Source organism: Sceloporus undulatus, chromosome 1 (genome assembly GCF_019175285.1).
Source record: "Sceloporus undulatus isolate JIND9_A2432 ecotype Alabama chromosome 1, SceUnd_v1.1, whole genome shotgun sequence".
Taxonomy (NCBI): Eukaryota; Metazoa; Chordata; class Lepidosauria; order Squamata; family Phrynosomatidae; genus Sceloporus; species Sceloporus undulatus.
Genome location: NC_056522.1, coordinates 217,891,193 through 217,963,281, shown reverse-complemented (window position 1 = coordinate 217,963,281; position 72,089 = coordinate 217,891,193). Strand labels below are relative to the sequence as shown.

General features: G+C 41.4%; 2 protein-coding genes across 2 annotated transcripts in view; both read right to left on the bottom strand.

The window, feature by feature from the left end:
* The window catches only part of ERMN (ermin), a 16,322-nt gene extending 6,297 nt beyond the window's left edge, over positions 1-10,025 (bottom strand). The window contains exons 1-2 of the mRNA XM_042441660.1: positions 9,557-10,025; positions 8,836-8,916 (exon numbers count right to left, since the gene is read on the bottom strand). Coding sequence (XP_042297594.1) covers positions 8,836-8,916; positions 9,557-9,824 — 349 coding nt within the window. The 5' untranslated portion in view covers positions 9,825-10,025. The remainder of the gene's footprint in view (positions 1-8,835; positions 8,917-9,556) is intronic.
* A 14,403-nt stretch (positions 10,026-24,428) lies between these two features.
* Positions 24,429-53,444, bottom strand: LOC121919832 (cytohesin 1 interacting protein). Its single transcript, XM_042446784.1, is given in 10 exon segments — positions 24,429-27,751; positions 31,472-31,489; positions 31,492-31,521; positions 33,600-33,615; positions 35,182-35,251; positions 39,261-39,354; positions 40,552-40,654; positions 44,807-44,861; positions 45,383-45,432; positions 53,229-53,444. Coding segments are annotated over 10 exon segments (1,044 nt in total). The 5' UTR covers positions 53,376-53,444; the 3' UTR covers positions 24,429-27,290.
* Positions 53,445-72,089: the final 18,645 nt, after the last annotated feature.

Here is a 72,089-nt window from a genome sequence, read left to right as displayed (position 1 = left end):
GATCCTATCATTATTTCAAAAAAAGTATAGCAAGCAAACTTTCTCACTCATACCCGTATAATAAATCAACCACAGTATGATAAACAGAAGGAAGGGCATACAAAGGATTTTTACAAATCAAAAGTTTTAAAACAGCATTAAGAGCAACAGGTTAGTAATGTGTTGCTTTGCATTTTATTCAGAAATAAAATGATAATTGGAAAAATAATTATGCTTTTAAAATAATTTTTAGTTTAAAAAAATTAACATTTCCAAACTCTAATTTTGTCCACTGAAGGCAGAGGATGCACTTTAATATTGGTGTATTCAATGGAATATCTACCAACTTAACTAAAGGCACAAATAATAAATGATTAGAGAGAATAACCCAACATTTAACAATTCCATGAAAACGTTTCATCCATCCATTTGTTCTGCCCTCTGTGACATATATCATCCTGGAGAGGCTGTGAAGCTGGCTAGGCAGAATAACAGCACAGGAGCAATAAAATAAAATAAAATAAAATCTCCTGTCTGTGCTCTATAGAATGAATTAGCAAACACTTAACATCTGGCATGATTACCCTAAGGAACATCAGAGTGAAGAGAATCGTACACTAGGCCACCCCTGCCACTTAGAATACTCCAGAATACAGTAATCTGATGTATTCAAATGATGCCCAAAGTTAATTGGAAAAAAAATTCAATGCCCAATTGCAGAATCTGAACATTAACACCCAGAGTGGTTTCAGTTAATGAGCTAAAGCTACTAAGGCTTCTTTGTTGTTGTTATGTGCCTTCAAATGTTTTCAACTTATAGTGACCCTAAGGCAAACCTATCATGGGGTTTTCTTAGCAAGATTTGTCCAGATAAAGTTTGCTGTTGCCTTCCCCTGAGGCTGAGAGCATGTGACATGCCCAAGGTCACCCAGTGGATTTCATGTCTGAGCAGGAAATGAACCCTGATCTTCAGAGTCATAGCCCAACACACCAACCATGCTGGAGTGCTTTGTGGGAAATCTATCCACATAAACACAGATGAGCAGACCACATCAGAGGGGAAATACAGAGTTGAAAGCAATGAGTTACTGATAATAAGGTTATCTGTAATAAATTACCTTTTCTGCTACTAGCTATGATCCTGGATCAGGAGATATAGCTACAAGACAGAACTATAATTCAACACTTCCACTATCCACCTTTTCTCTGCTGCAGCTGCATGAACCCAGCCATTTCATAGACTGCAGAGAGTGGGAAGAGCAGTGAACAAGTGTTCAGCTGTCTTCCCATAGCTTGGTGCACATCGACAGGCATCTGCAGAGACCTCTAGGGGTCTTGATGGATAATGTCACTGCTTTGCATCCAGCTATAGGACGATAGAAAGATGCTTCTCTGATGCTCCCTCTGATTTCCACCAGCCAGGAAATAACCAGGTTCAAGGGACAGAACAGAGAAAAAGTGGGTGGGTACGGGTTGTTGCTTGGTCAGCAGAGAATTCAGATCTCTGCAATGACCAAAAAGTGAGTTGTGATGACATAAATTCAATTTATGCCATCGTAATTCACCAGCAGGATGGCAGCTACTAAGGCATAATTATGTTAAATTTCAAGAGTAATGGGTACAAAGTAATGAATACCATTTTCAGGTTGTTTTAAAAAGTTTAGAGGCATCTTGACAAGAATAGTTCAAGTTTTATGTCAGGGATATTTTTAAGAACATTTTTAAGAACATATGGAAATTGGAAATGTAAATAAGGAAAGCAATAAGTAATACAGTAAGTTATTTTTTTAGACATTGTAATGAGCAATGATAATGAGTTACTTTTCATATATTGCGATTATGAGTAATAGGGATGAATTAAATTCAAAAGGGCTGAGGGAATCGAACATCCTCTGCATACAGAGTCAAACTACAAATCCCAGGATTCCACAGTATGTTGCCATGACAGGTAGAATGGCATGATAGTGTTATAATTGTGTAGTGGGAAACCACCCAACAATGGTGTCATGAGTGAAGGGGAACCCTAGAGGGCCAGATGGGAACCCTAGGAGTGCCACAGGACCTGAGGTGACTCACCTTTCTGCTTTACATACTTAGCTGGCAACTAACCCCACTTGAATTAAGGAGAATTTCTTCTGACTTAGACATGAATGGTATCGCACAGTTATATAGCTCTAAACTAATAGGGCCATACTTCATGATTTAAAATTATTATTGTAGAACCATCTAATGTTTGAGATCTCTTTCTTTTTAAATGTGTTTGTATCCACAGATGAAAAAGTTATCTGTCTCTATAAACTCCATCAGATCTTGGTCAAAAAAATTATTAGGAAGTCATCCAGCTGCTGCCATAGAAGTTTCCAAAGGTCTCTTGCCAAAACTGGGATGCTTGACATTGTGATCGTATGCATGGTAAACCAAAGGTCCTGGCCCTGGTTAAATATTGTCACACTCCCATTTGGTGTGTTCAACCACTATCCTTGTTTACTTTCCCCCGTCAAATAAAACACTGGTCCATGAGGATAAACATAGTGGTTTTGTCCTTCTTGCTTAATTCATTATACAAACTACCTCTAGGGAATCCAAAGGCAGAGAAAGGTAAATGGCAAATGTACTTGACATACATATGCACGAGCTGTCCAAACATTGACTTCCCTCTGTACTGTACATGTTTTTGACAGCTGGGTGACTATGCTGAAGAGGCTGGAAAAGACATTTTCAAGCAGAACACCATGTCTGAGATAACTTTCTATAACTGTTTTGTTTTTCTGCAGAGTTGATAACTTTATGTAGGACTTGCTATAAGATTTATTCATGAATTAACAGTCAAGTTTTCTAATGGTTTTCCTCAACCTGTTCCTTCACATGGCTCTTCCTAAACCTTTTCAACTAATAAATGTGCAAACTTCACACCCAGAACAGCCGCCAATGGGGACTGTCCCTAATGGCAATGTGGCCACGTACACATGCTGCCATCAGGGACAAAATGAGGGTTTGTTGTCCACAGATGATCAAATCCATGGATGGCAAGTCCATGGATACCAATGCCCCACTGTATTTTCAGATCAACTAAGAAACCTTTCTGGATCTGTGCACAGAAAACCACACCTGCAGCATGACACTTTTGCTTACTTGATGTTCCTTCAATCAAAGGTAGCCATATGCAATAGCTTGCTTTGAAACTCATCCCTTCACTGCATAAGCTGATGCCTTGTTGGATGAGAATGATGGTGTTTGTTCACTCATGGGCAGTCAGACCACTAGAACAAAGAAGATATCTAATTGCTGCACCAACCATAAAATTAGGCACCAGCCAAGCAAAACTGAACTAGGCCTGCCATCTCTTATCATGAGAATGCACACACCTTTGCGTTCTTATAGTTCTAGTAGCTGCCATAGACCCCAGAACAATCTGAATTGTGGGATTTGAGTTCCCACAAGCATGGACAGGATGCCTGAGTGCCCCCATGCCAAATGATCTCATAAAATTGGACCACTGAGGGGTTGTCTGCACAGGTGAAAAAATTGTACTCACCTCACTTCCAGTTTTTTAGGAACACATGACATACGCTCAATTTCACAGTGAAATCCCTTTTAGGATTTTTTACACCTGTGTCAGAATCAAGCTGGGTGGGCTAAATGGAGGGCGGGACTGATCTGGCAAACTTGTTGTATGTCATCATTTAAAAAAAATATATTCAGAGCATAATAATCAAAGGCTAGCAGGACTTCTGAAAAGGTGGTGTATTTAGAATTTTATAAACATTTTTTACACTCTTCCCTCTGTATTTGCAGGAATTGGGACAGCTGGCTGTTCATTCACTCAGGTGGGGGGAGGAAGAGGAATGGAGTAGCACAATCTACCATTAATTTTGATACACCTTGGGGAATAAAGCTACTTATCTCCTTCGCTGCAATGGCAACAATGGAGCACTTTACCCTGATTGCTGCTACTTCCTCTCCAGCCGACCGCAACCATGAGATCAATGGTGAAGGGGTAAATCAGGCTATCTGCTCACCATTTAGAACAACTTCACCAGTGTGGCTTTGCTGGGAAGTGAGTGGCAGCAACCGGAGTTAAGTGCTCCAGTCCCAGCAATCGCAGCTAAGGAGACTGGCAACTTCCAGCCTGTGAGTGCATCTCTGTGTGTCAGGAGACATTAAAAATCTAAGAATACATCAGCAGATAGTCATGGGAAAGGAGGCATTTTGACCTCCCACCCTTTTTATTACTCATTGGAATGCAAAGAAGGGAAGAAGATTGGCTGGAGGAGGCAACCAATTAGCATGCAAGCTGGCAAGATTGATAAAGAAACAATAAGGCTATTGGTTGATAGATTTTGGCATGCTGAGAAGAAAAAAAAACTGCATCATTTTTGTACCAATTTGAATTTGGGCACAGGAAATGTGTGGCAGTCAGTACAACTTGAGTCTACTAATGAGATCACTGTGGACCAGGAAAATGCAAGGTGAAGTTGGTTTTGTTTTGTTGTTTGCATCTGTGTAGACAACACCTAAGAATCCTATGTAGGGTGGACCTCCTCAAATACTTTCAATCACTATCAGCCTCTACTGGTCAGCAACTTGGACAGAATAACAACAACAACAACAACAACAACAACAACAACAACAACGGCCAATGTCACTCCCATCCCACCCCACCTCATGCCCTGCCAACCACATCACAAAATTAATTGGCAAATTTCTTCTTTGACATACACTAGCAACACAGACTTTCTCTTAAAACAAGCAAGTAATGCTTATTTTAAAGGCCTCTCCCCATTTTGCTACTCCACACTGGCAGCAAAGTATGAAAAACACTTGCAAGCAAGCATTTTCTGATTGTTTAAAATGCTCTTTCATGGTTTGCTCCCATTTCAGTGGTCCGCAAGCTATGCCTTTCCTGCCATTTATGTAAGACTAAGAGAACAGACAGACTTAATGCTGCAGCATTGCTAAACTTTGTGTTATCTGTTGAACTTAAACTTCTTATTTAAACTCCATGCTGTTGGTTGGTTTTGTAACAGGACTTTTAAACTGGACTATATAGAGATGCCTCACAGGGCTCTTAACACAAGCCTGCAGCAGCTTTCCCCCTTAGTCTAAAAGAAGAAAAGGTAGGGGGATCTGGATCCTGGGCTGTACTTAAGAGGACAAGTGACAGTTAATTCAGTGTACAGTATCTGATCAATCCTTTTGATAGGCAAGTGTTATGCAGGATGCAATATCTTGTAGATCGGGGTGAGCAACTATGGAATGCTAGGATTAGGCCCCTAGAAGTGCTTGAAGGCCGTACTTCCTGTTGAGAGGAAAAATTGGTCCCTGAACACCTCAAGGAGGAATGGACATTTTCACCATGTTTTGGGTTTCAGAGTTTCAAAAAAAGTCCTCCTTTGGGTCTAAACTCATCCAGGAGCCTGTAAAATATGGTGGGAATGCAACCCACATCCCCTAGTGGAGATTTTGGACCATTTGGTGGGCATTTTTTTTTAAAAAATTGCAAAAATGTTTTTTTAGCCCTGGGGTGGCAATGGGCTTGCAAACACCACCTAGAGTTCATCTGGGGGCAAGGAAAATATTTTTCACCGGGGTCACAAATATGGCAATCTGTGACCCACATTTTGCCCGTCCCTGCTCTAGATAAAGGTAAATGAGTAGCAAAAAGGAGTTACTCCTGGCATTGATTCCTTGTATTGACTGATAGCATGAATCCAGAATTCTTGGGGACTGGTAAATTACACTGTTTTGTATAACTGAGTACTGTTATAACTTAATGTTGCTGAAAGCTCTGTTAAATATTTGTGAGATATATTGCTTCTGATGCTTGCTGCTCCATAGTAAGTCAGCTCAGAAGCTGTGCTACAAGCTAGGTTTTACCATCTAATCAGCTTAATGGGTCTGAACTGTTTCAGAGGTTTTGTGTGTGTTGTTTGCCTTCAAATCGCTTCCGACTTAATGGCGACCCAAAATGAACTTATGTGGTTTTCTTGATAAATTTCTTCAGAGGAGCTTTGAAATTGCCATCCTTTGAGGCTGGGAAAGTGTGACTTGTCCAGGGTCAATCAGAGGGTTTTCATGGTTAAGTGGGAATTAAAATCCTCCTCTCCAGAGTCAGTCTACCGCTCAAAGCACTACATCACACTGGCTCACTTCAGAGGTTGTGTGTGTGTGTGTGTGTGTGTGTGTGTATAAAAATTGCTCTTCCTTCAGGGACAATTTGAAATCTGACTGCAGGAATTTCTGTAGTCGAGAATCTCATCTGATTTCCTGGTTGTTGTTGTTGTTGTTGTGTTTTGTTTTGTTTTGTCAATCTATTGATTTTTGTGTCTCTGGTTTTTCTAAACAATAGTTATTGTTTGCAAGGTGTCCTATGGGTGCAGTGTAAAATTTGCTAAATTAATTCAAATTTCAGTTGGTTTATATATTTTTGAAGTCTATTTAGTAATCCCCACTGAGCTTTCACTAGGGTAATTCTGCTCCGTTTTACTCCTCCAATGAGGAGGGGGAGAAAGGCAACTAGTGTTAATGAGTTTGAAAATGGATGGGTTACATATATGTTAGGCAAATATGCATTTGTAAATTGCATTGTATTAGAGTTTTTATATTCAATAAAGGCGGGTTACAGTCCGCGCGTCCTAGGGTTAGGAAGGGGCGTCCTAGGGTTAAGAAGGGTTGCCCCTTCCTAACTGGCCCTGTTCCCAAAATGCGCGGAGCGCGTCCTAAATGGCAGCGCTCATCCACATGGGTGCTGCCATTTTTACGTCTTGGATGCACAGCGTCCAGATGTGGCGCACCGGAAGTGAGGCCGCGAGTGCGCGCCTCGTGCTTCACGATGCCACTTCCGAGGGCCAAAAAGGAGTGCCATTTCGGTGCTCCTTTTTCGCTGCGGCCAGAAGCCTCATGGTCTGGCCGCTGGGGCTTCTCGCTGCAGCTAATGGCTGTAACACACCAAAGTTTTCTTTTTAAAAAAATGAAACCGGGTATAGAAACTTTCTGCAATGAATTTTTATTACCATGACAATAACCACAGCAACATTTTCCAAGGATGACACTGCACATGTTCGTTTCGCATTACCCAAAAATATTACACTACAACTTTTAAATGGATGTCACACACCCCTGTCATACTCGGCTCCTCCCTGGCTTAATCGGTGCTTGAATGTTAAAACAAAATGCCCCATTCAACTTTTTGCCTGTGGTATCTTTAGTATTAATTAGGTTAAATTGGACAGGCAATAAAAACTGGTCTGCAATTTTGAGATAAAATGCCTGTGCTTGGGGGGAGGGCAGGGGTGGGAGGGATGTCAAATATTACTTAACAGGTTTTATTGTACAGTTGTATAGCACAGCATGGATGCAGATATGGAGTAATGGGGAAAGTCCCATTTTTCATTTCCTGACTTCTCAAAAGTGCTGATACCTAAGGCAGCTACTGATAAATGATTAGATTTCGCCATGACTATCTTTCTGCCTCTCAGATAGATATAAAATGAATATCCTGTAATTTTTCCCTTTTTACTGTCCAAATGTTTTTGTTGTTCTTGTGTGCCTTCAAGTCATTTATGGTGACCCTAGGGTGAACCTTTCACAGGGTTTTCTTAGCATGTTTTTTCAGAGGGAGTTTACCATTGCCATCCTCTGAGGCTGAGTGTGTGTGACTTGCCCAGGGTCACCCAGTGGGTTTCATGGCCAAGTAGAGATTCAAACCCTGTTCTCTAGAGTCATAGTCCAAGGCTCATATCACTACCCCACACTGGCTACTCAACATCCTCCAACATTTCACAGATGAAAACTGGGACGTGTGGCCAAGCAACATCAGAATGTGGTCAAGATAGCAAGAGTTTTTAATGAGAAAGAATGCAAGCTAGGAGGGGCTGTAGCAGTCTTCTTTCGCCTGAGTCCCCATGGAAGGTAAGATTTTGTCCCCTCTTCTCTCCCTTTTCTGAGTTGAATGCAAATTAGCTTTGTACTTTGAACTCAGTTTGCAGCAACTGAAACAAGCCAAGGACAATTGGAAAAAGTGGGGGGAGGAGAGAGAAACTGGGACATTTTAAAAACAACTGAAAAAGTGGGACAACAGGAGATTAATAGGGTCTGTCACTCCAAATATTGCTGGATTACAACTCCCAGCATTCCTCGTCAGTAGCTATGTCGGCTAGGGCTGCTGGGAGTTGCAGTCTAACAGTGTCTGGAGAGCTTATTTAGACACCTGAAAATGTCATCCACACAAACTCTATCACAACCCCAGTGTTTGAAACACTGATTTTATTTGAAGGAGTAGGGGTTATTTGTTCTTTGTGTATCTGTCCCAAAGAAAAGTGTCTGAAATGGTTGCTTGCAACTTTTGCACTATTTCACTCAGACCTAATGAAAGCATTATTCCTTCTGTACCATTATTATTTTTAGAAATTAGGGTAAGCGAAACAAGCAAGGAAATATACTGATTAGATAAATAGATAAATGGAATAGCCCAATGGGGGGGAAAGAGGTGAACAACCTTAGTTGTGGAAAGTGTCACTCTTACCATCATCCATGAATCAGCCATGGAGGATTTAATTACCCCTATAAAGACACTCACCATCTTGGGGAGAATAACTCTCAATTTTAGTTCTATGTCCAAGTAACTGTTCTGTTTCTATAGGGCAAAATCCTATTAGTCAAACTCCTAGTGATAGGCTGAGTATAATTTCAATCAACTTCAATGTGAGAGATTTAAGTACGTGTTTGACCGGACAGAAATTAGCACTAGAAAGACTGCATATACAGTTTGCAAAATGCATACGTTTTATGTCTAATTATGAAAAAAAAAACATAAACCTAAAACCAACCAAACAAATACCCAGCTATACTTCTTACCTTCTCCAAATTCTTCTTCCCAGTCTCTTCTTCTCTGGGAAAAGCAGTCAGTATTATCCTCCTTGTCTCCCTCTGGCTTTCCTTCAGAAGATAACAAGATAGTATAAAAGTGCCAACTCCTAAAAAATGGTTAGTGATTACACAGTTGCAATTACTAATCTTTCCAGCCAGATAATGGAAGTTAAACTTCCATGCCTGAAGTCATCCTTTAAGTTAGATTTTCATCTTGAGCCACTTATGGTAGAAATACATGCTACAACACTCCTTAGACTGATGGTCAATGCATTTTTGTCAGCATACTAAACACTTAGAAGAAAATTCAATTAAAATTAATAAAACTTCCAAGCCCTGGGCACAATCTAGCCCAAATTAAGCATCTGAAATCATCTTGATTTCAGCAAGAGAATTTAGCACATGTTTCGGTCTTTTCCATTCAAAATTAATCAGAATTAAAAGTATGTATGTAACTGTGGCTAAACCGTGTTTAAGATTAAAGTTATATTTAACTTGTTAATTTTTAAAATCCATTTTGATAGCTGAAAAATATTCTTTTCTTGTCAGCAAATATTAACCAATCTTATTCATTCACACAAAATGACTTCATAATATTACAAGTGGAAAGAAAAGAAAAAAAGCAGTTATTTAATTTTTTAACTTTTAAAAAAATCTGATTTTATTCCTATGATAATGTGGAGGAAAAATTATACTTCAGCATTTTTACCTTCATGTTCCTTCAGCCCTACAGACTCTTCATAAGTGGAGATGTCACACTCTTCATAGACTGAATTTTCCACTAAGTGACCGGTTCCTTCTTGGTTGCCTTGTGTAAGTAACAAATCAGGCTCAGGCTTGGCAGAGTCATAAGGAAATATCTCAACGGAATTTGCTATCTGATCAATAATATCAATAACTTGGAGCGGAGGTTTCTCTGAGGACACGTTCCCGTTATATTCAGGCACGCTGGTTGGAACCTGGACATCTTCTGTCATGATGACTTTTGTCCAGCTGGCTCCTTGCAGAGATGTATCCAGTGATGACTTGATATCCTGTAAGCCCCACAGAAGTAAAGCCAACAGTCTGTCTACAACTGCCTTTTTTAAAAATGTATATAATTATATATACTAATCTATAGAAAGGTCACTATAGCTGTATCAGTCAATGACCTCTCCGTCTCCTGAGGTTTGTGTAGCCAAAACAGAGAAGAGAGTTAACAATGTCAGGATTTGTCTCCGCTTTGCCAGCGTCCCCATTTCAGGAAGCCAGTCCAATCAGCAGCTTTCTTGTGACAGGGAGTCTTACCGTTGCATAATAAAATGCACCATTGCCATTTACATAAACAAACAATCTACAAGCAACAAAGCTTTTTGTGCTGGCATGCAGAGCGGGGCTTTCAGCATGTCAGCCCAATGGTAATCAACAGAGATTGTTGTCCTGATCCCATAATGGCTCTTTGTGTGCTGTCCTTGGAACAGGAGGGCTGATTGTTCTCAAGTTTTAATCTACACCGAGTGACCACCTTGAGTCCCATTAGCTGTGTGTAACCAGATTAACATTCCCAAACAGGTTAGATGTTCTGGGTAAACCTTGGGGGCACTCTCGGTGCTCAGACAAAGGGTTCATTTTGAAATGTGTGGAAGACTAAAAGTGGGCATGGTGGGGGAGAAGGGAGGGAGGAGGGTAACCTCACATGAGATTGTGCCACTTCTCTCGGCTATCTGGAGACTGGTTTCTCTCATCCCTGCGCACCTGATCTAGTTCCATTTTTAACCAGCTCTTATCAAAAAGACCTAGAGTTGGTTAACTTTGTTTGTTTGTAAACAAGAATTTAAAAGACAAGACAGCGATTAAAAGAATGCTTTTCAGGGTTTCATCACTGGGTAGATTTCTTTTTTCTTCAGTAGCATAATGTGACAAATGACAACTAACCAGGAGACCCACCTGAGTCTTCAGAGGCATCTGTTTACCTCAGAAATGGATCATGAGAAAGATTTCTTACTTCCCACCATGGTTACCTCAGTTCCACACTTAGGGCTAGTCTACACATAATTGCTGCATATCTTTGCACATTCGCATTGACACTTAATTCTCTTCACAATTTCCTGCACAAATTTGCATCTGTTCACCTCCCTCTGAAAAAAATGTGCAAAGTGGATGGCTGGCCACATGTTCGGTAATGTCCATCATCATGGATACTTGTGGATACTCTGGTAAAAACCACAAATCCTTTTTCAGTAGAGTTTCCAGAGTTCCCCCCCCCCTCAGCCCCCACAAAAAGCCCCAAATCCTCCAAATCATTATGTGGTCAGATTGCAATCTATTTAGTTTGAATGAGGAACATTTTAAACATGTAGACAAGCCCCAAATCCTTCTGGAAGATACTTTAGCTTGTGTTTATTAAAGTGATTGACATGGAAGAATGTATGTGCCAAAGGTGCCACAGAAAACTCTTTCCTATGTCATTAAGGCATTTGGCAGAGAGTAACACCTGTGGTAGCCAAGTGGGGCAGTGAATATGCTTTGAACGTTAGTCTGAACTTTACAGGAGCTATCCAACGTTCTGAATATATTTGGAGTTACATTTCAACACCTTGGATAGCTACCTAAGGTTTTATTAAAACCTATAATAAATTCACCAATGCAGTGACATAGAAACCATCAGGTGCACTGGGAACCTCAAGCACTGGATCTTGAGATTCCCAGAGATACACTGTAGCGTATCATGATCACATCTATAGAATAAAAGTGGTATTGCTCAGGGGATGCAGCAACTTAATTCACTTTTGAAACCTAAACTACTAGTCTGACTGCAACAGGAATTACTTCTCTATCCAGAGATTATTATTCCCTGTCTTTTGACTCCTTCACTAGCACAGTATCCAGAGGCACAGAAGGTACTAAGGTGAGGTTTTAAATGACACTGTTTTACCTATAGACAGAGTGTGTGTGTTGTGTGCCCCTATCACAAGGTTTTCTTAGCAACGTTTGTTCTGAGAGTGTTTGCCTTCCTCTGAGTCTGACAGCCCTATTGCATGACTTAAGAAAGCCAAGACAGAGAAGCAGCTCTTGCTTTCCTGCATCCTGTCATCGCACTTCCATTTTCTTTCCCAAGGAAGATGGTTGTAAAAGTGTGCTGTTTGCAAACAAAAAGAGAAAAGAATGGAAGTGCTACGACATCATGCTGAGAGGCAAGAAGAAATTATCTTCTCTACCTCTCTAGGCAGAGTACTTGTTCCTTTCCAGTTTTCTTTTGCTCAGTTTTGTTTTTCTGCAACCCTATGATGCGCTCAGTCCCAGCACTGTGAAATGGAAGCAAAGCCCAGACAGAGCTGCAGGTTCCCAGAGTTTCCATACTTAAATCAATATCTGCCACCATAGTCATAGGAATGAGCTAAGAGGAGATGACTAGTTGTTGCTGTAACTACACACACAAGCTAGTTGTGTTGCTGAAGAAGCCAGTTGATAAAAGAAGTCATGAGGGAAATCATATCCCTATGTAAGGGAAACTACTCACGACCCATATATCCCAAGACTTCTTTTTCCCCTCTGTGGCAGTTCTTAGGTAGACCAGTGGCCTTCAGAATCTGGGAAAGTTACACATTTTGACTATAGCTCCCAGAATTCTTAGACAGCATGGCCACTGATGGCATTCTGGGAGTTGTGAATCAAAGCATAACTTTTCTAAGTTGTGGGTATGATTCTTTCTGCAGAAATAATACAGTTTGGCAACGCTTTAACTGATATGGCTCAATGCTATGGAATTCTGGGGTTTGTAGATTTGTGAGATATTTAGTCTTCTCTACCAAAGACTGCTGGTGCCTCACCAAACTACAAATCCCAGAATTCCCTAGGATGGAGACATGGCAGGTAAAGCAGTGTCAAACTGCATTATTTGTCTTCCATCTGAGGAAGGAGGCTCAAGTCTAGGAAAGTTCATGCTACCAACTTTTATCTTTCAGTTAGTCTCAAAGGTGCTGCAAGATCCCTTTGCTTAGCAGCAAGTGTGCAAAGATTGCTAACTCTAACACTCACTGCATGGTTCATTTCCTTGCTGCCACTCAACAAATAACAAGTAAACTATTCCAAAGATTAAATATTGGTTTTTCAATTGCAAAATTCAGCTTTCCTTCTTTTAGGATGTTAGTTACTTTGGGCTCACTTTTCCTCCATTTTCTCCCCATCCCACTCCTATGAAAGGATCCATACTGCCTTGCAATGCATTCCAAGAGCTTGGCAGCCCCTGATCCCTGTGGCCACTAAACACAAGAGCCTAATTCTAGAGTTTCCAATTACAATAGCACTGAATTGTGCATGGACACTCAGAAAGAAAGAGGAACAGACTGCTTGAGCTTGGCACTTGGCACACCATGTGATTTATGAAGCCTTGATGAATAGAAGAAGCCCATGCAAGTTGTACATGACTGAGTGCAGGCACTGAAAGGCGGGAGGGAGGGGGAGGCTATGGGGAAATGTAGGTCCTGGGCAGCCATGGTGTTGTCTGAAGAGACATGATGCAACAAGTTTGATGAAGCTGAGCAAGTCTGGGAGAAAGCCTGAGAGCCTCATGTACACTGCCCTGAGTCCTAATACAGAACAATGGAGGTACAGAATGATAAAACAAGCAAACATGTCACCCTTGTCTGCAGAAGCTGAAAGGACATGTGAGCTCTGAAAAGAAACCATCTCTGAAATGGGCAAAATAGATCCCTCTTGTAGAGAATCATAGAGTTGGAAGAGACCTCAAGGGCTATAAAATCTAACCCCTTGCCATCTAGGAATATAGTCATAGCACTCCTGAGAGATGGACATTCATCAAAGAGTGCACTCCTGAGAGATGGCCACTCCTAAAGAAGGAGACTCCACCACTCTCCAAGGGAGTGTGCTCCATTGTCAAACAGCTCTTACTATCAGAATGTTCTTCCTAATGTTGAAGTGGAATCTCTTTTCTTGTAGTTTGAATCCATTGCTCCAGGTCCTGTTCTCTGGAGCAGCAGAAAACAAGCTTGCTCCAACCTCAGTATGACACTCCTTCAAATATTTAAAGAGAGCTATCATATTACCTCTTAACCATCTCTTCTTCAGGCTAAACATACTGAGCTCCCTAAGTCTCTCCTCATAGGGCATGGTTTCCAAACCCTTCACTATTTTGGTTCCCCTCCTTTGGACATGCTCCAGCATGTTGCAAAATAAGCCACGAAATGGCATGGAAGGAGGGGTGGTTCTCCTGAGTCAAAGGGTGCATCTAAACCAGGGGTAGGCAATCTTTTTGAGCCGGGGGCAGGGTTGCTGTTCCTCAGACAACTGGGGGGCCAAAACCAAAAAAATAAATAACTAAATAATTTTTTAAAAATTTAAATAAATAAATAAACCGGGACAAATGTAGGACAACATTTTCAAATGGTGGACACTTTTTTAAAAAAAGTGGAGGACATGCAAAAAAATTTGCTGATTTTTTAAAATTTTTTAATATAAATGCATGTTTCTGAGGCGTCTATAGACAATTGCCCCCCTTGCCCCTGCGTGCGAGAGGCCAAAGGCCCCGGCGGCAATCGGCAGCAGGACCGGGCTGGGGCTGGTCCCAAGTCCTTGCCGGGCCGCATCCGGCCCGCAGGCTGCAGGTTGCCTACCCCTGATCTAAACTGTAGAAATAATGCAGTTTAAAACCACTTTATCTGCCATTAAGATCTGCACCATCCGATAGGATCCCAGGATTTGTAGTTTTGTGAGGCATTTTGTTTTTTAATTGGGCCAGCATGGGATAGTGGTTCGGGCATTAGGCTATGACTCTGAGAAACCAGGGTGTAGATGCATCCGGAGTTTCTTAATCCCCAGTACAATGGTAACTATATATTTACTTTTAATTTAATTTATTGATTATATTACTCCATCTCTTAAAGTGCTGCTATACTCTATACCATTTTTGCATCATTTCTGTTCTCAGAACTAAAATCAAAACCATCTTAGCTAGCCAAAAGTTGAGGAAGGCTATGTATAGGCCAGGCAGATAAAACATGTGCTGGTTAGAGCCAACGTATTTCTTAATGCAGCTCCCAAGCCCTTTTTTCTATTAGTAACGCCATCTAGTGGCAGAAAATCATATACAGAACATTGGTGAGCAATATGAGTGTGGTATAAATCATGTTCTGAACAAAAGCTGTTGTAAATCCCCAAAGCCTCAATGCCATACACAAAGAATGAGGAGTAATCTGTGTAACCTACCAAAGTACAACTGGAAGCCTTTAATCAACTAATGTCAACACTATTCTTACTACGGATGAATAAGTCAACACTGGCAAATTATCTGAGACATAATGACCTGTAATAATAATAATAATAAAGGATGAAGCAGTACACAAGCAAACTTTGTGACGCTTGTACGTGTGTGTTGGAGCACCTCTTTCTCAATAATGATTCTTTCCCTCTTTGTTAATAGAGGAGAATTGCCCTCTTTATCCAGAGGTTAAGCAGGGGATAAAGAAATCTCCTGAGCTGTGGGACATCAGGAGAACTATTAAAATCTAGAATCAGGAAAAGCTCATGTTGAAATCTCTTGTGGAAGGTACATTGTGTGCTTCATGAGAGAGGACAACCAGCTTGCTCCTGGCCCCCCTAATTGCAATCAAAACATCTTTTCTAAAACCAATGAATCTGAAGAACCAAAAAGCACTGACAGCTTGAAAGCAAGGCACATCTGTTCCTCCCATTCCCAGAAGACATTTTACCTGGAAACATGTTAGATGGAGTTTTCAATCTAGACCAGAAGACCATATGTCCACCATCTCTCTGCCATGACCTGTTAACTGTGTCTGTGGGCTCTATCACATGGAGGAGGCAAGCGTCATTAAATTGTGATTAAATCGTGCTAATAGCACAGTCGGGGTCGTTGTGTGCTTTAAAGACATTCCCAACTTATGGCAACCCTAAGGAAAAACCTATCATGGGATTTTGTTGGCAAGATTTGTTCAGAGGAAGTTTTCCCCCTGAGGCTAGAGCATGTGACTTTCTCAAGCTCACCCAGTGGGTTTCTGTGACTGAACACGAAATCAAACCCTGTTCTCTAGACTGGTAGTCCATGACTCAAACCACTATGCCACACTGGTTCTCTATTCTTTTTAAATGGATGGCTGTGAACCTTCCATCCATTAAAAAAGAAATAGAAGCTCGCAATCTCCCCTGACCAAACCATCAGACTTTCTTCCCTTCCCTCCCAGGTCAGAATTTGCCAGTAATGCTTTAAAAATTGTGAGTTACCTTCGATTAATTCCTTTTACCAGTAACAAAGTTTACTGGTTATATACTGATTATGACTGTAATTTAACATGCTTACTCCTCGGTCACTTTCATTATCCTCTGTTATAGCACATCGATGACTGGTTTAATAAGCATGGCTGCATGTTATAGAATCCTGGGATCTGAAGATTGGCGAGGCACTGGAGCTCTCTGGCAGATAAATGTCAACTCTTCCACATAAAACTCCAAATCCCAATATCTCATATGATGAAGCCATGGCAGTTAAACTGATATCAAAGTGTGTAGTGTGGAAGAGATTTTGGTTGACTTCACCCTTTTTTCGTAGTACAACTGAAAGTAACTTTCGTTACTTTTATAGTTGTGGGATGTGTGGCCTTGAAATAGTAGAGGAGGACTATAACATAGTTCAATTGCTGGCTCATGATGGGCCTTGTGCTGCTGCCTCCTGCTCTCTCTTGCGTTGAGATGACAAGGTAGCTAGAGGAAGGAGTGTTTTGTACCACAGACTAAGAGCTTGGAAATGAGTTTATTAACCTGCAAAGTTACTAACTCACTAGATATTTTTTACCCAGGTGGTTTAACTAATTTGAGTGAGTGAGACTATTGTTAATTCTATGCTTTAACAGATTGCTTAGGCAGGGTACAGACTGCAAAAAAGAGGCGCCTCTTCGGCACCTCTTTCTGCTGTGCAGGAGCGCTGCAACATACAAATTGTGCGGCACTGCTGTGCAGCAAAGGAGGAGCTCCCAAAAACAGCTCCTTTTTGCACCAAAGATGGCGTGGTTACGTCGCAGCTGCGCAGCGCCGTTTGGAGGTGGTGCAGCTGCGACGTAATCATTGTGCTCACCTTATGTATGGTGCTGAGCAACTGCAGCACGTGCATGACGTGCTAGGGTTGCGGGGCGTGTGCATGCACTGCCCTGAGGTAACCCTAGCATGTCATGGACGCACCGCAAAGGGCCCATCTGGACAGGGCCATGGTTTGGGATATTATAGTTCATTCAAGTAGAAGGCTCTTATGTTAGCAATAAAACAGGAAGAGAAAGATTAAGACTGGAAGAAAGACATGCTAAAGTCCTTGTGCTAAGCAGCAGAATTCAGCAGAAGACGGGAAGCACTTGAAGAACTGAGATAGCACATCCTCCAACTGTCTCAATTTGGCAGGGGCAGTCCAAATTAATCCTCTGCCATCCCACTTTGTCAGCTTCATTGAAAATGTCCCAGTTTCTCTCTACATCTCCCACTTTCCCACTTTGTACTTATCTTATTTTAGTTGCTGTAAACTGAGTTCAAATGCAAAAGTACAGTCCGTCCTTGCCTTATGCGGGGGATCCGTTCCGGATTCCTCCACGTAAGGCGAATTCCGCCTATGCTCGAGCCCCATTGGAAACAATGGGGCTCGTGCGCGGTGGCGCGGGAGCATGCGGGGCGTAACGGGCGCACGCACCCATTCAATTGAATGGGATGCACCGCCCCTTCTGCCCCGCGCGCACCCCACGGCTTGAGCGCGTATGCTCAAGGCCGAGTATGGCGCGCCCGCGTATGGCACAGGCGCGCTGTACTTGCTATTTAGTCAGGCAAAAACAGGCTGCTGCAGCCTCTCTTAGCTTATCTTTTCTTCGTCATTAATAACCTTTGTCATCTCAATTCCACCCCCACCCCCATACACACTACAGCCAGAAATATGGGGCACCCTGAAAATACCTTTCTGGGTTTGGCAGCAGAAAACAGATCACACAACCATGAATCATCACAGAGAAAAGTGGGGAAAGGGGTAATAGGAAGTAATGCCCAACCAGTATGCTTCCATTCTTAAACTATCAGGATTGTGGTGGGACAGCATGTTGGTGTGATAAAGTCGTTAGATAATTAATAGAAAAGTTTTCTCCTCTCTTGGATTCTTCCTTTTTATCTCTTTTGGCTTTCCAACCACTCCCTGTTTCCATGGGTCACACATGTTGAGGAATTAGGTGAGGCTAGAACCATTAGTATGAATCTGAAAGATTCATTTAGTTAAATCCCTTTGCCTCCCATCTCTACTAAGAAATAAATCCTTTACAAACTTTCAGTGTGTTTAATATTGTTTGAGGTTTTAAAATCCAGCCAGGTCTCCCTTATCTCTTAGTTTCTTTCTTTTTCTCTCCCACTCCTCCTTCTATTCTACATTTTCATTTAATCCCAATAAGTAACAATTTGATCCGTTATTTAAAAAGGGCCCTTTTCCTAACAATTACAAGAACGCTTCCATGACGAAAACGGAAGCGTTCCCCTTTAAAAGTGCCATCTGTGATCCCATCAGGAGGCTTCCATCACAGATCAGTGACATTGCGGCAACGGGAGCATGGTGGAAGGTAAGGAGTGTGATAAACTTCTAATCTTCCATCAAAAATCAAACCTCATAAACATTCAGCACAGTACTCAGTGTAAAGTAGTGAGCATGAATACATATGATTCAGAATTTTTCTATAGTGTATTGATGAAACATACATACATAGATACATCCTTGCAATACTACTGCTTGACAATAAACCTGACCAAATGCCAGGTCCTAAAATGGAGCTGACCAAAGCATGACCAGTGGGTTGGCTTTGCAGTGATACCCAGCTTTGTCATATATCGGACAATGGCTCAAATGCTTTTGTTACTCTTGACTACACTAAAACCATTGAATCAATGGGATTTACTATTCAACAATTAATTCAACAGGTCTACTCTAACTAGGACTAACCAACAGAAATCCAAACAATAAATGTCATGGGTGTGGCAAGAAGGTACACTTAATATCTTTTCTCTGAGATATATAGGCATTTGTCTACTGTTGCAAGTAGGAAACGTTAAATTGGTGCCAATTTTCTGTTCATGTTTGTTTCTCATTTCTCTGGTTTATCTTTGCAGTTTCAGTATCATATATTGAAAGAAATAAATGAGCTATTTCTTCATGAAAAGAAGGGAGACCTGTATCCAAGTAAGGGGTTCTTAAACTGGGGTCCCTGGCTTTCATGGTCTATAACGTGGCCAAGATGGGTAGCGACTGAAAAGGATTTTATTTTTTAGTATAATAGGGACTCTACAGGCCGCCCCTTTTTGCACCAGATTGGGCATGTGGCAACCGCACACTGTGGCCATGATCTGGCCTTCCCAGGGTGCAAAAAAGAGCCGCAAAAAGTGGGTCCTTTTTGCACCCCAGAAAGAGCACAGTAGCCATGGTGATGTGACTATACAGTGCTCCTTTGGCGCTACATCGTATGGACCCAGCTCCAGAAGAGTGCCGTGATGCTGCACGCTGTGTGGAGCAGTGCACAGCATCATGGCGCCCTGGGGGCAAGGCCATGGCATGTGGCATAGGACATGAGGCTCCAACTCCACCCCCCCAGATAGCCTTTTGTGCCTGTACAGGGCCTTAGTGTATTACTTAGTATTTTAGCATTTTACAATGTTGTGCTTTATCATTTCATATACATGTCTGATGTTCCACTCTTTGGTGAAAATGGCATTATAAACATTGTTTTTGTTGTTGTTGCTGCTGCTGCTGCTATTAAATGGGTGCAGAAAATATTTTGCTTTCATTTTGTTCCTGTTACCTGGGATTTTTCCTGTCATGATGAATTCTAAAATTGTTTCCAGTGTTAGCTGTAAATTTTGCATGCCTATCTAGTCTGTGTGAACGAAATCAGTTTCCAGTACAATATAATAAATTGAATGCAAAATTTTGTATGCATATGTTGGTGTCTATGTGGGGAGGGAAGGAGTCCATAGCATTCATGAGAGCCATAACACAACAAAAGGTTAATAATTACTGGTCTAGAAGCTGACATGAAATTCTGAAACCCTAGGGCAAGTCTTCACACTAGACAATTGAAGAGGAGGTACACATGGCTTCTCAGCTGTTTCATAAACTCCTCATTTTGTGGTATGTCAATCTTCTTTAGTAGTCTGTTTCAGATGTAGTTCATTATAATAAACCCCTTTTCCTTTTACAGTCTGCCCTTCTTATACATAGATATTTTTATACATGGATTCAAGCATACACGGTTTGAAAATGTTCAAAACAAGTATGAATTTCAAATATCAAAACTTGATTTTTCATTTTTATAAGGGACACCATTTTGCTATATCATTATATTTAATGGGACTTGAGCATCCACGGATTTTGTTATACACGGGGGATCTTGGAACCAAATCCCAGCATATAACAAGGATCCACTGTACTTAAAATTGAGCTTTATTTTTTACCTATTTCAAGCATCATCTCCCATGCATGATCAATGCATATAAATTTGCTATTTGAACAAACATGCTATTTGAATTAATATGCTTTGCAGCCAAACAAAAGTTTTACATCTTTCAAAAGTAGTTTGGAAAGTTGAAAATCCCATCACGAGGGAACTTAATAGGGTGAATACTTACTCACAGAAACAAAAAATGCGTAGCACAACAAATTCAATATGTTGTCACCTATCTCAACTCTAAAAGAGAACATAAAGGCATCCTCCCTATTGTAGGTAAGCCACAGTTGATTTCAAGTGAATCATTTTTAGCAGTCTCTTTTATAGCTTTGACAACCACTTCCTGTTTGTTTTGCCAGCTGCATGAAAAGCTCCAAATATCTTGATGCATAAGCCATGCTGCAATATAAGCAAGAATGGAGTGAGATGCATTTGCTGAACTAGTTTGCTACAAAGTTTTGATTCTACGTAGAGATGGAGAGATTTTCCTTGCAGATTCCTGACAATCCAGTAACAATGGTTGTACTGTCCCCAGATTTGCCACTGTTCACATTTTTACTTTCTCTTTGACCTTTAACAAGTGTGATACGTTTCAAACATTGGCCAGAATTCTACTTAGTGTTTAATATTTTCTCTTTGACCTTGAATAAGTGTGATGCATTTCAAACATTGGCTTAGAATTATAGTTAGAATGCACTCCTTAGCTACATATGCATAAGCAAGTAATATCTCCCAGCTTGCCTCGCCCTGAAAGCCTACTTTACCAGACAGCAACCACATCAAGAAAAGGAAGTCCTTGCAGCTCATCATCATGGTGTGGGTGGATGATGTTTCCACCTCCCTCCTGCCTATTAGTAAGTATGATTATGACACAAATACAACAAAGCTCTTGTTTTTAATTTTCACAGCATTGCTGGCTGGCAGGAGGGAGGTCAAAATGTTATCCCTCCTTGTTAGCTGTTACCCAAAGAACAGGTGGGGGGACTAGGGGATCCTCATTAGCTGTCAGAGTTACTTCAAATATTGAGGAAATTAGCTTTGTGAGAGGTTTGGATAACCTGTGGACTGTGTGCACTAATATATACAGGGACGTAGCTAGGATTTTGGGAAGGGGGGGGTCCAGACTAAGTGCCACCATTATAATGGGGTTTGAGTGCGGCGGCACAGCAGCACACATAATTCATTTTTCTAATGGAAGGGGGGGTCCGGACCCCAAGAACCCCCCCCCTTGGCTACGTCCCTGATATATATCAGTATTAACTGGGAAGATTCCAGGTTCTGGGTGAATTAAGAAGGTTTTATTTATTTGGAAAATGTGCTGAGTTCAATCACACACACAAGATAGCAATTCACACAAACACAACATACAGAACTAACTGAAATGGAAAGATGGAAAGAGGATAGCAGATTTTTAGGAGTTGCAAAGCAGTTATAATTACCAGTCCAATGAGAAGACCATGGGAAGCTGGAGTGGCTCAAACTGGGAAGTCTGAGGGCCATACAGAACATACAGTGTGTGTGTGTGTGTGTGCGTGCGTGTGTATGTGTGTGGAGGTTGGGCTGTGTGCACAAAGGTTAGGTTTTGAAACCACATTTATACCTTAAAATTAGCCCTAGGCAATGAGCTACCTAGCCAGGTAAAAAAGGCTGGATGGCTTGTCCTAGGAATCAACAATTGGATTTTGGACTGGTTGATGGTTTTAACTTTAGTGTGGCAAAGGCAGTGATTGCATCAGAATATCCCTGAGATGACGGATGAAGAAGTTTGGCTGGGGACAAAACGAGGTAGGCAGAGGTAAATTGGCTTACTGCTTTAGAGGCATAGAGATCCTTTGTCTTAGATTTCGAGGGAAATGTGAATTACTTGGGAGGAGGAAGGAGTACTTTAGATTTGGTAGTTTTGTGTACCTGGATGTACATAAACATGCTTAAGGGGGAAGGATCCTTTTTTCCTGGGAACCTGACTGGTGTGCACTTCCTGGGAGCAAGCACCACTCAACTAAATGTGGATTAGTTCCAAGTAAAAACTGTATAGAACAGATATGCTGTTAGCATATCAGATTTTGGTTGTTTATATGATTCTTTAGCCAGACATTTGCTGGTGCCTTATGGTTAATTTCCTTATGAAAGCCACTGGACATTTTTGTCTAATGCAGAATACTCACATTCAGTCCAAGATTGTGGAACTACAGCTGTTCATGTCATGGTATTACACATGGAGATCCTCCATGTGTAATTTACATGAATGTACATTGTCCATCTCACAGAGACACATTATGGCTTACATACAGATGTGCATGTGTATTTTAGTATCTCGGTTCCATTGTACAATATTAACTTTCAATATTAATTAATTAACAGTTAATGCATAACTCCACAGAGATGTATAGTATGCAACCCCAATCTGAGATTTTGGAATTAATTTATCCTCATATTATAATTCTGCTCAGAACAAATTCAGTGTGCCGCTTTGCTTGCATGCCCTGTATAAAAATAAAAATAAAAGGTAGGCCTTGCCACCTAATATCTCTCATCCAACATGCTTATCTAGATAATTTTTAAATTGTGAATTTTAACTGATTTTAAATGTGGATTGTTTTAATATGTGTATGTCTTGTTCTTTCAAACTATGTTTGTCCATTTAAATTGATGTGTTTTAATTGACGTTTTAACTGACGTGCGTCTGCTATCTGTTGTTGTTCCCCCACCTCAATCCACTTACTAGTTGTTTATGTCACAACTATAGCTGTTACCTTCAGTGACATATGGGAATTACAATTCATGAGTAACATTAGGACAGAAACTGTTACTATGTATTCTGTACGGTGCGGTATGGGAGAGATCAATGACACTATGAGTTACTGCACCACCCCTAGTGACACCACTGCTCCCTCCCCTCTCAGGATGATTTTGTTCAAAGGACCCATTGCCCAAAAAGGGAAACTGGTCGTTGATGGCCCCCACTTCAGCACTTCTCATCATAAGGCGAATGAGACTGTGGCAATAGCTGACGTTTGCAGAGTGATGTGGCAGGAAACCACTTCCTCTTTCTCTTGCTATACTAAGCCTGCAGCTGTAGAGAAACCAGAAGTGCTTCTACAGAACCCTCCTCACCCAAATGTAAAGCTGGGGTTATCTACAGTCAGGGACTGTGTCATATTTTTCCTTTGGTGATATCAGAACTTGAAACACTAGCCAGTTTGGGGAACTGTGGTCTAAAAAGTAATTTTCCCAGGCTCTCTAGGGCATGTTAGACTAGATGCAGAACTGTTGGGTGACATCACACCCAACAGTGACTAGCAGCAAATCCCTGTGAACCTATATGTTTAACCTGGGGTAGGCATGTAAGTAGAGGTTTATTTTCTACTCCTTGCTATCCCACACAGGTTGCACTGTTGCCATTTGGGGGGGACCAGTAGTGATGTTCCAGTCTCCAAGTCAAATTCATTTTTTAAAAATGCATTTATTTCATTTGTATACCGCCTTTCTCCTAGAGTGCGTCCCAAGGTGGCTCCCAAACAGAGTCAACTAAAAAAAACTTTCACAACAACATTTCCAAAACAATTAAACTCATCACATAAAAGGTATAAAATCATTTTAAAAACATGCAAAGATTTAAAAAGATAAATAAAACATCCTAATAAGAACCTCTTCTGCTTATACTGTACATTAAAAGCCTGCTTAAACAAAAAGCTTTGTCTGCCAACAAAAGGAAAGCAAGGCGGGAGCAAGCACCACTCAACTAAATGTGGATTAGTTCCAAGTAAAAATTGTATAGAACTGATATGCTGTTAGCATATCAGATTTTTGGTTGTTTATATGATTCTTTAGCCAGGCATTTGCTGGTGTCTTATGGTTAATTTCCTTATGGAAGCCACTGGACATTTTTGTCTAATGCACAACACTCACATTCAGTCCGAGATTGTGGAACTAGAGCAGCTACCTAGCCTCCCCTGAAAGAGAGTTTCAGAGGTTGAGAAGAGCCACTGAGAAGGACCTCTCTCATATCCTCACCAAGTGAGACTGTGATCCTGGTGGGACTTAGAGAAAGCCTTCATTTGTAGTTCTTAGAACTCTGGCAGATTTCAATTTTATATCTATCTATCTATCTATCTATCTATCTGGCGGGCGGGCGGGCGGGCAGGCGGTTGTGTTTAGGAACAAAACTATGGCCATACTATGCAATTTTTGGACCAGATTCAGCTTTTGGGATGATTTTTTTAAAAAATTCAGGGTTCAGGGGAATCTATGGAGCTAAGGCCACATAATCCTCCTCACCCCACTTCTTACTCCTAAGTAAGTGTGCTGAAAAGAGACAAGAGCAAAAAAGTGCCCCTTCACACACAAACACTCCATCATGATAACTGCCTTGGCTGGGAATGATTTGCACAGTGGAACAAGGAGAGTCAAGTAGTGACCATCTCAATTCCTAGAGCAGCCATGACTTCGTGTATGGAACTAGTGAACGAAAGTTAAACATATTCTGGTTCTCAAGCTTTCATCCTCCATATGTTTTTGATATACACTCCTAGATGCTCCAAAGCATACAGCAATTCAGGAAACTGAAATCCAACAATATCTGGAAGACAAAATGCTGAGAACTATTGATGAGAACCCATTTTGGCAATATTTTAAATCCATAAATAAACACACATATATTTATAAATAGGATCACACTGCTAGCATTGTACAGTGGAGATGCATCCCATATTTGATTCTGTAAAAAAAAGAAAAAAGCAATCCAAAGTGTTCCCCAGTATTTGTAATTTGGTGACCACCCTTGATTTGCAAATCAAATATGTGATTTTGTTTAGAGTGTGGTACTTAAGCACATATGTAAAATACCATGTCAATCTTGTTTTCAAAGAGAAAACAAAAGAAGAAACCAATCTTGATGGTAGAGCACTTTATCTTATAGTGCTTGGGCAGTTGCATTTTTCTGTGAACATTACAGAACATGCACTGTCACTAAATGGTAAAGGCTATAACTACAGCTAAAGGCTGTAACTATGCACTGGGCTCAGTAATGCTGCTCATATTTCCTTGGCACATTTTCAGGCTTGTGTTTCTTCACACTTACATGGAAGAATTAATATGTGAACTCCCTTTGTGAGATTGCATCACTTTCCATGCTTACAGTAGGTTTGCTTTGTGGGTTTCCTTTTTCCTTCTTTAAAATCCATGCATTCATAAGAATATACATACACCTCTTGTTCACAAGTAATCTTCCACATGTCTAGCTCAAAGCAATTTGCCACATGAGGGGAAGAGCAAGGTAACATTCCAACACCCCCAGTTCCATATAGAGAACAAATGGGCAGTTGAATCTTTCTTCAGCATTGGCAGTAACTGCACCTAGCCAGTTATTATCAGTACTCTGGTCCAACCAAATCCCATACACAGCTCTATTTCTGACAGAGGAAAATATCTCAAGGCCCAGAAGGGAAGACCAGATAAAATATACAGACATACAAACACACACCACCCTGTTTTTGATATCCAAGATGGCTACTTTGGTTTGCTTTGTGAAGCTCTGGTTATTCTACATGATGAAGAAGGAATATAAAACCAACGATGTACAATTAAGAGCCCTTGATAATAGCATGAAGGAAATGTGGTGGTAACATCATTTGAGTGAACTGAGTTTTGTTTATCCAGCAAAATAAATATGTCTAATTTTCTTGTTAATAGTAAAAGACCTGGGGGAAACAATACTGGTGTAAAATATGCATTCCTGGCCATTGCTGCATATTAATCATGCCAAACCCACTACTAATTTAATGTAATCATCCCCATCACTTGTCTCCAAAATACAGTTGTTAAAAAAACGATGTATACTACAGCACTGTTGTTGTTATTGTTTCAGGAAAAATAAAAGTATCTCAGGGGCTCAACAGATGGGCAGCTCTGCGCCACATGTCTTTGCCCCAAGTTGGTGTTGCAGTGGCTACATGCTGCCTAGACATGCTGCCAAAAAGAAGCTGCCTAGTGCGGCTTTTTTTTGTGGCGCCACAAACAGGAAGGGGCACCGCCATAATGTCTGGTTGCTGTACGGTGGCAGCATATCGATGGGAGGTCGCCATGATGGCAGCCTCCGTATGGACTAGGGTTTGGGAGCATGCGGTTGCTGCACGCTCCTGAACCCTAGGATTGGTTCCAGCACACCGCTTCCCACCTATATGTACCGGGCCTCAGTCCGAACTGTTTCTTTGGCCTCTGGTGACTTTGTAAGTCTATATTTGTCACTTAGCCTAAGCTGTGCCATTTTGTATTAAGGAACCATTTTGTAGTTCCCATGCTTCCATAATACACTAATGGCTGAAGTCATTAAATCGTGGGGAGGGGGACTGTTCATAAACTCAGGAGGTTGAAACTAGGATCCAAGACACAATGCAGAAATAATCCAATTCGTGACTGCTTTAATTGCCCTAGTTCAGTGCTATGGAATCCTGGGAATTGTAGTTTATTGTGACACCAGAGCTTTCTGTCAGGGAAAGCTGAATGTCTCACAAAACGAGTCCCCAGAATTCCCTAGCCCTGGCTAGGACAGTTAAAGCAGTTTCAAACGCGATTATTTCTGCAGTGTGTTTTGGAGCCAGATGTCCAGCCACCAAAGACTTCATGCTGAGCTAAGCAAGCTGAGACGCACATGATGTCAATTAGTAAATGCACAGTTAGAATAGTAGTTATGAAACTCTTGTGTCTACGTAAGCTGTATGTTAGAAAAAAGTCCATCCGTCCTGCTTTCTGGCTATGGAGAGCCACAAAGGAGAGTGTTCCCTTTAATCAAAGTTTCTTGTGTAACTTTCTAATCAGGTTCAGAACCTTTCCTAACACTTCACATCGACTTAGGAGGTACGGCAAGACAGAGATTTCAGTTTCTGAAACACCTTCACTGAATAAAAGTCTGACATACAGTCACTCATTGGTGACTTTCCAAATTTTCAATTGGTATCTACAGTTCTAAAGTGGCTTAAGCCATCAGATTCTACTTTCTTCTTCTTCCACAGCTCGGTAAAGCCCGGGGATGAAATTCAACAGCCTCTTTCGAACACTTCCTTTTCTATTTTTCCGTGGGAGTGTCCCAAAAACATTAGCGGTGCTTCCTCCATCCTGAGGCAAGGGTGAGCCAGGCCCACTGCTAGCTACACTGATGCTTCTGCACCTTCTCAGTGATATCTTCCTAGGAGTGGCATCAGTGTCCCTTGGCAAGAAGCAGTCATCCTCTGCACTTGACTGCCGGCTGTAAGTCTCATTGGGAGCATCCTCAAAAACACAGGCTTGATAGAAGCTGTCCTCACTGTCCACTGTCATGGAACTCAGGCGACTTAAACAACTGCTTTCACTGGAAAAGCGAGGTTTGTTTGACAAAGTTGGCTCGGACCCAACATAATCCATAAAAAAATTAGAGTCTAATGAATCTAGTGATGAACACACTTGCCCTAGGGGAAAAGAAAGAAAGAAGAGGGTAGAAAATTCACACAAAAAATTTGTTAGTACAAACAGGGACCAAGTATCCAACTTCAACTACCTAGAATATAATTTGGAGAAAAGGAGGCTAGTCTAAACTCTGGGGTGGGAATGGAAAGACTATTTCAATTTTTTTTCTGCCAAACACAGTTGGGCAAATGTGACAGAATAGAATAGCACAGTAAATTTGGAACCAGGAAGTCCCTGGCTGAGATGCAGCTACAGGAAGAGAGCTGGACATGTCCCCATTCATCCCCCAGCTCTCTGGCAACACAGAAAACCTGTATGAGGGAGGAGGGTGCACTGCTGAAAAAGTAGGCTTTGGGTAACTTTTGGTTGTTACATGTGCAATTACCTTTAAAATTAATTGAGATGGCAGATTTATGGCACTGTAGTTCCTGTTATTCTACCATTAAGCAGAGTGGCTGGGTCACCTTCTTAAATCAGGGGTCGGCAACCTACGGCCCACAGGCCAGATCCGGCCCGCGCGGTCTTCTGCCGGCCCCCCGCGCAGTCCTGCCGCCGATTGCCGCCGTTTTCCGCGCCGCTCCGGGCGCCATTTTTATTTCAAAATGGCGGCCGAAGTCTCGTGCGACCTTTCCCAGGACGGGAAAGTCGCACGAGATTCGCCAGCATTTTGATAAACAAATGGCGGCGGAGGAGGAAGAGGAGGGCCGCGCGGCCTGGGGTGGAGGAGGCAAAGGTGAAGACGGCGGGCCCTCCTGCCTCCCCGCAGGGCTCTGCGCGGCCCCCCGCCTCCCGCCCAAGGCTCCCCAGGGATCCCGCCGCCTCCACAGGGCCATCCCCGCTCCCTGTGGGGCTCCGCGCGGCCCCTCCCCCACCTCCCCGCGGGCCATCCCTGCCTCCCGCGGGGATCCGCGCGGCCCGCGCTGCCCCACCTTCCTCCTCTGTCTCCTCCGTCCTGCCAGCCGCGGCGGCGCGCATGGGGGGGGAGGAGAAGAAAGAAGAGGAGGAGGAGGAGGAGGAAAGACCAGGGGTGGCAGCAGCAGCAGGAGGAAGAGGTGAGTGGCCAGAGGCCCACTAGGTTTTTTTGTTTATTTTGCATTCTTTTTAATTGCTAACAGTCTCCTGCTTTGAGAATGATAGTGTGGTGATGATGATGATGATGACCATGATGAATTATAAGTCGATGCTGAGAGGCATAGGCACTGTTTCTGAAGCCAAGAGAGTGTCACCTTCCAAAGTGTGTTTTTTTGCTTTTAATGCTAACAAGTCTCCCTTGCTTTGACAATGTAGGGTGGTGTGTGTGATGAGTCGCTTGGAAGCATGCAACTACTGTTTCAGCGAAGCTGAGAGAGTGTGACCTTGCAAAGTGTGTTTTGTGTGCTTTTAATGCAGGTTGGGGGTGTTTGTCCAGAAGGGACTGAGACGGAGAGGGCGGGCAACACGCCTCCTCCTCCTTGCCGGGCTTCGGTGGAGGCTCCGCCCCGGAGGGTGGCTCCGCCCTGGAGGGTGGCTCTGCCCTGGAGGGTGGAAGCTCCGCCCCCCAGCATGCAGCCCGCCCCAGAGGGTGGAGCTCCACCCCCTGGCTTCGGCCCCCCGACTTGTCTGAGGGACACCCACCCGGCCCCCTGCTCCAAAAGGTGCCTACCCCTGCCTTAAATGATAGAGCAGCAGGGATAGGAAATTTGGTATTTCTCCTTCCACTATGAGGGACCTTACAGCTGTGGAGAGAACCACTGCTCAAAAAAACCAAATAAAGGTTCTATCAATGAAGATAATGTGTGTAAAATATAAACCACTTCCAATTACCAAAGACACCTCTATACAGAAATAAAGGATAAATAACACTGGGGAGAGAGTTCAGTTATAATTCAAAAGGGTATAATATCCCACTGAAAAATGAGCAACTGCAAAAAAATATATAATATCAAACTCAAAGCCAGAGTTATCAGACCCTGGAACAAGAAAGTCAATAAAGTTTCTCAAAGGGTAACAATACCCCACTAAAGGTGTACAAATGCAAAATATAAAATCCAAATGATATTGAAAAAAACTCAAGGGCCAGACATGTTTTCAACCTCAGTCTTCTTCGTGGGCCTATAAACATTTAAAATATATTGTATTTGCTCATCAACTCACACAATGTGTCTCTACTCAATTCAAAGCAACAATGGTCATGTATTGCTCCTAAGACCCTTATATAACCAGATAATTGGTAATAGGAGCAATCTGCCAAGAGGGTGTTTTTGGTAATTGGAAGTGTGGTTATATTTTACACACATTATTTTTTTGATAGAAACCTTTAGTTTGGTTTTTTTGTTTTTTGTTCTACATCTAGGTTTTTTGGTAGGGACCTTTTGGGTTTGAGACCACCCTGCTCCCCATTACCCCTAGGAGTTTATCACGGAGGCCTTCTGTGTGATACATCACGCAAGCACCGCCCAATTTCATGGAAGTGCCATGGGCTGGATCCCCATGGCACTATGGAAGTGGAATCGCGGCTCCACCTCATTTTCCCGTCATGCACTCAAACTGGGGGAGCCTCCTGGAGCACTTTTCTTATTAACAATTTATCCGTTAATAAGAAAAGTGCTCCATTATGAGTGCATGACGGGAAAGAGAGGGAGCCGCGATTCCATTCCGTAGCGCCATGGGGATCACACCCATGGCTTGCGGACATTTGGCGGCGGTTGCGTATGTTTACACCTGGAAGGGCTTCCGTGTGGTAAACTCCATAGAGCTAAGTACTTGCTAAAGGCCTGAATCTGGTGAGTAGTACTCAGGGCCAGGCATGAAGGCAAGCTCATCCACTACATGCCTACTTTGAAGGTTAGGGTACATCTGCACTGTAGAAATAATGCAGTTTCACAACTTGAGAGTCTCATGGCACCATTTACAGATTCTGGGATCGTAGATTTGTGAGGCACTGTCTCCTCTGAGCGAGAAGGTGAAGGCAAAGACCTTGTAAAACTACAAATCCAAGATCCATGTAATGCAGCTACCAAACTGCATATTTCTACAGGTGTAGATGCAACCCCTGTCTGATACACACATCTCCTTTCTACTCATCCAGTTTTTATTTGTTATCTTAGCTAAAAATTAGAAACTAGCCAAGTCAAAACTTCCAGTTTACTTTTACAGGAGAGTGAAAATCCATCACACAGAATATAAAACATTTTTCTGCTTGTTGTCCAAGCCCTGCTCTGATTAGTTGTAATAACGTTCAAAAAAAAGACCCTGTGGATCTCTTGTCTGTACATCAAGGTTTGACTCAAGGACTTTGCTCATCTAAATGAAAAATAAAAAGTTTCATATGAATGGTTTGAAAATGTAATTGATGCCAAACATTTATAAATCTTATGCCGGGCTTAGAAAACAGCATCAAGAAAATGTCTTTTTTAAAAAAGAAGAAAATTGGTAATACAAATAACAGAATTGCCAATAATTAAGATGGGGGAAATGAAGGACAACCTTCATTTTCAGTGTATAAAAGCCAAAATGCTTATAAGGGAAAAAATCCCACATTAATTAAAGACAGGTACAATTCAAAGATGTTTTAATCTGGGACAGAGTCTGAAGGTGTAGGGCAAGGTTTTTCTACACACATCTTTCAAAGAGTTCATTTTCAGAAAAGACGGGCAGCGAAAGCTGAAACCAGGTAACCTTGGTACATGATTACCATCATTTCAGTGACCTATTTGCCTATCGAGTAAGATATTTAAACTTACCATTTGCAAGACGATGTTTTCTAAGCATAGAGACTGGAACTCCACCATTTCTTGCAGTTTCGTTGATGAAAGCAAAAGTGATCATGATCAGCCCTCAATCAGCCTGGGATATCAATTGGATGTGATATAACTTTTCCCATAAATGTGTGTCCATTGAGTTCATTTGTGTAAATGGGACGTTTTGCTTTTAAATAACTAGAGATAAAGGGTGGGGGTAAAGTGCATACCATTTTTTGTGGTCCTCATGGACTTGGGTTAAAAAATTCAAATGGCTCCCAATACTCTAGGGGCTGTGGAGCATTTGCCACTTTTGCCCCACACTGGCTAATTGAGGCTGAGGAGGGGATTGAATTGAAAGTAGCAAGTCAGCCAGTAATTATTTCCAACAATTGCTTTTGGTGTTATTTTAAGGCTCTCCGGACCCTAAAAGGGGCCAGTGGAGCCTAAACATGTCAAAATGCCTCCCCCACTCCCAGAGGTTTTTTTTGCGAATAATATCTAATTTGCGTGCTTGCTTGCCTGGCAGGATGGTATGCCGAGTGTTGTAGAGTTACTGTATATACTCAACTATAAGCCAATTTCATGTTAAGTCGAGGGTGGGTTTGGGGGCCCAATTTGAATTTTGTATGACCAGTGGATAAATCAGGGTAAAGCGTAGGGGCATATACAAAGGATCTAAAAGATGAAACAAACGAAAACGTGCCAAGAACTTATAAAATTTCAATTGGCAAAACTGTGCTCACACTAAAAGCTTGATAGTGAGCGGAATAGAAGGCGGTCAGTGCTTCCAAGACAGATGCACTCTTGACTTCACTTGGGAATGGTTCCTTTCTTTTATAAGAGTTGTTAAAGTATAGTACTTAACCTGTGGTTAAGCGGGTTTTTTTTGGGGGGGGTTTTGCCAATTTTGACTAAAATGTGCAGACTTTTAACATGAATATATGAGTAGACGTAAGTTACGATACTTCTTGAGTTAGGTCTATGAAAGCATATGCTACCAACTTCCGTCTCTCATTGAGTCTCAAGGGTGCTGCAAGATCCCTTTGCATATCTTTCTTGATGTCAATGCTTTTCCCTTCCTTCTGCCCCCCCCCCCCAATAAAAATGCCTGAAGATTTCACTTAAAAGTTTGACCTCAGTTAAAATGAATGGATAAGGGGGGAAATTGCATGTCTAGAGGACTAGGTGGGTGGGGAGGATGCCACACAAAGCACACACAAAAATCTTCACACATAGGCTGGCATCCTGTTGGTTAGTTCCTCTGGAGCTTACTGGGGACCTGAGAGCCTTGGGGGAGAGGCCCTTCTCTCAGTAACACTGGTAGAGATGTGAGACAGGGCCTCCTCAGTGGCTATCCTAGACTTTAGAACTCCCTTCCCAGGGAGGCCAGAATGGCCCCCCTCCTTGTTGTCCTTCTGTTGGCAGGTAAAAAACTTTTTATTCTGACGGCATTTAGAACAGAAAGTTTTTAAAGAATGGGCTTTAAAGGATACTGTGTTGTTTTAAATTGGACTGTTTTAATTGCTTTTATTTTTAAGTGTATGTAAGCAACTTTGAGTTCCAATTTTGAACCCAATTTCAAAATAAAGATTGATGATGATGATGATAATGAGGATGAGGATGATGAAAGAGTAGATCTATTCAGTCAATTGTTGAACACACTGACAACAGAATTTAGGCCACATAGTGAGAACTTCTACTTAAAAGCCAGTCATTGCATTATGTTCATGCTGCAGTTAATGACATCATAAATCATACAGAATTTTTTCTCTGGATGAGTCTGTGTGTCCATGCATTTGCGCATGCACACACACCTGCTCGCAAACATACAATGACTAAAATAGGAAGGTTTTTTTTGAGACACCTGATAGAAAATAACTAGAATAAGACAGCTATTTTATGGCTGCTTATAAGCAGTAAAGATTATTCTGGATATTCAGCTTGTCAAATCAGCATGCAGTTCACTTCTACAGTATAAGCAGCTTTGACTGGGGAAAAATCATGCATGGGTAAAAGGCATCAGGGGTTTCATCCACACATCAGAAACAATCAAGTTTAGCACCACTTTAATTGCCATGGTTCAATGCTATGGAATCCTGGGATTTGAAGTTTGTTGTGGCACCAGAGCTTTCTGACACAGAAGGCTAAATGTCTCACAAAACTACAAATCCCAGAACTCCACAGAATTGAGCCATGCCAGTTAAAGTGGTGTGAAACTGGATTATTTCTGCAGTGCTGGTGCAATCAGGGTCTAATATTTATTTCCATGCCTGCAACACCACAGTTACTTTATGTTAGATGCAATCTGTATATACTATAATTCAACACAGTGACCATACACACTAGGGAATTATACATATTGTTGTTTAAAAAAGTTATTTTTGCAAGCTCTGAGTCACAGAATTTGCATGCTTTGCAATAGTTCATTCTCATACAGGTGTATGCTTTTCAGGTGTATGCTTTTAAAGCAAGACATAGATGGACTTCCCTGTTGTAATTGTTATAGGAGCATCCAAAGGTATATAAGCACCTACCACAAACTGAAGTAAATGCATTACTGCCTTCCTTCAAATAAAATTCTAGTGCCTCTGAAGAGTTTTCTTTCAAAGAGAGAGAAATATTGTCTGACAGACTGTCCAAGCTTAGATAACTGACAGGACTGGAATCCACACAGCACAGTCTAACTGCCAAGCCTCATAATAATCATCATCTCATTAAACACAGCAATGAAAGACCTGGTTCTACAGTTCAGCTTGCTTCTAGCACTTTCTAGGCTAGATGGCAGACGGGGCTTCCTTGCCTGCTTAGCTGGTTTAATCAATGTGTGCTTGCAACCATTCCAGGCATCAGGATCATCTAGAGGTCAACATCAGGTGGTAACTCCATGTTACATAAGTGGTTTAGCTAAGCATGTGGCCTCCATCCCCGGACACTTTGCTCTTTGATTTTACCCCACTTAAAGGGTTTAATCCAGGGTAGGAAAACACACTAGAGTGAACAACAACAGTGGCTGGAAGTACCATTCCCTCATACACTAGGTATTGGCAGCACTTTTGCATTGACGCCTTGACTTACGGGCATTTGGTGACAGCAGCTAATGGCTCCAAACAGGATGAAGGCCCCATTGTGCTGGAGAAAACACTAACCCCCTCTCTACCAGAAGTTTGCCCTACTAAAACAAGTCAGGAGACAAGCAAGGGAAAATAACAACTCAAGGACAACTCATACTCCACGGGGATAACACTATGATTCCACCACCTATCGTGGTTCCATCCTAGGGAATCCTGGGATTGGCAGTTTAGGGAGGAACATTGAGAATCCTCAATCATAGAACATTAGTTCCTCATCCAACTACAAATCCCAGGATTCCACAGGATGTTGCCATGGCAGTTAAAGTGAATAATAGTGCTATGATTGTGTTTTGAAATGGATTAAAACCTGCCTTCTGCACAAGAGTGGGACAGAGGTAGAATGGAGCTGAGAAGCAGGTTTTCCTTTCTCCACAATCAATAGGGAAATCAAGCAAACTGGAAGAGCAGGAGTGGAAATATCCATCCCTTTCCCATCATTAGCCCACCCACTCAACACAGAATGTTATGTGCTTGTTTGCATGGAATACTTGGTCACCAGTGACAAGCAGATGTATTGTTAATTGCAAGGCTGTGCTAGAGTACAGTAGAGATCTTTTCCATTCTATGCAGAAATAGTACCTTTAAAAATTGCAGCTTAGTTTCCAATTCTATTTGTTTTACAATCAAGGCTTCATTCACGACATCTAACCTGTAAAGAGCAAATGATATTCTTAATGTTATTTATGGTTATTGTATGGCGAGGTGTTTGTACATTAAAAAAACAGTTCATCATGGCATCTTGAACATAAAAATGTAAAGGGACTATGTAAAGGGTTCAAGCCAAAGATCCATCTGTTCCTGCCCTCTGTTTCTGTTGTCATTGCTGCTGCTGCTGCTGATCTTCTTGTTGTTGTTGTTGGCTGGAATCCTCTATGCATTGTGTTGCTACATAACCATGGCAGCCACTACATAGTGACTCCTGGTTGAATTTGTTGAATCCCCACTTATTGCTTTGCAATCCACAGGTTTCTGTTCCCCTATCAATAAGGAAGCAGCGAACTGACATTCCCACCCCCTCTGGTGAGTGATCTCATGCGCAAAAGGCTGAAGCATGGCCCCAGCTGCAATCCCTCTTGCATCAGAGAGCTCTTGCAAGAGAGGTGGGATGAGGAGGAACCATCAGCCACTTAATAGGGGAACAGACCCCAGTTGACTGCAGTTGATGCTTCCTGGTAAGCAGAGATAAAATTATGATGGAAATATAAAATATCCAATGTAATTGTAAAAAAAAAATCCAGATAGATTTCTTTATTTAAAAAAACAACAAATATAATATAAAGCAAACTAACTAATGCATATACATGCATGGGCTCTGGAACCATGATTTTGAGTGACTGCAGCTTGTCACTCCCCATATTATTAAATGGCAGTGATGTGAACATTCACACTTCAGCCACATAATAATATGGGGTGTGATCATCTACATTGTTTTCCTATACACATTGGAGGAGGTGCTCCTGCAGTGGAACCCTGTGGATCTAGAGGGTCCACTGTAATCAAAATATGCAAGATGATAAAACATTATTGAACTAAAATTCCAAAAGCTTTGGGAGAAAAGATGAGTTTTTAACTGAGAAGCAAAAACTATGGTTCAAAACACACTTCAGAAATAATCCAGTCTGATACCATTTTAACTGCCCTGGTTCAGTGCTAGGGAATCCTGGGAATTGTAATTTATTGTGGCTCCAGAGCTCTCTGACAGGGAAGGCTAAATGTCTCACAAAACTACAGTTACCAGAATTCCCTAGTACTGAGCCAGGGCAGTTAAAGTGGTCTGAAATTGGATTATTTCTGCAGTGTGTTTTGGAACAAGGAGGGAAGGGCCATTATAATAATTTCATTTCTGAGATTTCTTCAGTCCCTATTTTTGGGTAAGCACCTTTGGTTTTTCCAGTGACCTCTAAACAACCATCATTTTTGGTTCCATCCTCCTAACTATGGTGTGAGTCTTACCAGGATCACTGGTTATGAGACAGGTGGCTAAAGCTTTTTCTCTCTCATGACCCGGAAGAAGCGATTCAACTTAGGGTCACTGGATGGATGAGGACAAATATTTAGTAGTTACCTCAAATCACCATCCTCCCCTGGTGACCACATATGTATGCTCAAAATTTCCACACAACTACTTGTACCAGGTGCAACCCTTGAACCCAAAAGAATGGCCACCCCCTCTTCAAGCCAGGGGTTGGCAATTGTCAGAAGCTAGGGAGCTGCATTGTCCTCCCCAGAAGAACTTGGAAGTCTGCCTCCTTCCCACACTATACACACCCTGAAAAAAAATTAAATACTTTTCTTTGACCTTAAATGCTCCTCAACACCCTTTAGGTTGTGTGGAATGTGGTCAATTTTTCCCTCTAGGGACAGTTTTTTGTCCCAAAGTGGCCTTTTTACAACCTTTTAAGCACATGCCCATGGGAAGCTCACAAGAAGAGAAGATGATGATAGCAATTTTTAGTCCATATCAGTGCATCAGAAGAAATAGATGGTAATGCACTCAATTAATGCTAGAAAAAATCTGTTGGTCTTAATGGTCCACCCTTTTCTCTTTCTATAGAAGCAGACTAACATGACTTTGGCCAAAACCTCACACTGTGTTTGCATATTGTAAATTGTAAGCATGTAGCTAAGTGGTGGCTGCACTACACTATCTTTTGCTGAATGCTGGCATTGTGCAAGAAATTATGTATCTGCAAATGGTGCTTTTGTATTGCCCCTTGTGCAAAGGTGAATACACAATATTCACCTCTGCAATTCCACTGATTCAAATGGTACACTGAAGATACTGATGAGTAGTTACACAGCATCAGAATGCATGTGCAGCGATTAAACTTGTGGAACTCTGCTTATACAACTGAGGACTAAACACGTACATTAAGCAATCATGTTTAAGGGAACTGGTCGGTATATAAAATTCTACAAGGATGGCAGCCTATTTCTTTGAAAATCTGGTTTTATGTGAATCATCGCAAAAACTATTTAACTATTTAATTACTAGGTGACATGGGCACACAGATAGGATTGCCAATGGGATGAAGAGCTAAAGTAGGAGTGAATAATATGCAGCCCTTGAGATATTGTAAGACTGCAACTCTCATCATTTCTGACAATTTACCATGCTAGCCAGAGAGGCAGGGATCTGGCCTCCAAAAACATCCAGAGACTATATGGCAAAATTTCTGAGTGAAGGGAACTTCTGCCAGTTCTGATGGATGAAAAGTATAATACTTTGCTTCATTAGTTATTCCTCCCAGCAAAAGAAAATAACTGTTCTTGAACCAGCACAAGGACCATTTATGGATAAATGCCACGGAATAATGCCTCCAAGAAAGGCCATGGAAAAAGGATATTCCTAGGCTGTGGTTTATTAAAAAAAAAAAAAAAAAGGGGGGGGGGGAATAAGAGAAATAAGAAAATAAAATGAGAAAGTATTCTTTTCAGGAAGAACTCAGATAAGTTAGTTTTGGACTAGAATTCCCCAGCCAGAATTCCACACAGAATTCTCGCTGTGGGATCCTTGGAGCACTACTCCACAATGTTAATATTTCCCAGCTCTCTTCTTGGGCCCAGTTCCTGTGCCTCCTCTTTCAATCATACTGACATGTCCTAAGACCATGGTGGTGACCCTATGGAAGAGATGGCATATGAAGTCATTTCTTTTTGCACATGGAGGATGGGGAAGAGGAGGAACAGGCGCATTCCTGTTCCTCCTCCTTCCTGACCATCCTGGGCCTTCAACTGCCTCCAGAGAAGTAGCTTGAGGTACGGGAGGGTACGAGGAGGAGGAGGAGGAACATGCACATGTCTCCTCCTTCCTGGCCATCCTGGGCCTTCAGCTGGCTCCTGGCTCTCACGTAATGTATAATAATTATACAGTGGGCCCTTGCCTTACACGGGGGAGCCGTTCCGGACCCCCCCCCCCCCCCCCCCCCGCGTAAGGCAAATTCTGCCTATGCTGGAGCCATTCATTTGAATGGAGCTCGTGCATGGCGGCATGGAGGCGCAGGAGCACGCAGGGTGCCATGGGCACGCGGCCCATTCATTTGAATGGGACGCGCTGCCCCTTGTGCCACACGCGCTCCCTGCGGCTTGAGCGTGTATGCTCAAGTCTATGTAAAGCGCGCCCGCCTATAACGCAGGTGCACTGTATATACCCTTGGTGGTGAACCTATGGCACACGTTCCAGCACACTAAGCCATTTTTGTGGCATGCAGAGGGCAGCCATTCCAGGCCTTCAGCTGTCTCCAGACGACCTGCTCCTAGAGGGCAGAAGTCACACCCCAGAAGTCCTGTTCCTCTTCCCTCCTCCCTGGAGATGCTTTTCGTTTGGGCACTCAGTCCCTAAAAGGTTCACCATCCTAGAAAAACCATTAATCAGTTTTCAAAACTGTGTTGTGTTCCACAGAATCTCCAGCAAATCTATAATTTCCCAAATTCTCCCACGTTTCTCATGACAGATATCACTGATCCATCACTGGAGTCTGTGTTCTACTTTGGCCATTTCACAGCCCTTGTACTGTGATGGTGGTTGCTTTTTCTAGCAACTTCATTCTTTCCTTTGTACTGAAAAATCAATGCAACAAAGCAGAAATAACAAGAAACCAGTAACAAAACAGCCCATTTTCTACCTGTTGAGCATATGTATAAAGCTTATTGGTTACCTTAAAAGATTCCCTGCTGATTTGATTAAGTCCACTATTTGCTTGCGGTTGAGACCTGCCGTACTCACTCCATTGATAGTCATCAAAATGTAGCCTGCAACCATGGCAAAAGAGAAGAAATAAGATCCTGTATGTTCAACATTTTATTATTACTAGTATAGTAGTAGATGTAGCATATTTATATATATATATTGGTCAGAATCCTGTTGGAGAGTCATGCCTTCATAAGTGGACTTTCATCTGTAGGAATTACAACTGGGCAGTTCTGGAATGTCAGTATCTAGTAGAGGGCTACTGATATATCACTATGTATCAGAGCTCGCAAACTGACCACTGCACAATGGGACATAACAGTACTGATGCACAACAGGATGTGCATCACATTGTTCCTGATATGCACCAAGAACCAATGCGCACCAGACACTCTTGCCAGTGTCTTGTTACACATCTTTGCAATTCACTAATGGGGGTTTCTTAGCATCCCTGCTACGTAGCTAGGTGTACATAAAGTTGTGTAATGTAGATGGTGATAAAAGATTCTGGTGATTGCCTGTTCCTCAGTTTGGGCCTCAAGGTGGCTTAGAACAGCTAAAACAAGTACACTTGTCCCTCCATATTCGCTAGGGTTAGGGGCACAAGACCTCCGTGAATATGGGAAAACTGCAAATAACAAAAATACCATGTTTTTACCTGAGATGACACCTCTCTAGGAATCTCTAGGTCCTCCAGTGCAACTCTCTGGTTAACGTCCAACAGACACTGACCATAGGACTGCACTGGAGGAGCTACAAAAGCCTAGTAGAATATTCTCTCTAGGAATCTCTAGATCTTTCAGTGCAACTTTTAATTAAAGTTGACCATAGAGTTGCACTGAAGGACCTATTAATCAAATTCATGAATAACCAAATCCACAAATATCAAAGCCACAAATATGGAGGGATGAGTGTATAACTAAAAATTCACAACATACTAAAGTTGAAAATGTAATTAAAGAATCAAAGCATTTAAACCCATTGAAAAAGACAACCCATTAAAAAGAAAGCAGCAAATAGAAAAATCTAGCACATTATGCAAGCGCCATTCCCCCAAAGCAATCAGTCCTCAAAAGCTTGCTAAAACAAAAAGGCCTTCAGCTGCTTAGGGAAAGAAGGTATGGAGGCTCACAATCTAGTCTTTCTGAGGAGAGAGTTCCAGAGTTTGGGAGCAACCACTGAAGAGGCCCTGTCCTGTTGTCCACAGAAAGCAGGTTGGGATGGGAGAGTGGAGGCTAGAATAGAGGAATAGTAATTACCATTTTGGAGTCCAGAAAGAGAGGCACGGCTTCCTTCTTTTACTTTGCAAATGTAAGCACAGGTTTCTAAGAAATTATTAGTCTGGCGCGGAAAAGGCATCATCTGTAAATAGTCAGAAAAACTGTGTTAGTTGGAGAACCTGCCTTTGCAGAACCTTCCCTCTGCATTGTGGTAAGCATGTATCCTAGGCTACATAAGGCAGCGTTGTTTGATGGGAACTCTAATTCATATCTAGTTTAAAGACCAAGAATCCTGTACAGTGGGCACTCCACATTTACTGGGTTTAGGGCCTGAAGAACCTCATGAAAGTGGAAAAACCAAAAATAAAAAAGCACTTTTTTTTTACCTACCTAGGAATTCCTAGGTCTTCCAGTGCAATTCTATGGTCAACATCCACTGGAAGCTGACCATAGAATCGTACTGTAGGATCTACAAATGCCTTGACAAATGCTTTCTCTAGGAATCTCTAAGTCTTCCATCACAACTCTAGGACCAACTTCTGGCAGATTTGCACGGGAGGACCTAGAGGTTCAAATCCACGAATAATCAAATCTGCACAAAAGCTGCAAATGTGGAGGGTGACTGTAGTTGCTCATCAAGAGTCGGCACCTGGACAACAGACAGACCAGGTACATAGGCCACCTGGTCATAACCTTCCCACTACTATGAACCCCCATGGTGAGGTGTATTGCATTTCCATTGCAATTATACACACTATTTCTGAATTTCCACTTACACCTCTAGCATAAAGATGGGCCAATGCAGGGGCTAGCAACTCCCAGCCTTATGCCTCCATGCAGGATGCATCAGGAAGCCCAATGTGAATACTGTAGTCATGACATCACATCACTTCTGCTTTTGATTACAAGCATTTACCAGCCTTTTATTATTTATCCATTTGTTTTGGGGAACATGGGGAAGTGGGGGCAAAACAGCAATGTTTTGGAGCAGTTACAAACCATGGCAGGGCAGGGGCAGCAAAATTATTTGGATTTGTTTTTCTTTAATGGGAGGTTTGTGAGCATTGGACAACATCATCAGGGCTCCAAGGGCTGCACAGAGCCTGTGGGCCATACTTCCCCTTGCCTCTAGTAAATGCTTTTTTTATGTAAATCTGAAAAAAAATCTTCCTTCCCTACTAACTTATTTCCTCTTTTTTGTCAATGGGTAAGTTCACACCTTTCTTTTATCATTTACCAGCAGAGCTTGTGCACTGCTTTACATATGCATGAACTGTACCCACCCACAGCATGCTAAAGGAAGCATTTCCTCTTTTTTTTTTTTTTTTTTGTGGCTTTTTTTTCTCAAAACAGACTTCCCACCGAACAAGCCAGTTGTCCTTCTTCTAAAGTTACCAAACTGCTAAAGGATGTTGAGGATAAATCTTCTGTCTTTCCTCCAAAGAAATTATTCATCTACAACTAGTAAGTCACTTAACTGTTAGACAAGCAGGAAGGGAAGGGAAACAAAAGAGGAAAGGAACCCAGTCTTATTCTTCATAGGCTTCATTTACTCTCCTGTCACAGTGACTGAATTCCTTCTTGTTCCTCCCAATACAGAAAACGTGAAGGGCAAAAGAGTTCGGAGATTATCACACACCTCTTTCGCCTGATCTGGGCATGGTCTGGGCACTCACTTAAATGGGTTTTATTTTATATTTTATTTTTTAAATTTTTTTTATTAAACATATATGGAAAAAAACCACATATATACCAACCATAACGTACATCTCATAAACACATACATACATTAAAACGCAAATACAACAAGCAAAGCTTCTCTTTTATCTAAAAAGCTTTTTATACTTCCGAGATGATGGCTTGATCTTCTTAAATTCTAGCTTATATAGTTTCCTATCTAATATAGTCAAAAGCAAAAAACAAACAAAAAAAGTTCTATAAAGTTCCAATTAGGTTCCTTGGGAGACAGGAGGGCTATTAATCTATATGTATATATGTTTATTTAGATAACTTGATACCTAGAGTTATCCCCAAATAAGCAATTACCAATCAAATAAAGTACAGCTAGAAAGAGGTAGATTACAGTTCAGTTTATCACTTAATCTCAGAAATTATCTTTAGTCTGTCTAAAATTGACTCTCTCTATATATCTTTTAACACAAAGCCAACCCTTTTCAATTTCCTTTACTTTTTCAACCATGTTTTCTCTCATTAGAGCTGTTAGTATGTCCATTTCTTTTGCTTCATATAATTTATTAAGCCATTCTTCTTCTGTTGGGATCTCAGTTTTTTTCCAGAGTTTAGCATATATAATTCTGGCAGATGTGATCATGTACAATACTATGCGTCTATTCTTTTGTTCCGTTTCTTCACTCATTTCAGATGTCATATTCAAAAGGAAAAGAAATGGATCAAAAGGTATATCAATTTGAAGAACCTCTGACATACAGTAACAGTATCTTTTGCCAGTATTTTTCAGCTGCTTTACATCTCCACTATAAATGAATATAATTCGCATCAAGTTTTTGACACTTCCAACATGTAGCCGTCCCTGTTTTATAGCTCAAGTTAAGTTTGTTGGGGGATATGTGCCAACAATGGAACATTTAAAAAAAAATCCCTATCGTTTTGACACAACGTAAATTTGTTACTGTTATACCAAGTTTTTTTTTCCAGTTTTTCGAGTTTTATGGATCTCTCAATCTCAAGGGACCATTTCAGCATAGTATGTTTACTGTATATACTCATGTATAAGTCTAGAAATTTAGGTTAAAAAATTGACCCCAAAAAACTGGCTCGACTTATCCACGGGTCAATGTAAGTATTGTATCTTAACTCTTATTTAAAAGAAGGCACCATCTCCTGATGAAAACCAAGAGTATAATATGTGAAGCACTGGCCCCCTCTACTCTCTCATCCATCCAATCTTAAGAGTAAGCACACAGAGTTATGTCTGCTGGAATTTTATAAGTTCTTTGACATTGTTTTGCTTTGCTTCATCCTTTCGATTCTTTATTATATGTTCCTAAATTTTACCCTCGACTTATCAATGGGTCATAGCAAAATCCATAATTTTGGCCCCAAAACTTGCCCTCGACTTATACATGACATTGACTTATAGTCGAGTATATAAGGTAATTGTCTCCTGTTCCAATTGCCTCTTGTTCAATAACATATAAAATTTAAGTATATGACCTGTTTTGTTATCAAAAAATATTTCGTCAAGTACATGGTGGCACCCAGAGTGGGGGGGGGGGGCTTTTGGGGAATGGGGCTTTTGGGGGGGGGTGCACTCCCTCCCCCTGTGCTGCCCCATCCTTTCCTCATGGGGAAAGGGACAGGACAGCATGGGGGGAGAGTGTGTGGGGATCGCACGAGGGAGTGTGCACAGGGACAGCATGGGAGAAACACACGAGAGGAGAGCACATGGAAGGGAGCCCAACCAAATGTCACCCCTCTTCTGGGGTGTCACCCCAGAACGCCTGTAGTGACACCACTGTCCCCAGGATGGCCAGAGTGGCCCTGTCTTTGTTATCCTTCCGCCAGCAGGCTAATCTTTTTATTCAGACAAACTTTTAAAACAGTGAGTCTATAAAGAACGGGGTGGGGTGTTGTACTGTTTTAAGTGTACTGTTTTTAAGCACTTTTATCTTTTAAAAATTGCATGTTATTATTTTTAAAATATTTTTATTAAGTATTTCAATCGCATTTACAACCATACATACCAAAAACAGTTTAAAAAAATAAAAATACATAATCTTCTTTTGTCTTCTTTTCCTTTCACTTCCCAATCTACTATCTTTTATATGTTACTTATCGCACTTTTTACGTTTCTTGCGAATATTCCATACATTCCAATATTGACTAACATCCCATATAATTTATCCTATCCATTGCATGTTATTATTTTACTGTGTGGTATGTTTTAATACTGCAATAGTTTAAGTGTTTTTTATTTATGTTTTAAATGTATTTTTCTTTTAACTTTTAAGCTGCTTTGAGTCCTGACTTTTGGGGAAAGGAAGGATATTAATATTTATATTTATATTTTTATATATATATATATATATATATATATAGAGAGAGAGAGAGAGAGAGAGAGAGAGATTATACATTATACATTATATAAATATATATTATAATTATTTCATATTGTATTACAATATAATTATTATTTGTATTTTATTATAATATTGTTATTATTTATATTATAATATACATTAGTAATATAATAATTATTGTATTATCATTACATAAAAAGCAGCAACAACAATAAAAATAATAAGTGCCTTACCTGAATTTCAAATCCAAACGATTCATTATCATCTCTGAAGATTTTAAGTGACTTTCTGCACACAAGCAAACAAGCACCAAAGTTAGTAACTTTAGTGAGAAGTTTCTGAATATTTTATTTAGGATAAATGTGCCATTCACCTGAAAATGTACCATATTGCGCTAAAAAAATTATTTGTTTTTGATTTTTATTTGTTGTATTATGGAGAAATTATATAACTGAAAACTCACTGTGCCCTTACCACACTTCTCATCTCCCTTAACCCTACGGCTCCCTAATGCTTGGGACTATCAATTTTAATTTTTTTTTAGATTTTGGAATATTTGCATATACATAATGTATGTAATCCCAAAACACTACTACTGTATCTGTTATGGTAGTTTGTAATTGCTACTGCAAAACTGCGTTGCTTCAGTCCCTCCATCACTCTCCATCCTAAAGCTTTCACTGTAGTGATTGTTTAACATGTACATCTTTGGCATTTAATAGTATGCCTCAGTATATCTACTCACCCAAATATTGCCAACAGTAGTATAATAGGTTGGTATTAAGAGGGAGAAATTATGTCATTATTACCTTTGTGGTCCAGAGGAGTCACCCAAGGAACACCTTCTACTCAGAGGAAGCTAGAGGCATGAAGGCATAAAAAGAAGCCAGTCAGTTTCATTAGAAATTTAATATTTTCTACAAAACAAAATTTATTAAAATGTGGAATCAGAGCTGGGATTCTTGAGTTGACTTATCCATGCGTCAATGTAAGCAATGTATCTTAACCCTTATTTAAAAGAAGGAACCATCCCCTGGTGAAAATCAAGCATATATGTCCTGAAAGCACGGACGGGGGGTCCTCATCCATCCAGTCTGTCTGCTGGGATTTTGTAAGTTCTTTGACATTGTTTTGCTTTGCTTCATCCTTTAGATCCTTTGCTATATGCTCCTAAATTTTACCCTTGACTTATCCATGGGCCATAGCAAATTCCATAATTTTGCCCCCAAAATTGCCCTCAGCTTATACATGAGGGTGACATATAATCGAGTATATACAGTACATACAGGGAGCAGTACTGGAAGCTGTTTTGGGTAGCATTCATGAATAGCAGCCAGTAAAAGAATCATTCTTCATGAATGTGTTCATAAGAACATGAGCTGTAATTCCTGTGTTTGTGAACGTGGATATTTCATGCATAACTTTTCTTCTTCATGACTTTCTCTAATCCTGTCTTCAAATGTATGTCAACTAATGCCTCCCGCAACAATTCCACAAACAAATGTCATACTGTGTTACAGAATTAGTTTCTTCTGTCTTATACAGTTTGCTAATAGATACAATACACATTATGAATAATTATGTGCATTTATGGCCCTCATCACATGATGCACTTACTGCGCTGGAATTGTGGCCTAAACACTTCAGAGGCACAGGAGTGGGATCACCGGCCGCGCTTCTCAAACATCATTGAGGCATTTTGCTGTTCTTCCGTTGCCAAAGCATTTATGGAGCAGCCATATTTTGCATAACGGAAGATCCCATTATTACATAAATGGCTGCTCTGCAAACGATTTGTCAACGGGAGAAGCACAGAACGTGCTTCAGTGATGCTTCAGAAGCACCACCGGCAATCCCACCTCTGTGCTTCTGAAGCATTTGGGCCACGATTCCAGTGTGGTAAGTGCCTCGTGTGATAAGGTCCTATGTCTTCCTAGAATGGTGTTGTGGTTTGAGAGTAGAACTATGATTCTGGTGACCAGGGTTTGATTTTCCACTTGGCTTTGGAAGCCCTCTGGGTGACTTTGGGCAAGTCGCACAGTCTCAGCCCCAGAAAACCTCATGAAAAGTTTGCCTTAGGATTACCATAAGTCAGAAATGACTTGAAGGCACACAACAACACAGTTTCAGTGACAGACAGCTATATATCAGGTAGATCAGTACTACCTAGTTGCAGCATGCAGCCATATAGATTAACAATGTTGTTGTTGTGTGTCTTCACATTGTTTCTGACTTATGGTGAGACTATTATGGGGTTTTCTTGGCAGATTTCCTCATAGGGGGCTTGCCATAGGGGACTTGCCATTGTCATCCCCTGAGGCTGATGTTTGAACCCTGGTTTCCATTCATAGTCCAATGCTCAAACCACTATATCATGCTGCCTCTCAGAATAACTATACAGAAATTTATTTTTTTTCCACCCAGCTCTATTACATTCTCTTCTTGTTCCTTAGATGAAATACGCAGGATTAAACAGGAATCATGTTCAAGAATATACGTAAACTAAACAACTGAGAAGGAGTTTGGATTTGTTGCTGGAACCATGCCAGATCCAAGAGAGTTTGTGGAGAACTTGAAACTGCTAATTTTAAAACCCACGTGGCATTGTTTGAGGAAAATTTATTCCAGTTGAGTACAGGCATCCCTACAGACACTCCTACAGTAATTTATAGAAATATTCTCCATGGAGAAATTGTAATATGCCATATAACATGGTCATATACATGATGTTCAAACTGAATAATCAAAAGCCTGAAAACTCTAGAAAGTTTTCTCTGGAAAATTCACTGGAAAGTTAGGTAGCCATCATTCCAAGAATGGTTTAATGTGAATGGGATTCTTTCAAACTTTGTCTAAGGTTTAAAGAGTTCTTCTGATAATCTCAAATAGCCAATGAATTGGACAGTGTGAACAACATGGTTAAGGTCCATCAAAATTATTCTCATGAAGGGAAGCTGGCTTCAATAAGACTGGAGGGGGGATATCAAAAATGCAATCTCATACATGCCTAATAGGAAGTAAGCTTTGTTGAGTCTAAGCGAGCTTGCATTTGGGTAGTTAGATTGAGGATTCCAGCCTATGGGCCCATTCACACGATATTAATACAGTTCTATGATGCCACTTTAACTGTATCATATGGAATTCTGGCATCACTAGTTTGATTAGAGACTAGAAAGGAGATCTCTGGCCGAGAAATCTGAATGTGCCTTCCTAGACTGCCAATCCCAGGATTTCATAGGATGGAACCATGGCAATTAAAGTGGAATTGTGTCGCTATAACTGTGTAGTGTGAAAGTACCCTAAGAGAGCTAAAATGAGTGTGATAGAAAACTATTACCAAGTGTAGAAAACACACATATTTATTTTGTTCGGTTGTTGTGACCAAACAGGTTTCATTTGTGGTTGTCACAGAGCAAGGTTTTGCATGTTTTGGAAACATTTCAAAAATGACCAAACACCCGCAAGCAGGACTCATCTTGTTTTGTCACATTTATGCTGGTCAAAGAAGAATGTTTTGTCCAGTGTTTTGTCCTGGACCAAATGTGTTGTTTTGTGTGGAACAAAGCCAAGCTTTAGAATTACATTCCAGCATGCACAAAACTTGTAACAGATATTTATAACCAGTTTTGTGTTTTCATCACACAGATTTGCCCACGCTGTGGTGAAGGCTCAAGGCTAGGTGACAACTGAAGAACAAAACTCCAAAGAACACAAACAATAGCCATGGATTTATCAAAAGTTTAGCTGAGCACTCCAATAAATTACCTTTTGGTTAATGCCAATGGTTGTCAATAGCTACACTTCTATTTAAAAGCCTAGGAAAGTCAAACACCTCCATCTACATCAGTGGTTCCCAACCTTTCTAATGCGGCGACCCTTTAATACAGTTCCTCATGCTGTGGTGACCCCCAGCCATATTGGAGTGGTGTCTCGGTTCCTAAGACCATCGGAAATATGTGTTTTCCGATGCTCTTAGTCTTCTCCCAGCCTTCCAGAACCTTCTGGATCCAGTCCTGTTCCACTTTGTGGTTCTGTGCCTTCAAGTCATTTCTGATACACAGCAGACCCTAAGTGTGGCCTATAACAGGATTTTCTTGCCATGATTTGCTCAGAGGAGGTTTGGCATTGTCCTCTTCCAAGGCTGAGAGAGTGTGCTTTGCCCAAGTTCACCAAGTGGGTTTCCATGGTTGAGTGGGGATTCCAGCTCTGGTCTCCCAGAGTCCTAGATGTTTATCACACTATGCTCTTAAAGAGCTACTATTCCAGTGTGACTTCCTCTAGCAGCCTCCTGTTGCATGCTGGGATTGGCAGTTTTAAGGAGCTGATCTTCTCTGCCGGAGAATTTAAATACACCCTCCTAAAACTGCCAATCCCAGCATGCAACAGGAGGCACTAGCTAGAGATTCACCTTGCATTATACCTCTTTAAGAGGCTCGGCTGATAAACTCCAACACTCAAACCACTGCACTACTATATATGATAGACATTGGTTTAGCTTTTTTTTAACTTTTGTATTAACAAGATTTTTAAGAATTGTATCATGTTTTTGAAGTTGTATGTTGCCTTGGTTTCTGTACTGGGAGAAAGGTGGGATATTAATCAATCAATTAATTAATTTTTGCCTTGTTTTGTCTGTATTGGAGACATGAAATGGAGTTAATGGGTACAAGTTGTTAAACAAAAAAGTCTTGCGAGACTCGGTATGCAAGAGGTGCACTATGTTAAGAACTGCATTAAGCACACTTAGGCTGCTGCCACACTGCAGAATTAAAGCAGTTTGACACTGCTTTCACTCTCATCACTCCATCCTATGGAATCCTGGGATTTGTAGTTTGTTGTGGTGCCAGGGCTGGGCTTTGAAATCTCAGGCATAAGAGAGGCAAAAAGCTTGGGCTGCATCTACACTGGAGAAATAATCTGGTTTGAGACCACTTTAACTGCCTCGGCTGAATGCTATGGAATTCTGGGAATGGTGGTTTGTTCCAGCACAACAGCAGAATGGCAGTTAAACCCCTGTAAAGCTCTCTGACCAAGGTGACCAATGCCCTCACCCCAAAATGTAGGGCACTCATACAAAATATGTAGGACATGACCAAAAATAAAAGCTAAAAACACCCATGTAATTATAAATTCATGCTTCTTAGCCATGATCCAAATGGAGGACATTTTGAAATTTGACAGGAGAGGACATATCCTGGAAAAGGAGGAGGATGCCTGGTCACCTTGTCTCTGGTCCAAAATACTGTACACTGCAGAAATAAAACAATGCTGGACTGAAATGCCCAGAGTTCCTCACCAAAGCTGCCTCCACACTGAGGAAATAATCCAGTTCGAGAGTGCTTTAATTGTCCTCGGTTAGTGCTGGGGAATGCTGGGAATTGTAGTACACTGTGGCCCCAGAGCTATCTCTGACAGGGAGTCACATAACCCTCCAAACGTAGTTGAACTGCAGTCCCCAGGATTCCTCACCAGGTGCATCCACACTGAAGAAATGGTCCAGTTTGAGACTGCTCAGTGCTGGGGAATTCTGGGAATTGTAGTCTATTGTGGTCTCAGAGCCTTCTCTAACAGAGGTCTCAATGTCTCCCAAACACTAGCATTCCCAGGATTCCCTAGCATTGAGTTAAAGCAGTCTCAAAGTGGGTTATTAATCCTGCAGTGTGTGAGAGAGATATAAAGGCTAGGGACTGGATTAACTCACAAAAGGAGGATATCTGTGTCCAAAACACACTGCTTTGACAGCCAGTGCTCAGTGCTATGGAATCCTGGGAATTGTAGTTTATTGTGGCACCAGAGCTCTCTGACAGAGAAGGCTAAATTCCTCACAGAGACCAGACTTCCAGAGCATTAAGCCAGGGCAGTTAGAGGGGTCTCAAAAGTGCAGTGTGTGTGTGTGTGTGTGTGTGTGTGTGTGTATAATCCCCAAAAACAAATCTTGATTTTGCCATATTGTTGTGTGCCTTCAAGTTGTTTCCAACTTAAGGTGACCCTGAGGCAAACAAGGACACTATTTTACTGTGCCATTGTATTTAATGGATCTTGAGCATCCATGGGTTTTGGAATCCACCCGGAAAGGGGGGGGGTCTTAGAACTAAACCCCAGCAGATACCAAGGGTCCCCTGTAATTCCACCTAGAGGAATAAACAGATGGGATGGCAGATACTTTATGGATTATTTTATTCCTAGTTCTTAGTATCCTCTTCTCTCATGAAGATTGTTTTTATATTTTAGCAGAAGTTTCCCATTTCCACCAAGGAGAGGCATCTCATCACTCCTCTCAATGAAATTACCTGCTTTTATTAGGTCAGAAAATACAACTTATATAAGCAGACATCTGTCAAAATTAAAGTAGTAAAGAGAGCAGTGTGGAGGACTGACTGTACATGCAACCTGTAGACTTCTGAAAAAATATTTTTAAAAATCTATTCTGTAAAGAAAAATACAGAAATAAAATTGTCTTTAAAATGAAGAAGGAGAAAAGAAATATCGGGCTGGGATACTGGACAACCATATTATTATGCCATCATCACCGTGTGAAACAGTGGTTCAAAAACTTGGTTAATGTTAATCAGCTTTTGTTATTACTGCAAAAAAGGCCTCTCTTGGACCATCATTGTCTCCACTGGCTGAAGTTAAATAAATGACACTTGAAGAAGCAAAGCACTTACCTCTCTTGATTAAAAATATAATTCTTTCTCAGCACATTTCAAAATAGAGTGTGGTCCCAAGTTGGGCACAAATAGGCAATTAGCAAGCAGCAGCACCTAACTTCTTGCCAGAGGTGGGTTGAACTACACATCGATCTGGACTTCAAGGTTCATGTTGTCTGTGATTGCTTTAAAAATCTAACCAGACTGTGAGCAAATACTCCAGATCCTGGCTGATTCCATTAGATTCAACCAGAGTTGCCATCTCCTCAATGATCCCAGTGCCATGCCGGTAGCAAACCCAGGTTGCCTCAGGTGGAAAGGTAAATGGCATACACACATACACACACACAGCCACACACAGGCAAAATGTATACAGTTGACCGTATGCACAGATTCTTTGTCCACTGATTCAAGCATTCACAGGTTGAAAATATTTTAAAAATATATAAATTCCCAAAAGCAAACCTCAATTTTGCCATTTTATATAAGGGACACCATTTTACTATCCATAGTATTTAATGGGACTTGAGCATTCACAGATTTTGGTATCCATGGGGCCCCCTGGAACCAAACCCTAGTAGATACCAAGGAACCACTGTAGTACTTAAAGCCAGGGGAGTACTGAATGGGGACATTGCCCCTCATAAGTATCATTGGCATGAAATCTTCCCTCCCTCCCAAATTTCTTGCCTTGCAGAGAGTGAGACACTGAAAATCATTCATGCTCAGAGTCATAGATCACATTCCTTTGGCCTGCCCTTTTCTTTGGGTTGCCCACATTGTGTTTCAAAATATTCAGTTGCAGTTTTAAGTTACGGCAGGGCTGTTTCTATGGGATGGGAGAGGGGCAAATGGAGGGCATTGCCCCCTCAATAAGAATTCTGCTCTCCTGATGAAATTTTCTGCCCCTGCAATTTCTAGCATTCAGTAATTTAAAACTTCAGTGAGCATTTAGATACTGTACTTTGGGCATCCAAAGAAAAGGGGCAGGCAAAGTTACCAAGGAAAGGTGAACAGAGCAAATATTTTAGGTGTGTTCTACATGTGAATGATTTTTAGTACAGTATCTCCCCGAACAACTGAAGGAAAATGTCATCTGGGGAGACAGAATCTATGGGGGGAGCAATGCTTATTTTGCCCTCCCTTAGCTACACTGCTTCCTAAAGCAGCCCGCTATTTTGGAACAAGAGATGGAAAATTCCCTAAGGCCCTTTCCCTCAAAAAAATACCAAGAACAATAGTTTAAAAGGAAGAAGATGCTACCCACTCATGACACCCCAAATCACCTGCAAGGGCAACTGCTCTACTCTGCCTGAGGGCAGAAGTGGCCTCTTGCCAGATTATGCCCACCAGAGAAGTTCAAGCAAATGGAAATGTAGTGATTCCTTCCCCCAATGTGAAAATACATAGCTGGGGGGGGGGGTTCACTTGCCAAATTTCTGGGATTCAGCAACTGTTATAGGTTCAAGAAGCAGGGCTGGCTCAAGAGAATTTGCTCCTGGGCAGAACAGCAAAACCAAAGCCATACATGTTATTTCAGCCTGCAAAACAAAAATCTCACAAACCCCACTCCCCATCCTTGAGGACAAAAATGCAGAGAGAACAAAGTCAATAAATCGGAATTTGTTGCCCATTCATGACAACCCAAATCTGTTGACAAAAGGCTCTCGCCTCACAGCAGGGCCAGACGTGACAGATTAACATGGGATTTAATCTGACAGATTATGTTAGCCAATAGTCATTGGCATGTTAGGTCTCATTTTAGCCAAACCTTGAAAACAGATGGACTATGGAGCCCACAGTTGTTATGTGCCTTCGAGTCATTCCGACTTATGGCAACACTAAGGCAAACCTTTCATGGGGTTTTCTTGGCAAGATTTGTTCAGAGGAGGTTTGCTTTTGTTTTCCCCTGAGGCTGAGAGAGTGTGACTTGCCCAAGGTCAGTACAGCCATTTAAAAGGTGGGCAAACAATAAGTCCAGCATAGCTCTCAAGTAAAAACATACCTGCTTGAAGTCTCTAGACAAAGTCCCCATTGGATTTGTGAATATCTTGCTGCTTTTGTTGTCCAGTGGTGGGCCACTGATGGGTTCCCCATAGTAGCCCACAGAGTTGGCATTGCGGTTCTGCTGAATGAGCCTCTTTAAGGACATTTTAGATTCAGCTTGAAGTCATTCAAACCAGGCTGGCACAGCGTGACTTGATTGAGGAGGAGGCAAACTAAAAACATAACCTCTGCTCTGAGCAAAAGTACCAAATGGAGGGGGGGGGAGCCCATGTGACTTGTGGTTTAGGTGCAGGTTACATAAATCTCTTCTCACAGAGCTCTCAATATTACTCAATGTTTCTTTTTAAGCTTACAAGAGTCGGGCCTTGCAATTAAAGCAATCTGCTTATTCCTCTTTCCCTCCCTCCCCTGCTTTGCCTCCAGTCCATAAAAGAAAACAGAACTGTGCAAGATTTTTTAAAAAATGACCCTTCACACTTTGTGACTCAAAAAACATCTGGTTTAAAATGTCCCTAAATTTGGTGCATTTGTTGCTTTTCTACAGGGGAGTTCATTTATAAAAAAACAAACCTATAGTATGGTGCTGATTAATAAAATGGTTGAAAACAATTAGTGGGTATAAAGCATTACTTAAATGTAGAATTGTGGTTTAAAAAAAAAAGAAAGAAAACATGAGAAGGGCTTTCCTGGAGTTGTTTGGCCAGTTTTAGAGGAGCTCAAGATACACTGGCACCAGAACCCTTCTGTTCTTGGAAGCTAAGCAGAATCAGCCCTGGTTAGTACTTGGATGGAATTTAAAAATAAATAAAAATAGCAAACATGAAATAGATTCTGAATTAGGTGAACATTTATTTTTTAAAAAACAGCCACATTCTTCATGAAATAAGTATTTTATTTAATGCACTTATTAAATCCTCCAGAGTTCTTTAGCTGTGTATTCACAAATGGTAGGGGATTAGATTAGATGTCCCTTGAGCTATCTTTAAACTCTATGATTCTATGATTCCGTGAAATATTATTACATTCATTAAATGTTTCCTCCAATCACCACTAACAAATATACAAATACATCAGGAATGAGCAACTGTGGAAAACTAGTGGGCCACATTAGCCTTCCCAGAGAACTTGAAGCCTTTTTTGGCCCTCCAAAAACTCTTTATGGAACACAGCAGCATGTTTTTGGGCCTGCCTGGGAACCCTAAAAGACATTCTGGGACATATTGAGGCAATTTTTAAAAATTCACAAAATTTCATTTTGACAGCTGTCATGTTCAGTGGAAGCTCCAAACATGTGCAAATGGCCCCTACACCCCTAGAGATCATCTTGGGGTACTTTAGAGCAAGATCAAATTTGACTCCTGGGTGGGCCTGGGGCCACAAAATTGATAGAAAGCCTAGCCAAGAGGGCAAAGATGGGGTGTAAATAATGATGATCACAATGCTGGTGAGGATGCTGATGCTGATGGTGATGATGGTGGTGGTGGTGATGATGGTGATCATAATGATGATGGGCAAAAACATCTGGAGAGCCAAAGCTCCCTTTTTTGGCACTAAGTAGTGGAGATCATATTTTTCCAGTGCAAGCAAAATATTACTGACTAAAATGTGAGAATATATAATGTTGCAACAGAACATTGAGGGAAAATATCTAGATTTCCCATAATTAAGGTTTTGTTGTATGAAAAAAAAACCACATCATTTTGGGTAAGGTCCCCAAAATGTTGAGAAGTTAGGGTTGACACAGTTCCTTTGAACATAACTCTTTCAGCTTTAGCTCAATTAAATTAGCTTTTAGTCAGTAGTCAGTACTCCCTCCCCCCTTCACTGCTTATCTCTGATTTCCGGTATCTACCTTTGCATGAGAAAGAGATGTTTCATTGCTGTTTTGTTTCCTGTAAACCTAGGATGTCTGACCCTCAGTGTGGATGTGGTTGGGTACCTTTCATAAGGCTCTTTGGCAGTAGCATGCATGTGTATTCTAAGCAGTGTTTTGTGGCCTACAAGACAATTTCAGCTTTCTTTGTTACAAGCTATTAATGCAACATTTCGTTTGAGTTAAAACTTTGGAACAGATTTAATCCTTCTTGTTGTTGTTGTTGTTGTTGTTGTTGTTGTTAATTGCCATCAAGTTGACTTTGACTAATGGCGATCCCATGAATGAGAGATTTCCAAGCCAACCTGTGATCAACAGCCCTGCTCAGGTCTTACAGACTCAGTGCCAGTCCTCCCCCTTTCCTACTGTCTTCTACCATACCAAGCAGTATTGTCTTTTCTAGTGAGACTTGTCTTCTTGGAATATGGCCAAAAAATGACAGTCTCAGTTTAGTCATCTTGGCTTCTGGGGAGAGTTCAGGCTTGATTTGCTCTAGGACTCATTTATTTGTTTGTCCATGGTATCTTTCAACTTCTTCAGCACCATATTTCAAATTAGTTGATTTTCTTTCTAATAGTTTTCTTCACTGTCCAGCTTTCATAACCATACATAGAAATTGGAAATATAATGGCATGGATAATCCTAACTTTAGTATTCAATTATATATCTTTACACTTTAGGCTCTTGTCTAGTTCCTTCATCATTGCCCTACCAAGTCCAACTCTTCTGATTTCTTAATTGCAATCTCCATTCTGATTAATGACTGAATCAAAGTATGGAAAATCTTGAACCATTTCAATGTCTTCATTGTATATTTTAATATGATGTAAATCATCTGGAGTCATTATTTTTGTTTTCTTACTGTTCAACTATAAGCCTGCCATTGCACTTTCTGCTTAGACTTTCTTCAGTAATTGTTTCAAGACTTTGCTATTTTCAGCTAGTAACGTGGTGTCATCGGCATATATTAAATTGTTGATATTTCTTCCTCCTATTTTCACACCTCTTTCCTCTTAGTCTAATCTGGTTTAAGGTATTATATGTTCAGTTTACTATTTAAACAGATAGGGTGCCTGACCCCCTTCCCATTTGGAAACAATTCTGTTTCTCTGTATTCTGCCTTGAATGTTAGACTGTTGTTTCAAGTTGCACAGGTTACGTATCAGGACAATAAAATGCTGTGGCTCACCCAATTTTTTAAATATCAGTTCATAGTTTCTCGTATCTTACACAGTCAAAGGTTTAGCACATTTTCTGCTGGCTTTATTTGGTTGTGCCCTAAGGTATGTTCGCAATATAATCTCTAGTGCCTCTTTTTTTTCCCCTGAACCCAGCTTGGACAGCTGGCATTTCTCACTCTATGTATAGTAAAGACTTTGTTGTAGAATTTTGTGCATCATTTGCTTGCATGGGATATTATTGCAATGGTCCTGTGATTACTGCAATCCATTCTCTGGGAATCAGAAAGTATACTGTGCATTTCCAATCTGTGGACCACTTTTTAAATTTTCCATATTTGTTGACATATTTAGTTATAATTAGGGTAGATTCTGAAGGCCAGCATGGTGTAATGGTTTGAATGTTGGATTAGAATACTGGGAGACCAGGGTTCAAATCACTTGACCATGGAAACCCACTGGGTGACCTTGGGCAAGTCACAAATTGTCAGCCTCAGATTAGGTTTAAGAGTGCAAATCTATTTACACTATCTTTTCATTCTAGGGGGATTCTTCAGATTGTATTTTGGCATGATGGTTGGGTTAGTGTTCTTCTTTAGCTTTTTTCTAATTTTTTATATTAGCAGTTCATGGTCTGTGCCACAATCTGATCCTGGTCTTGCTTTTGCAGAGAGAATGGAGCTTCTCCATCTACTGTTTCCAATTATGTAGTCTATCTGATTTCTATATTGCCCATCAGGTCTGTGGCATCACTAAGGGGTGTGAGGGATTCAGACCACACTAGGTGATACCCTAAAAAAGGGGGGGGGTGACACCACTGCTTCTCAAACATCTGTATTTTGGCAGAAACAGGCTGTGGCATTCACCTGTGTCCTATTAAAATGCTGAAGAGATGGTGTGTGAGGGGGGGTGAGGTTCAGTGAGGGGAAAAGGAGAGCCTCAGAGTTTTTTTTATAATTCAAATTATATATATATATATTATATATATATATATATATATATATATATTTAAAATTAAAATTTTATTTTTAAAAAAACCTTTTAAAATATCACATTTTACCTAATTTACACTTTAGACACATGTAAATACATTTAGGCTGTGCATATGATACTGTAATTTAAAAGTATAATTTTAACTGTGCTAGTTGTTTATGTCACAACTATTACCACTGCATTCAGTGATGTATGCAAATTACGAATTATGAGTAACATTATTACAAAAAACATGACTAAAGATTCTGTATGGTCTGGTATGGGAGGAGGTCAATTGGGGAAGGGGTGATACCATGAGTTACTGTACTGAGTGACACCAACCCTAATGACACCACTGCATAAGGTGATGTCCATATATATCATCACTTCTTTCATTGCTTGAAGAATGTGTTTGCAATTAACAAACTGTTGACCTTACACAATTCATTCATTGCATAATTCCTTCAGTCACTCTCCTGCTTATTTCTTGATCCTAGGCCAAATTTTCCTACAATCTTTGATTCTGCTATGTTTCGTACTTTTGCATTCCAATCACCTATGCTTAACAAGTCCTGCTCTGGTGTGTGATCAACTTCTTCCTGGGCTCCAGTATAGAATCTTTCAATTTCTTCTTCTTCTGTCTCTGTAGATGGAGCATAAACAGAGCATACTGATGGGTTTTCCCTGAAGTCTTATAGATATGATTGATATAACTGCATAAACAACATGCAGTTATTTGAAAGACAATTTATATTTATGGTGATTGACAAGGATAAAGCTTATGACTTTATCTGGGGGGGGGGTGGAAGGGAAGAAAGGATAGAGGGTTTGTGGGGTGTGTGTAAATTTACAGTTTCTATATAAGAAAAGAAAATATTGTATGGATCAGGATTACTAAAAAAACGTAAAATTAAAAAACAAGAAAAAAGTAAAAATCTCTCTTTTTCTTTCACATTTCTTCTCTTTCCTGTCCTACTTTTATGCCATTCTATTTCCTTTTTCTTTCATCCTGCTCTTTTATTTATAGCTCAGGCTGAGGACATGTCTAGCGGCCTTGCAAATCAATCCTTGTAGCTATCAGTCCCTTTGCCAGCCCTCGGAAAGCAACAATCAATGACAGGCTGGTCTAGCTGGGAAAAACTACCTGCAGCTGCTGGCAATTCTGCTTCTGGGAAGAGGTTTTGAGCTGTTGTAAATTAAATAGCAGAAATCCAGGTCCATGGAGAAAAGGATGGGACGTCAGGTTTGACCTCCAACACAGTCTTGCCAAATATAAGAATTTGCTCAATACCAGTTCAAAGAAAAGGAGAAAAATAAATCCAACAAATAAAAATTAATGATTGCCGAAGGCAGGTTGGACCACTTGATATTATATGTCCTTCAGCTATCCCCATTTGGTAGGGTCAGTCTTGATTAATCCTCTGTGATCCCATTCCATTTTATCAGCAGAGGGGCTGGAGGAGATATGAGGACCTGTCCTTCCCAGTAAGCTTAGGCAATAGCAAAATGCTGTAGCATCTCCTAGCTGGTGTGTTCTTCCTTACTGATACCTTTTGCCATCCTCACCACACTCTGATGTTCGCTGGGCACACACATCCCAGTTTTCATTGGCAAAATATTAGAGTGTACCCTGTTGCCAGATGCACAGAATGATAAACATAGGACAAACACAGCTGTTTTTGTAGGCTAAAAGTGAACCATCTGCATGTTGTTGCTTGTTTTTCTACTGAACACAAACTAGACAGTTTCCTTGGGGACAGCATCATCACTCTACTTGCTTAAGTGAGATGATTAATGTACTAGCTAGCACCCAGTGACTCAGGCTATCTTCCCTTTTTCTTTTCTTTTCTTTTTTGGTATTGCTTTGTTGTGTATCACAAACAACATCACTGTATTTCGATCACTTAAACCTTAAGGGGGCTCTTGAAATTTTGAAAAGGCAGGAGAAAACTACATTTAAGACCGAGCAGCAATAGATGAAAACAATTAAAAGACATCATGAGCACGTAAACCAGAAGGTTCAGCAGCTAATATGTCCATATTAACATCGCTAAGTAACAGCAACACAAAATACAGACAACCAAATATAAGGTGGAAGTGGAACATTACTGGCTTAAACAGAGGCTGCTTGTCAGAACCACACACTTCTCTCACTTCAGTAAACCAGTCTTCTGTATTTCATCAGCAAAACTCTATTCACTACCTAAAGAAGCAAACAGTATGACCTCTGCAGAGAGAACTAACATAATTTTTCCACACAAACACAGAACAAGCAATGCCCCGCCCTGTAACTTTGCAGACTTTTCTTTGGCTTCTCCATAACTCAAAATACCATTGCTCCTTTTCTAATTTGCCCACCACTCACACATACTCTCATTTTAGGCTTTTCCAAGTTTTCCCAGAGACTGGCCTTGATAGGATTGGTACCAGGTTCCTCACACCCACAGACTAGCCAAGCAATTATTGTTTCCCCAGTACAAACACTACAACTCCCATCAACTGAACCACCAAGCATCTATTATATGTTACCCCACATGTCATTATTTTAAATATATTGAACTATACTTTATAAACTGTAAACCTTACCACTATAAAATAACAACTACCATCTAACAGAATCCTGACACTACTTCGTGGGCACCTCTCACATGGGCTCATGATGTTACTGGAGTGCGCAATGCTGCACCCTCTCCAATCCAGAAGATACAGGGAACCTCATAAGTGCCCTGTTTCCTGAGAGATACATTGCCTTTGAACATGGAAGTTCCATGAAAATGTCACAACAAAGTGCCATGGCAGAATCCGCCCTGCAGTATAGTATTCAAAGCTTTGCAAAGTTAATAATTTTGAACTAAAACTCCCAGAACCCTTCAACCAGTATGGCCACTATCCATGCTGGCTAAAGAATCCTGAAAGCTGTGGTCACAAAAAATAATACTTCCAAACTCTGCTGAAAATCTTTTCATTCTGTAACTGGTTACTGAAAAAAAGCCTTTTTAATGGTAGCTGTCAGAGAGACAGCTGGAGTCTGGGAATGGCAGGGAGGAGGAGAAATGGGCACATGCACGCCTTTTTCTCCTTCTCCGTGGCCTATGCGGGCCTGTGGCATGCGTGTCCTAGGTTCGCCATCACGGCCCTGTCCTCTACTTCTCTGCTTATATCCTGCAGGCTCAGGCCCATGACCTCCCTGATCAAGTCGATCCATCTGCCTTACAGTCATCTTCTCTTTTCTGCTGTCCTCCACTTTTCCTAGCATCCTTGCCTTTTCTAATGTGTCTTTTCTTCTCGTTGTGTGTCCAAAGTATGAGCCTTTTCTTCTCATAGCAAGGCCAAACCTCAGTTTAGTCATCCTGGCTTACAGGGAGAGTGCAAGCATGATTTGTTCTAGGACAGTGATGGTGAACCTTTTACAGACCGAGTGCCCTAACTGCAACCCAGACCCCACTTATTTGTTGCAAAGTGCCACGTCCCTCTGGCTTTCTAGTATGAAACTCTGGCAAAGTCTGTGCTAGGGTGACAACATGTGTGCCCACAGAGAGGGCTCTGAGTGCCTCTCTGGCACACGTGCCATAGGTTTGCCATCACTGTTCTAGGACCGAATTGTTTTTCTTTTTGGCTATCCGTGATATCTTCAGCTGATGTTTTTAAATTGTGTGTGAATAATTATCATGAGAACAGAGATCTTACATTACAGATATTGACCATGTCTGCATGTAGTAAAAGAAACAGAAATGTTCCCACCCCATTCCTGCATTGAGCTGTTTAGACAACACACAGGACCAACATGGGCAGAACACTGGTCCAAACCATATTCTAAGGTGATTCTCCAGATTAAAAACAGTCTTGTTTGCCTTGAATCAGGCTGGAAGCACTTGAGAATCCCCTGGGTGTGAGGAAAAGGAGGATTGGGGTGGGTGAAGAGGAGGAGGTGCTCTGTGCAGACAGTGCTGCTGCTATTGGCTCATTGTGGGTTCCAGTTGTGTGGACAGCTCATCCTTCCAGTAGATCCGGAAGCTCTGAGAGTTATAAGCTTATAACTAGGTATTGTCTTCTGACCTGACTCCGAAACCTACCTTAAGAGCCAGCAGCCACACCAAGCAACAGAGGACCTGCTGGTGATCCTGACTTAGCAGGATGACATTTCCAGTCCTCTTGCCACCAGTATGCGATGCAACAAGGAGCTGCAACAGGGTTTCTGCTTCTGATTGTTACACTGCAGCTCTGTGGCAGGAGGGGGCTTCAAATGTCGCCCTGCTGAGTCCTGATCACCAACAAAACAGACCTCTGTTTATCAGTGCAGTTGCTGGATATTACAGCAGGTGAGAGGGGCATTTGTGATTGTGGCAATACTGCAGTATCATAAGTGCTCAACAGGATGCTAGCCTGTGTTTTTATTTCTACTTGTTTTTAATCTCATAATGAGCTGTCCTCAGGATATATATCAGTGAAATACATAAACACAGAAGTTCAGTGAGGGCAGCACCAGGAACACTAATGATAATGGTGATAAGTTAGTTTGCTGTGATGTGCACTGGTTATTTCCTACTTATGGTGACCCTAAAACAAATTTATTCTTGGCATGATTTGTTCAGAGCCTTCCTCTGGGCTGAGAAAGTGTGATTTGCCCAAAGTGGATTTCCAGGCCTAAGCAAGGATTCAAACTCTGTTCCCAAACTACTATACCACACTGGTTCTCAAAAACAATAATAAGATAACATAAAACAAAGAATAAATTAAAAAATACTTCTTTGGAATTTGATCTGGAACTCACTTCAATTTATGTTTTGTTCATTGATATAGATTTATAGTAACCACAGTAAAGAATGAACCCTGGTCTTAGACTCCTAAGTCTCTCCATGATAAGTTAGTACTGAGTCATTAAAGAAGATTAAATCATTAATATGAGAGTGTTATGAGAAAAATTATAAAATTAATTCACTATATTAATTGATGTTCACCCATTACTTTTAATTTTAAATTATATTGGCCTTTATTCTCCATCTGAATTTTAATCACAAGGTAGTCTGGCAAAGGTGCTTGCAAAGCTGCTTCCAGGGCAGCTAAGCCAAAACTGAGTCCACACTGAGAAAGAGGAAAGGAGTGCAGCATTAGTTCCTCCCTAATCATTCATAATTTTTAATGATCTCTTCCAGGCCTCTTCAGTTCTCCTTGAAACAAAGACAGTGAATTCTGAAATCTGTGTTACTGCCAAGTGTGCTAGTCAGTTAGCCAGTCGTGCCCTCTTGCATGATATGCCATTCCATCCCCCCATTACAACAGATACAGAGGCTGCATCTGCACTGCAGAAATAATGCCGTTTGATACCACTTTAACTGTCATTGTTAAATGCTCTGGAATCCTGGGATTTGTAGTTTGTTGTGGCACCAGAATTCTCTGACAGAGAAGGCTAAACATCCCACAGAACTACAAGTCCCAGAATTCCATAGCACTGAGCCATGGCAGTTAAAGTGGGGTCAAACTGCATTATTTCTGCAGTGCAGATGCATTCTCTGGCTTCTTGAGCCACTGAGAATGTTCAGTCTTTGTTGGGTTAGCATGTAGGAAGAGTTTGCCCTTAACATTCCATTTGTTAAGGTTTTTTTTTCTTTTTAAATTGCAAACACTAAAGTTGCGCTACATATGCTGGTTGATCTCTTTGCTTCTCAGTGGCCTTTTTGAGCAACAGTCCTGGCAATGTTCTGCTGCTGAGTTAGCTGTTAAAGGGAGTAAAAGGCTGTACATACCAGCTGTTAAGTACGGCCCAGCCTGGGGGTGGAGTTGGGGCGTGGTGCCCATATGATGCATGCCCTGACTCTGCCAAACACCTGCGTGATGCTGCATGCCGTACCACATGGTATGTGGCATCATAGCACTCCTATGGTGCTGTGTCCAGATGATGCAGTGCCAAAGGAGCACTGAAAAGTTGTGGCACCAGCAGCTATGGTGCCCTTTCCATGGCGCAGAAAGGAGACGCTTTTTGCAGCTCCCTTTTGCACTGCAGAAAGGTGAGATCAGGGCCACAGTATGCAGTTGCAGTGGCCCCAATCTGGCACAGAGAGAGGTGGCTGCAGGCCATCCCTTAGGGACGGTCTGTACAGCCCCTAATTCTACAATGAAAGGATCAAAAAGGATCAAAAATGTACTCCAAAAGGCAGCTGCATGTGTAATTGGGATACTAGTGCATTTTTTGGAAAGTATGTGGATTAATTTAAATATAGAATAATTAACAAGTTTATCAAATGAGTGGCTAAAAGGCAGCTGACTGATCCAGTATAAATTTCTTAATCAGTGAACTAAATAGTATAAATTCTAGAAATGATAGTCTGGTTTTCCTACAGGTCAGTTTAAGAAACAGCTCTAGGAGGCTGACATATCTGGCTTAATGCACGCATCAGAGACAGAGAACATTATCTAGCATTTTCTGTCTCATAAGTTGATTCCTGAACTATGCTGTGTGACTCAGATTCAATTATCTGTATGAGTAACAGAGGAGAATTATCTTACACTTTCTTAGCATGCCACATCATTACATGACATAAATGTGTTAAACAGCCCTTATATCTGATTTCTTGATCTGGCCCATTTTTTTCTTATTTGCCAGTAAAAGTCTGCAATTTGACAAAAGTGTTATACATGACTATTCCCATCTAAGTAAAACAAATACACTATGAGCTTTTCCAGTTATTTCAAAGAACCCAGCGCTCCTATAACACAGAGTATCTCTTATTACTGGCTCATTATCTCTTGATGCTCCTTTTATTTTTGCATCTATTTGGTGCCTCCTGGTGTTCTCCCTGGATAACATGATGGAGGTAGGGATGTAGAGTGGGAGAGAAGAATTAAGGAAGCTATATGTCATGGTTGGCAATCTGGGCAATCATCATTCAAATCTCATGACAGTGTAGACAATTCTAGCCAGGCATTATTCAGATCTCTTCAGTGCCTTTGCTGTCTCTTCCCCATTTTCTTCCCTCCTTCCACTTCTTTTTTCTCATTCCTCTTCGTTCTTCTTCCTCCTCCTCCTCCTACTTTTCCCACCTCCTCCCTATTCTTCCTCTTCTTCTTCCTCCTTCCTCTCCCTCTTCCTTGTCCTTCTTTTCCTCCCTCTTCCTCTCTCTTTCTATTCCCCCTCCCTCTTCTTCGTCTTCCTTCTTTTTCCTCCTCCTCTCTCTTCCTCCTCCTCCCTCTTCCTTCTTCCTCCTCCTCCTCTTTGTTTTTCTCTTTCCTCTTCCTCCCCTTCTTGCTTCTCTGCTTCCTTCATCTCTCTTTCTCTTCCTTCCTCCCCTTTCCTCTTTTTCTCCTCCCTCTTCCCTTTCCCCTTTTTCCTCCCCTTCTTGCTTCCTCTTCCTTCCCTCCATCCTCTTTCTTCCCTATTCTTCTTCCTCCCCTCTAGTCCTTCATCCTCCTCCTTCCTTTTCCTCTTTTTCTTCCTTCTCTTCCTTTCCTCTCCTTTCTTCCTTTCCCCTTTTTCCTCCTCCTCTTCCTTTTTTCCTTCCCCCTTCTTCCATCTCTTTCCTATTCTTCCTCCTCCTCCTTCCTTTTCCTCCCTTTCTTCCTTCTCTTCTTCCCTCTTCTTCTCATTCCTCTTCCTCCACTTTCCTCTTTTTCCTCTTCTTCCTCCTTTTCCTTACCTGCCGTTGAGGCCCAGGGGCAGAGTGGGGTCTTCCCCCAGAGGTAGGCTTGCCATATCCCAGCTGCAACCGGGATTTTCCCGGTTTTGGTGCCACCAGGCCCCTCCCGTCCTGGGTACCGCCAAAAAGCAGGACAACCCCGGTTGCAGCCAGGGCCTCGCTGCCCTCCTCCTCCTCCATGCATGGCCGCGCGGAGGAGGAGGAAGAGGAGGGCAGCGAGGCCTGGGGCGGAGGAGGGGAAGGTGGAGGTGGTGCCACCCTCTGCTACCCTCCTCGCCTCCCCACGGCCTCCTCCCTCCTTCTCGGCTTCTAAGGAGGCCGAGGCCTTGGGCTCCTTCCCTGGCGCCCGGAGCGGCGCAGAAGCTGCGGAGGGGACAGCAATTGGCGGCAAGTCCGGGCTGGGGGCGGTCCCAAGGCCTCACCAGGCCGGATCCGGCCCACGGGCCGTAGGTTACCAACCCCTGCCCTAGCCAGTTTACCATTTAAGCCAATTGCCCCCAACTAGCTGGGTACTCATTTTACCAACCTACAAAAGGATAGAAGGCTGAGTGGACCCTGGAGCCCTGTCTAGGATTGAACTCACAGCTTTGTGGCTATATGTGGCTGCAGTACTGGCATTTAACCATTGTGCCACCAGGGCTCCTTCTTGGAGATATGAACTTAGAAAGCTGTGCTTAGGGATTCTTGTTCAAGCATGTGGGGGTGGTGCTCAAGGTTAAGTCTCCCATACTGTTTAATATATAACAAAACCACTGGGAGAGATTTGAAGAATTATATTCTCGTATATGAGCATGTTTTCAGATCTTCTTGGGATGCTGCTTCACCACCCTCATGAGTGCAACTGGTAGAACACAAGGAAGGGCTTTCTCAGCTCTCAGACTCTGAAACTCCTTTCCTAGGCTGCATCCTCACATGAATCCACTTTAACCACCATGGCTCAATGCTATGGAATTCTGGGAATTGTTGATTGTTGTGGCACCAGAGCTCTCTGGCCAAGAAAGCAAAGTGTCTCACAAAACTAGTTTTCAGAATTTCATAGTACTGAGCTATGGCAATTAAAGTGGTGTCAAACTGGATTATTGCTGCAGTGTGGATATAGGCTTACATACAGGCAGAAAGGGGCGGCGAGATACCGCTCCTTTCTGACCCAGATGGAGGCTGCAGTAGACAAATGCTGTGGCCTCTGTGAGGCCTAAAAAGAACCTGCTCCCGGTGGGTTCTTTTTAGGTTGTGTGTGGGACGCCATTGCAATGCTCGCGCTCAACAATGATGTCTGTGCAGTGCTGCACCATTTGAACTCCACACTGCATGTACCTCATCATGGCAGCCCCCATCTGGATGGGGGTGAGCCATCATGGCGCCCAGACAGAGCGGTAGGGCTTGGGAGCATGTGGACATTCTGCTCTCCCAAGCCCTAAAATTGGTCCCAGGCTGGCTCTTTGTACCAATCTGTACTGGGCCATAAAGAGATTAGACTAATGCCCTACTTGCTATCCTCCGTCTGTAGACAGTGAAGATTTTTTTGTTTCAGTAGACCTTTGAAAACTGATTCCTCAGGAGTTAAGGGCGTTGCATAAGTATTCTTCTCTATTTGTTTTTCTTTTTAACTGACATTAATATTATTGATAGTTTAAATTCACTTCTAAGTTTTGTATAACATGAATTTTTAAGAGGATGTAGTAGCAGTATCCTGCCGATGCTGTCCATTCTCTCTCTCTCTCTCTCTCTCTCTCTCTCTCTGTGTGTGTGTGTGTGTGTGTGTGTGTGTTTTCCTTCTAATTCCAAGGAAGTTGTTTTGCTGCTAAACAATTATCTTCTGTCAGTAATTGAAGAGGGGTCAAAGAAATGAGTCTCAATCCAGACAAGACCAATCAAAAGGGAAAGCATGGAAGAGGGCTTCAACCTTGTCTTGGATGGAGTTACACATTCCTTGAAAGCTCAGATTTGTAGCTTGGATACACCACCAGTCTCAGCCCCAAGCCTAGATTCCTAAATTTCATACGTACCCAGGAGTATATTTGCTAAAAACGAATGCGCCAGTTTTGCCCATTCCTGGAAATGTCCAGTCTAGCCACTGTGACTTTTTCAAACTCTTCTGAAATTTCAGAGGGTTCAAAATGCTGCAGCCAGCACACATAACTCCTTGTTGCTATTGCTTCACTCTAGCCAGACAGAATTGAAAGTGATGCTTTAACCTATATATCCCTACACAGCTTGCATCCAGATTTATCTAAAAGACTGCTGTCCCCGCTATATGAGTCTATATGCCTCTTATGTAGGAAAAAGGTCACTGATCAACTGACCGTGACGAGCCATGCTCAGTACTAACCACCATCCTTATCTGGAATCAGCAAGGCTATATGTGCCCTAGCATATAGATTTTTTGTGTAGGCATCAGAGATGTGCACAATCTGAAGGCTAACTGCATTCTAAGATGCTCGTCAGTCCATAAAGAGCAAATTGACTGTCTTTAAAATAATAAAAATTCTCCTCCTCACTCATGTGATTACTCTGCATTGGTGCAATCTCATTCTGCTGAATGTGGAAGGAGCATGTGAGACCATGAGCTCACTCAGCAGCCTTGCCTCATAACCTCAGGTTTCTCCTCCATGGGACTGCAATGCAATACCCTTTCAATGAGCTAAAAATAATAAAGCACTCTGCTTAGTGCTTTAATATGTTGTGATAATCATTTAGGTATTCAGACATGAAGATGCTACTATCAAAATTGTACAGAAAATAAAATAAAGGTTGAGTCATCAACAACTGGCATTTAGCCTAGGTCTGAAAAAGTTGCTTCTTCTCTTCTCTTCCTATTTGGACTGCAGCTCCCCGAAATCCCCATCCTGCTTGGCTACTGGCCACGCTGGCTAAAGGAATCTGGAAGCTGCAGTCAAAAAAAGTAACTTTTCCAAGCTGGAACCAAGCAAAAATAAATAAATCTTAGGTTGAACCTCAAGGGCACACTACCAGAACCTTTTCATTATACAATATTTTACACTTTTAGCTAGAGGTTGGGACATGACTATTATGGATATCTCCAGCAAAATCTCACCATGTATTCCTTGAAGCTAAGGGAAACAAAGTAAAGAATGCTGGCGAAAGAGCTGACCATGTTAATATTGTAGCTATTATTTTACATGTTACAGTTTCTAGCTGAAGGTGTAGCATCCTGTTTCAAGAATATTCTCTATTTTTCTGTCTGCAAAATTGTTTCCTACTTCTGTGAAAGAAACCAATCTTCAGTGGTGGCTTGTGGTCTTCATGTCACTGGATTGGTGAATCTCATCTGTATTTTAAACTAAACTTTAAAGGAGCTATACAATATACAAAACCCACTTGGGGAAGATAGGTAGCAGGTTAGTTACTTGAGTCTTACTCTGAAAACTAGAGTAAGTTCTCTGTTCTACTGACATGGAAGCTACCAGCTGACCTGACCAAACCTTGATGACAACCTTTGACATTTTGATTTTGCCAAGCAAAAAGCTAGGACATCTTTAAAGTAACAATCATTTTACTTTCAAAGCAACTTTGTTAATCACGTTGGTGTATTATGATTGTTTTTGCTTCAGCTTTTAACAAAACATGTCACTCAATGTGTGAATGTCTGCTGTTCTTACTCAATGTGTACTTCTCCTCATACTGGAGTCTGGCAAGAAAATGGTTAACAATAATCTTACAACACTGACACACCACCATGAACTAAAATGACTTCTCTGAGTCAGTGACTTCGTGACTCAGTGGTGCAGGTTCGGTGTAGGATAGGATGGCAGGACATGAAGGAAGACAAGAGGAGTGGTCTTGTGGCACTGGCAATGTGGAAGCAGGGATGACATAAGTACAAACATTGAAAATAAAATGTATCTTCTCTGAACCCTATGCTATTCTGAATAGTCTGCTCATGAATAGTCATCTTCTTCAGCAAACTGGAGAAGTCATAAACCAGTGGTTCCCAAACGTTGGTTTGCCAGATATTTTGGCTTTCAGCTTCCAGAATTCCTGACTGGTGATCAAGCTGACTGGGGCTTCTGGGACATTGATGTTCAAAACACCTGGACAACCAAAGTTTGGGAACCACTGCCATAAACCAACATATACAGACCTTTGCTGTTCCTCTCCTTAGAGACTCTCAAATGAATGTCTGACCAGCTTGGCTGTCAGGGCTGGGAAGAAGCCATAACTCAGTGATGTAGTGCATGCTTTGCATGAGTAATGTCCATCTTGAATAGGAGACTTTGGAGAGCTACTGACAACTGGATAGGCAATACCAAAATAGATGAACCACTGATTCAGCTCTGTAGAAGGCCTCTGCATTGGTTTGGTTCTTGATGATCATGCAGTGGCTTTATCAGCTCAACATTTTTCATATTTTGTTGAAAACTAGGGAGTAGCTCAAAGCAGTGGTGGTCCACTATCAGAAGGAAAGCAGTGCTATGGGCAATTGAGGGGTGCATCTACACTGTAGAAATAATGCAGTTTGACACCATTTTAACTGTCTTGGCTCCATCCTACAAAATCCTGGGATTTGTAGTTTCTGGCAGAGAAGACCAAAGACCCTGGGAAACTTGAAATCCCAGGATTCTATAGGATGAAGCTACAACACTTAAAGTGGTGTCAAACTGCATTATGTCTACAGTGTAGCTGTAACCTGGGAAGACAACAAGGCTGTTCCACTTTTGATGAGCTTCATCCCACCAGCTGAAATAGGCACTAGCCATGGATAGCCCACAGTGAATTTTCATTGTCTATTTTTCCATAGAGAAAATAGGCTACTGATGGTACTATGCCATGAAGCTGTCTACAGAGGAATTATGTTCATGAGTAAGACCAGCTGCTCTTGTGACCCATCACACACACACAATTTCAGATGCAATAATTAAGGCTGGTACTTCCCAGAGAGCAGTAGCTTTTGGGTAACACTCTGGCAAGGGGATGGGCACCAGCCCACGGAGTGCTGAGATTGCATTGCTGAGGATAAAAACAGTGAAGCTAAGATTCATAACAAGCTAGAACATGTCTACAGGAGGGTGACCAATATGATTTTAAAAAACCTGTGAAGACCAAGTCCCTATAAGAAATGGTTGAGGGGGTTGGGTATACAGTACAGTATTTAGTCTGGAGAAGAAAAGACTGACAAGTAAGGCAATTTTATTGTTGTTGTGCACCTTCAAGTCATTTCTGACTTGGCAACCCTAACGCGATGGTCATCTTTAAATATTGAAAGTGTTATCGTGTAGATAGTGAAGTGAGCTTCAAAAAAAGTGGTACCACTGGAAACAATGGATTCAAATTACAGGAAAGGAGAGTCTGAATAAATATTAGGAAGACCTTTCTGACAGCACGAGCTATTCAGTAGTGGAATAGCCTAGTCTGAAGGTGGGGAACTCTTCTTCAAAAGAGGTTTTTAAACAAAGGTTAGATAGCCATTTCTCAGGGTGCTTTAGCTGTCGATTCCTGGATGGCAGGGGTTGAGCTATATGGTCTTTTCTGCCCCTTCCAACTCTACGATTCCTCTTCCCGGATTGAATGAAGAAACCCTTCCTCTGGCATTACGTCAGCAGGCACAGAGTTGGTGCTCGGCAACCATTTCTAATTAATTATTATCTATTTGAGCTGAATGCCATTTGTTTTCACTGAATTGTTTGTTTGTGCTTTATTCGTATGTTGCTCTGACTTTAATATGATTAGATGGCTGTATTAATGGACCTACTATTTTTGTTATGTGTTGTAGTGTTTTGTTCATGTCAAGAGCCACTTTGAGCTCAACCTTGTCACTGGGAAAGTGGCACAGCAATATTAAATCAAAGCAGATAAAAGCTTCTTGCATTATAGATCATTCCAGGCTAACATGGAAGGTACTGACGAACTTCTGATGCCACAGGAAAAGCTTGCAATGTGCAGGTCTCCAGCAGAACAATTTTATCTGTCAAGCAGAATGAGTGTCCTCATGAATAGATTAGCATTAATCGTCCTACTGTTTGTGTGCATGCTGGGTGCCTTTAATTCATTTTTAACCTATGGCAACACTAAGGCAGGCCTATCCTGGAGTTTTCTTGGCAAGATTTGTTCAGAGGAGGTTTGCCATTGCTTTTCCCTGAGGCTGAGAGCATGTGACTTGCCCAAGGTCATGGCTGAACAGGAATCAGACTCCGGTCTCCAGAGTCCTAGCTCAATGCTCAGTTCACTATGCCACATTGTTTAGAAGTGCTATATAACTTACCTGGGCCACAGTATGGCAAATTTGCCACCTGTGCTTTGAGCCATTGTGGTGTAGTAGTTTGAGTGTTGGACCATGACTCTGGAGACCTGGGTTTGATTCCCAGCTTGACTGTGAAATCCACCAGGTGACTTTGAGCAAGTCTCACGCTCTTAACCTCAGGAGAAGGCAATGGTAAACATCTGAACAATTTTGCCAAGAAAACGCCACGATAGGGTCGCCTTAGGGTCACCATAAATTGGAAACAACTTGAAAGCACTCAGCATCAACAACAAGCCTCAGGATCCCTCTTTATTTCCATTGCTGTAGATCTGACAGACCATAGCTGAACCACTTCTGTTGATGAAATACATCCCACCCTGCAACATAACCCTTGGTGAGATGTTACCTGAACTATATGTGTGATGAACTTATTAAACTGAATGCAGATGTTACACATGGTGGTATGTTGTTGGCTCCATTTTCTCCTCTTGCCGCTAACTATTAAAGAAAGCTAACAGGAAGCAAACCAACTCATTTGAAATGTGGTGCTGAAAGAGTTTTCTGTGGATACCATACACTGTCAAAAAGACAAATAAATGTGATTTGGATAAGAGCAAGCCCGAAATTTCCCTAGAAGCCAAAATTACTAATCTGAGCACTAGTGGTAGCCATGTTGACCATATAGCAAATCCAAAAGCATCCAAACAATGATACCTTTATTGGGCCAACCAAAATGTACAATTACATGTTGCAAGCTTTTGAAGTCACATTGGCTTCTTCATTAGGCAAACAGAAGAAAGAAATTGAAGATGTTAGTCATAGGCCTGCATTTTCCAATAAAAGTGTAATTGTTTGGATGTTATTTGAGTTGCTATATAGCCAACATGGCTACTCCTAGATGTTTTTTGGATTTCAAGATATAGTAGACCCCACCCCTTACGTGGGGGATCTGTTCTGGACCCCCTCCATAAGAGGAATTGAGCGTATGCTCAAATCTCATTCAGAA